Source organism: Adiantum capillus-veneris, chromosome 6, assembly GCF_014529385.1.
Source record: "Adiantum capillus-veneris isolate H3 chromosome 6, ASM1452938v2, whole genome shotgun sequence".
NCBI classification, from domain to species: domain Eukaryota; kingdom Viridiplantae; phylum Streptophyta; class Polypodiopsida; order Polypodiales; family Pteridaceae; genus Adiantum; species Adiantum capillus-veneris.
In genome coordinates, this window is record NC_140936.1 from 87346496 (window position 1) to 87418584 (window position 72089).

At 42.4% G+C, this 72089-nt stretch overlaps 2 protein-coding genes across 2 annotated transcripts; both read right to left on the reverse strand.

Moving 5' to 3' along the window:
• Nucleotides 1–15338: 15338 nt before the first annotated feature.
• On the reverse strand, nt 15339–18898 carry LOC147455840 (uncharacterized). Its single transcript, XM_086513762.1, has 4 exons — nt 18563–18898; nt 17272–18475; nt 15533–15605; nt 15339–15444 (listed from the first exon to the last, which is right to left on the reverse strand). The coding sequence occupies exons 1-4, from the start codon at nt 18896–18898 to the stop codon at nt 15339–15341; spliced, it is 1719 nt and encodes a 572-aa protein (XP_086369888.1).
• Nucleotides 18899–18925: 27 nt separating this feature from the next.
• Nucleotides 18926–20704, reverse strand: LOC147455841 (uncharacterized). The gene is made up of 4 exons (XM_086513763.1): nt 19987–20704; nt 19554–19604; nt 19226–19400; nt 18926–19172 (listed from the first exon to the last, which is right to left on the reverse strand). The coding sequence occupies exons 1-4, from the start codon at nt 20702–20704 to the stop codon at nt 18926–18928; spliced, it is 1191 nt and encodes a 396-aa protein (XP_086369889.1).
• Nucleotides 20705–72089: the final 51385 nt, after the last annotated feature.

Genomic DNA, 72089 nt, shown 5'->3' on the forward strand with positions numbered 1-72089 from the left:
CATGTAAGGCTGAGTACGATTTTCTCTTTCAACAAAGAACATGGTTTTGTAGTTGGAGGCAATATGGGTGGTGTAATTCATGAAGCGTGATCCACCAGATTCCTCCCACATCGTAATACATCGACATTGTAGAAACGCTTCATTCACTTGGGAGTCTATTGAGGCATCATGTAGCAAGTGTAATGCATCCCATCTCCCAAACCACTTCTTTATGTCTTGCATCCATCTCATGCTCAGGATATTGCTTTCATGCATCTTCTGGAACTTTCTCGCTTGCTTTCCATTCAATTGTAGTAAGTGGATGTTAGGGGTTAATACATGTACTCCACAACCCTTTCGATGCCCATAACTTGAATTAGAAGAGATATTGACACAAGAAGAGGAGCATATATGGTGTTTGTGTTTTAACTTGGAGAAAGTTTGTAAGAAAACGCTTTTGGACATTCTCAAACTATTTCCAAGTAGATTTTGAGACTCTCCTACCCCATACTTCAACTCCATAAAGAAGAACTGGTCTCACCAATGTGTCAAGAAGGTACTTCTTGAGAACCCAACACTCGACGTTTTCCGCATTACACATGTTCTCAAATACATAGTACGCTCTCTTTTTGGATTTCAAACGATGCATAACACATTATGCCACTTGTGATTAGCCAGAACCTCAAGGCCAAGGTCCTTAAATCTCTTAACAACTTCAAGAGTCTCATTGTTGTACACAATGCATGGCTTCTCCTTATAGTTGGTTCTCACAAGCATAACCTTTGTTTTGGATTCATTCACAATCAACCCACTATGCAAGCAAAAGTTCTCAAGGAAAACCATACGCTTTTGTGCATCCTCTAAAGTGTGTGGTAGAAGCACTACATCATCCGCATACAACAAAAGCATGATTATCGCATTGAAAATAGTGACCTCTTCAATGCCTTCTTCTTGCAAAAAGTAAAGTATCATTTGTTCCAATTGATCGATGCATAGACCGAAGAGAGTTGGTGACAACGGATATCCTTGTTTAACCCCTTGCAATTTTTTTTGAAATTCTTCTTCCATGCGCAAGTGACACATCACCTTCTCATAGATTCAAGAAACCATAAGCATAAAATCAATTGGCACTTTGAGTTCCTCCATGTTTCTCCACAAATTGTTACGTGGAATCATATCAAAGGCTTTCTTAAAGTCCAGAAAGCAACAATACAATCGCTTTCCTTTCAACTGACCTTCTCCATGAGAACATGAAGAGTGACAAGATGATCAATGGTACTATGGTGTCAACAAAAACCCACTTATCCTTTTGTACACTTGTCATTCTCTTCAGCACAATCACTCAATTTTATATGCATTATGAACCCAAACAACTTTTTGGGTCCTTTGTGTCTTGGTTTGGGGATACACTTTGATTTCAACTAAGGATACCTTGTAACAATTGATCTAGTGGCTTACTTTCTGCTTAAAAAGGTAGGTGTACCTTTCACTCATTTGATCCATCCTTGACACCCTTAGCTTTTCCACTCTTTGCCTTGTTGGCCCTCGTATCCTTGCATCCAATGGTCATTGACACTATAGTGTAGCAATAATAAATTCATGAAAACAAAGTGAGAACACCTTGTTCGCACTCCAACATGCACTTCAGGTATTCCAATCCCTTATCAAGTGCCATTCCTCCTCAAAGCTTCCCAAACCTAACTCTTGCAACCTTTGCCCTTCTTATTGTTAACGAACATCATCAACAATGGATATGTGATTGAAATACCATCAAAGAGACTCAAAAGTTTCATGGACAAGAGAAAATTATCTAGTCACCAATGATAAGTCATTTTTACAAAGCAAATTCTGAAATTTTCACTCATGCAGTGTATACAAAGATAAATTGAAGTTGTTCAAAATAACATCTCTCTCTCTCTCTCTCTCTCTCTCTCTCTCGCAATGGAAGCCACTCGCTGTTGATAATCTTTCTTCATTTTGAACATTGCGTACACAAGATCATCAATGGGAGCATTGTATATATGGCACATGGTCTTGTTCATGATGTTTTGCATAAGACATGATAGATGATACATGTGTCCAAATGATATTTGTTAGGTTTGTGATGTTGGTTGCTCGCTTCTCAATGCCCACTCGTAGCTCCAAGCCCCAATCAATGACACTGACCCGAGGCACACCCTCCTTTGTGAAATCTGTCACGATGTTCCATGGGTGTAAGTCACAGTGCACGATTCCCTTGCTATGTGCATGCACCATGATCTTCACTAGGGCATTCATAAAATAAGGCGCTCACTCAAGCATATCACATCTCCAACCAACTCTTCTTCTGTTGGAGGGCATCTAGGAGCTTTCTTTTGTGCCACCAATATGTTGGAAATGAGACATGAAGGAGGTGTGTAATAAATGCTCACGGTCTGTCCCAACTTGTGCATCAAACCTTAACACTATCGCATCTTGAGAGGTGACTACAGAATAAAAGATGGTTCTAGTCTTGTGAATGTGGACATCTTGCACATCAATATTGCGAGCTCTCTTAGATTTTGATCTCTTTTCACGCCATACATCAGTCCAATAATGCAGCTTTGTTGGATCTGTATCTACTGGTGCACCAACGCCCAAGTCTTTTAGAAATTGTGACATATTGCCTACAACACTGTCTATAATCCTATGAATAGCCATTGCATCGTAAGCTACAAAGTGTGATTGAACTACTACATCTATGTTTTCAAAAAAGCGCTCTGCGTGTCTCGAACTTGTTAGGGTAAGCCCACGCTTGTGGCACCACGTGGGAAAAGCCCCTAGCACTTGCATGGCTATTAAGCTGCCACACCTCTTCACAAAGAGCATTCCACCTAGCAGGCTATGTGGCACAGTCCCATGGCTTATTCTACTTCTATATCTATAGCCTTCTTGTACACAATTTCCAACCACTTTTGAATTAATGCTACTCTTATCACTTTTGTACAAGCTCTTGACTATTGTCTATATCCTAATTAAGTATCTATTAGCAGAATCATGTAATTATGAATGCTACCAATTATTATCTGCCATAGTTCCTAGCTTTACATGACTCTCCAATATGGAGGTGATCTCATCCATGGTGAGGGCACACATATACGTGACCATGAGAGTCCTGACCTTTGTTTTCTACTACTCCATTTACACAGGATTCATCTATGCTACAATAGAAACATTTTTCATACTTTTTGAGGGCAATATAACTTGAAATTTTAAAACAAGTCAAGGCATCACTCAATGAAGCTAATGACACTTCAAGTCTAGCCACAGGACTGATGCCAAGAGCAACCACTGAACTAGCCTAAAAAGCACGACATCATTCAATGAAGCTAACGACAACTCCATCCGAATCGTAGAGTCGACACCGAGAACACCATTGAAATAGCCTAAAAAGCAGAGCATCATTAAATGAAACCAAAAACATGCCAGTCCAATAGTAGAGCTGATGTGCTGAGAGCAACATTGAGGTAGTTTAAAACCAAATATACATACGTCACACATAAGACATAGAAAGCAGCCTATTAGCTTGTACAACGACACTCCCAATCTAGCAATAGGACTGCTGCCGATGACAAGACTAATAGAATTACCCATAAGTCAAACATAGACACCATGTACAACAACGACACTTTGGGTCCAAAGTAGAACCAATGCCATAGTGAAAATCAAGAGCTACTCTAGCGTTTCACGATGACACTTCCAGTCCAACAATAGGACACTTTAAAGATAAACATTAAAAAAATTTTGAAACTTAAAATTTATATCAAATAAATTGTATATGAGACTAAGGTAAGAATTATATCGTAACTCTTTACTTGGAAGGGTTTTGGGGGGGCTTGAGAGTTGTGAAAATGAGGGGACCCTAGGGCTCCATTACATAGTACCCAAAGGACCCGTTGGGCTGTTGATGTTGCCTGGAGGGACCCGAAGAGCTAGGTCTCTATACCGATAGTCGGCAAATGTGATCAAACCCTCTGGTGGCCTTATGGTCACATTCTCATTTTTTGTGAATGTGAAGAGTTACGAATTGAGAATTTTGTTATAACAACGTGATCACAAGAAAAAAACAAGAAAAAACAATGTGATTGCGTGAATATGAAATGCTTGGAGTTGATTAGAGCCTCAAGTATGACAAACAAAGTGCCTTCTTTCTCGTAGTTCCAAGGGATAAACTCTACTACTTTCAAGGCTTCCCATTCTAAGAGGAACACTAGCAAGGCATATTTATTGACTTGCCTTCCTTTTCTCCTATCAAATTGATGTTTTTCGGTATTGATGTTGGGCGGTTCCCTTCTTTCTACTGTTGCCTAAGCTGATTCTGCAGCAAGGGCCGGGGTTGGATTTTGTTGTTCACGAGCTGGGGGCAGAGGGAGGGGAGGCAGAGCGAGAGGGGGAACTTCTAGGGGAAAGTATATCAAAGAGCACATAGGGGGGCACAAGCGGAACATGGGAAGTGTTCAAGACTAGATACTTGTGATGGAGGGTGTTGGTAGACATTGGGAGGCGGGGATTCATAATTGTGAGGAGCAGAGGGGAGGCTAGGAAGGGACATTTCCCTTCCTTGGGAAGTTAATGCCCCATGCATGTTTTGCTGTGTAGGACTCTCTCCTTATCGGGGGTAAATAAGCCATGGCATCATGACACCATAGCTACCGTTTCATGAAGCCAAAAATGTACTAAATTGAAGTTTTGTTTTTTTAAAACCAAAAAAGCGCTTTGAAATAAATTAGAGAAGGAAAAATATTCCATCCAAATCTGTAGGGAGAGAGAAGGGACAATACATGACATAGGGGAGAGCTACATCGATTGAGGACATGGTCATACATCGATTGGATAAATATACATTGGGAGGACATTAGTCATACATCGACTAGATAAATATACATTGGGAGGTGATTAGTCATACACATATACATGTTATGAGCAAAAGCTTCTTCCCCACACACATACACACGTTCTAGGTAGAAAACATCATTGCAAGATACTTAGTGCGGAGCCATTTCCTCCATGAGAACTTGGGGTTTGTCCAAAAACATTTTTTTTCGGTAGAGCATCAAAGACCTCTCACCAGTGCTTGAAAAGACCTAGGTTTAGTGTAATCCCACTTACAAACTGTAAGAATTACCTCTAAATTTTATATTTGAACAAAGTAAAAACCTTCAAATTTAGTCAATCTACCTATATAGTTTCTCATATGTAGGTTTGCCAAACTTATTGGGAAAACATTCTTTTCGAGCAATGCCTCTCACAAACAAGTATGACCCTCACAATATATTACATGTGAGCTCCTCTACCGTATCAATACTAAGGATAATGGAGGAGGGAATTCCGGTTCTCCCTCCCTGTCACGCGTCAGAACGTCCTTCAAGCGACGGGTGCGGCCTGCAGCTCAGAGAGAGAGAGAGAGAGAGAGAGAGAGAGAGAGAGAGAGAGAGAGAGAGAGAGAGAGAGAGAGAGAGAGAATCTCGTCGGCTGTACTGGTTGAGATAGGCTACACTTTGAAGTGCACATGTTTTATGTTAAGCCACGTGTGAAGCAGAAGAGAAGATGTTGACTTCAAAGTTCGAACTCGACCACAACTTGCAAGTCTCATAGAAACCAAAATGCATGCGAAGCAGTGACCTTAGAGAGAACCCTAGAGCTAGCGATGGTGTGACAAGCGTACAGAGCCGCCGCTCTCCCCAACCGTCGCGTCGGCGGTGAAATGGCCTCCCAGGTCATCTCACCACCTCCAAGCCCTGACGCCAGGCCTCCCAACATCTGGGCCTCGGGCGGGCTTCCCCACTCTCGCTGGTGCACAATAACTGCGCCGAGCCCCACATCGGGGTATTAACAGCCTCACCCACGTATTCCTATCGCATCATAACCTAACTGCACTCCTGAACGGAGGCGATTTTTCCCTCCCCCCCCTCAGCGCGAGCAGGCTCAAAGCGGCGCGGCAAGCTCGTCATGATGCAGGTTGCTTCACCAAGGCGCCTCCTGCCCACACAACATCAGGGTTTCATCATCCACCTGTTGAGGGATTTGCCTCTCCAACCGCCCATGCAGCTCCCTTAGACCTTAACCAGGGAGGAAGCGGTAGCTCTACTCCAGGAAGTTTTGTTTAAGCTGCAATCGGTAAGCCCCTTGTTATTCTCCCTGCTACTCAAGTTCGTAAAACTCAATCAGATTAAGAAAACACAGCCCTGATAGGGATGTTAGCAGGGCCTTGTTCCCCTGTGGAAGTCTTAAGAGGCTGGATTAGGAATCATTGGGGTCCCCTAGGAGCGGAGGTTGAGACCATCTAGGCGCTCCCAAAAAACCAGTATTTGTTTCTCTTCAGAAACTCGGAAATGGCTTTCAAAGTGCTTAGTGCGGGCCAATGGTTGTTAATAACCTCTCCCCTGTGCCTATTCAAATGGCACAAGGAGTATAATGCGGAAAGAGATGCCTCACAAAATACCCAGTGTGGGTGGAATTCCCGAACCTACCTCTTCAATTCCATAATCACATCAGGGTTATAGGGGATCAACTAGGGAAAGTCCTAGGAGGAAGACCCAGGGGAGAGTATACCCCGGAATGGCACCCTCAGGCCCTGATAGAGATGGATACGCCTGTAGACCTCCCTCAGGAGATGATTGTGGTGCTTGATGATAGGGAGTTTTTTGTCCAGCCACCACTGGTTTACAAATATCTTTCGAACGCATGTTTTCACTGCGGGGTCACTTCGTCAGAGAATCCTTGCTAAGAACCCTCAAAACCCACCTAATCCCTCCACCCCCGTCGACAAAGTCAACAATAACAACAAAGAAGAACCGGCTAGGTCCCCCCCCAGACTCAAAGAACTGTTACTCCCCCAGCTGATAAGCCTATCAATAATAGGAACAAAGCTAGAGGCCCAAACAGATACGCTATTCTGGCTTCCCTCCCTGAGTGGGAGGAATCAGATGTGGTTGACTCTCTAGGCCAAGAATCGGGAGAGGATGATGACTCAATTTCCCACCTTGAGGCCCAAGTCAACAAAGTGGACAGAGAAACCTCTATAGACCTCAACAAAGCCTCTCTTATCCCTCCTAACAAGGGAAACCTGGCACCCAAACCAAAGGGAACCATGGAGACAGGCCCTGCGCCCATGGAGGTTCAAAAAGATAATAAGAGGGCCCTCAACTCGGTGTCACAGGCCTCTCCGCAAGCTCATAACAAAAGTCACAAGGATAGAAGAAAACCTAGATGAAAGTCCTCTCATGGAATATCAAAGGGTTATCTTACCCTACCAAAGCTAGCAAAATCAAAGCATGGATAGCTAGCTACCCTGTAGAGGTGATAGGGCTGCAGGAGATAAAGACTACAGAAGTCGAGCTAGAACAAAGACTCAGCTCCATTTCCAAGGAGCACAAGTGGACTCACTCCTCCCACTCGAAGGGCTCAGGAGGTACTGCCCTACGAATCCCCCAAAGCTGGAAAACTAATCACAACCTTTCCTCGATTGGCGAGTACTGGGTAGCCTTGTCTATAGAAGCCCCCCTCCAATACACCCTAGTCTTAGTCTATGCAGGAGGCTCTACCAGAGAAGGACGACACTATGGAAGAATCTGAACAGTGACGGAAGCAAAGCGAACCCCGAACCCCGACGGCCTCTAAAACACCGGGGACCAAATGGCGCGCCTCGAGCTTATCATGGTAAAGCAAACAGGGGGCACCACCTAGCTTCAGCGGCTAGGACGCAAACAACACACCACCATAACAAAGTTTTCATCCAAGAGAGATGGATGCTTGGGAGTAATGATGAAGAGGAAAGGGAATGAGATAGAGAGACAGAGAGAGAGAGAGAGAGAGAGAGAGAGAGAGAGAGAGAGAGAGAGAGAGAGGGAGGGGGTATAGCGGCTTAGTACTTAGGTACCACAAAAGGATGGCGAATCCACACACCCTTCACACATACACAAGCTCACTCCAAACACAAGACTAGGTGGCGATTCCGCACACCTCACATGGGCAAAACATTGCAAGAAAACATACTCACAAAACCTCAAGCTTTATTTAGAGAATAAGGCGATGAAATGGGGAGCATAGGGTAGGGGAATGAGAAGGGAGAGAGTGGTAGAGCACATGGCGGATAGGTGGGAGTTGATGGCGAAGACTCGCACGAGGGTTATGGCCATCATCCTTCATTTAGTTGCCCTTCATTTTCCATAGCCCAAGGGTGTAGAGGTCATGCTCAAGACGAGCATGGTGATTGCGGTGATGGTGATGGTGTGGGTGTGTGTGTGTGCACTAGGCACACACAGTGCATAGTGTATTCTTTGGTGATGTTGTGTGTGTGTGAAGTGTGATGGTGACCCCTCTTTATATAGGGGAGAAGGGGGGAGAAATTCCAGAATTTAGAAATGAAGAAATCATTATCTACATAGGCCATGTGACTGTGGGCCCCTTTTGTATGGCTGTGTGTATATGTGCCAGAACAGCAGTCTCATGAGAGAGAGACTAAGAGAGAGATGGGTTGATGAAAAAAAGTGAGAGGTGACATGGAGAATAAAGTAATTACAAGAGGGGAGAGAGGGGAGTGTGTTCAGAGGTGAATCTGTGTGCAGATGTGTGTGAACATAAGAAAAATCAGGTAACCACCGGGTGGGGATAGGTCTGTGGGCACCTTTTTTCAGTGAAACTGAGTGTGTGTGAGTGTGGGGGAGGTTATTTAGCTACAAGACAAGAGACATGGCGCCCTTTAGAGAGAGAGGGGGGTATTTGTGTCATGGGATATGATAGGAGAGAGAAAAGGGAGGTGGGGTAGAGAAAAGGGAGGTGGGGTATAATGTTTTGGAAGATAGGATAAGTGGCATGTGAGTTAGGGTGCATTATTGGTGAGTTAGAATGTATTATTGGTGAGGGGTCGGGTAGCTTGAGGGGAGAGAGAAAGGAAAAAGGACAAGGGGAAGAGAGAGGGGGTTGACCTTTTGAGTGGAGGAGAGAAAAAGGGACACACGGCGGGGCAACAATGAAGAAAAAGGAGGCAAGGTGGGGATGGGCTGCCCCGCAAGCATGAGGTGGCCTATTTTACCTTTCTCATATATTTACATAATCATACTTTATTTTTTCTTACTTTTTTCCAATGCCTTTTATCACTCCCTCCCTAAGAGGGGGTTTTCATGGGGTGGGGACGAGAGAAGAGGGGTATGGGAGCTTGGCTTGTGAAAAGCCCCCATCAACAGTATTCAAGGCTAGGTTTGAAGACTTCAACATGGTTGAAGATCTAGAGGACAGATATCAACGAAAAGGGCAAACCATGGTTGCTTCTCAGACAAGGGAGTGGGACCTCCTCAAATCTAATTTGGAGCTATGGGATGTGGGGACGCCTGGGGAATTCACCTGGCAGAACTACTCCAAAGGGGAGAACGCCAGGAAAGCTAGACTGGACAAATGTCTCATAAACGTCCCACTGGCAAGGAGTTTCAACCGCATCAAAGCTAAGCCTCGGCTCACCTCTTGTGCCTCGGACAACTACCCCATAGTCATCACTATTGATGACAAATGTAGCAAAATCCGTAATCACTGGTTTCACACTGGCCCCTCCCTCTTCCATCTTGAAGAAGTTTGAGACAACGTCAAGGCCATTTGGGTGCAGGAATTCTCTAAAGGCACTACCCCAGCAAAATCCTGGGTGGATTCCATTGCCAAAACCCAACGCACCCTTATCAACTACGGGAAATTGGTCACAGAGATCCGAAGGAAAAGAAAAGACGGCATTTACAACGGTTTAATTAACTTGGAAGCTTCAAACAATCAAGATGGAGAAACCCAGGACAAAATATCAACTCTAAGACAACAACTAAGAGTAGAAGAAGAGCTCACCATTAAGCACACGACCGACTTTTTCAGAGTATGGTGGGCAGGGAAGATCGACAAGCCTACTAAGGAGATGTTCAAGCTCCTCAGAAAAAAGAACCAAAGGGAAACCATCCCATTGTTACAGAGCCCTAATGGCAAAGCTTCACCGGAGGCTGAAAACTTGGAACTCCCCAAAGATTATTTCTCAGGCATGCTCAGCACTCGAGAGACAGTGTCAGAGGCTAAAACTGAAGCTAGGGTACAGATAAAGAACTAGAGCAAAAAGGTCATTTCTCCCCTTATTGCCTCCCATCTGGACTCAGACCTATCGATTTGGGAAATTAAGCGAGCCATGGACTCTCTCAAGCTCAAGAAAATGCCAGGACTGGATGGATTACCTGCTGAATTCTATCAAGTGTTTAAGGATGTTATGGCACCTATGTTGATCCTTGTCTGGGAAGAAGCATTGTCATATGGAGCCCTACCAGTCGAGATAAATATGGGAGTCATCAAACTTCTGCATAAAAAAGGGTCCAAAGAAAACATCTCAAACTGGAGGCCACTAACCATGCTCAATGCGGCTTACAAAATCTTTGCCAAAGCAATTGAATCAGGATAACGCTAGCACTTGCCGAATGTATTTCATCCGACAAAACGGATTCATTAAAGGCAGAAGAATCATGGAAGCCATCATCGCAATGTGGGAAGGTATTGAGCATGCAGAAGAGTCTGACCAAGACTACGTCTTTGTGAAAGTCGACTTCGACAAAGCATACGATTGGCTAGAATGGTCATTCCTCCTTGAATGCCTAAAAATGATGGGCTTTGGTCCAAAAGTGGTCAGGTTTGTCCTTACTCTACTTGGCAATGCTATGGCTAGAGTCTTCATTAATAACTCCCTCTCCAAACCCTTCCCCCTAAGTTGATCTGTAAGACAGGGTTTCCTGCTGGCCCCTCTCCTATTCGCTACTACAACAGACTCTCTTAACTGGTTAATTAAAAAGAAAATGGTTGAAGGTAGTATCAAGGGCATCTCCCTCCCCAGGGGCAGACAACAGTGTCTAGTGCAGTTTGCAGACGACACCAGTGGCTTTCTTCACAATGATGAGCAATCTCTTTGGGAATTTTGGAGATGCTTACACATATTTTGCACGGCTTCGGGCTCCAAAATCAACCATTCCAAAACGGGCATCAGAGCCTCGCTCTCCCCCCTCCCTAGATGGATCCTTGATCAAGGCTGCTCGATCCTAAGGGATGGAGTGATTTATCGACTACTAGGAATACCATTCGGGTTCAAAGTTACCATGAAGAAAAGGTGGGACTGGGTCCTAAAGAAATTCGTAGCTAAAATGAATCGTTGGTTAGGCTTCCAAGAAAACCTAGCAGGAAGAGCTCTGGTGATTAAGCACTACATCACTAGCTACGTACTATACTTCATCTGCTGTTGGAGATCCCCCAATGATTAGTTAAAAGGCATCAACAAATCCATAGAAACTTATTCTGGACAGGTGACCCTCTCAAGAAAGGAATCGCCAAAGTCAAATGGGAAGTATGATGCCTCCCCAAGGAACAAGGAGGGCTTGGGCTAACCCACATCATCGATTGGGCTGACAAAATAGCCGCAAAACTAGTGCTTAGAGCTCTCAACCAACCAGAAGAGGAATGGGCCTCCCTGCTATTTCAACACTTAGACAGGTTCCAACTTAAAGGAGTTAAAGGTGTCACCAACCTCCCATGGTGCACCCTTTTTTTTGGCCCTATTGATGTCATAGCTAAAGGGTCTGACCTACTCAAATCGATCTGGAAGGCATGGAACAGATACAGACTGAGCCTGAAAGTCAACTGGGAGTCAAAACACAGCCTCGGCATCAGGTCCCAGGAATCAGTATGGTGGTCGCTTCCCCCAATCCCCCCCCTCACCCAAGACCAAACTAGGTTAGCAAGACGAATCCACAACAAAGGCATATCCTCCTGGAAGGACCTTTGGTTTACAGAGGAAGCAAGATGGCTAACCCACTCAGAACTCTTAAGATCCCACCAACTGCAACTGTGGGAGCTAACTCTTCTAGACTCAAGAAAAGATCTCTTCCCGAAAGATATGGAGTGGTCTCTCTCATCTGCTTTTGACCCCTCCCCAAAGGCCTTCTATTGGGTTAATGGTAGTGCTCTCCACCACCCCCCTAATCTTCCTCCCTGTCTACAGGCCCCTGTACACATCACCCTCAACAAAAAATGGAAGGTAAGTTTATCTCAGAAACAATGGAAAAATTTCAAGTTTCAGAGCATCTGGAGCAAAGAAATCCCGGCTAAGCACTATGTTCTACTCTAGCTAATTCTACACAAGGCAGTATGGACTGGAAGCAGACTCAGGGCTGCTGGGATGGGCCTAGGGACCTGTAAAAGATGTTCGCAAACTGAGGAAGATATCCCCCACCTCTTTCTAAACTGTCCAGCTAACACTAATATTCTGTATCCCTTATGTAGGGCTCTGGGATCCACCCCCAATTGGAAGCAATTACTACTTGGGGATTCGGTCTCACTTTTTTCAGTCATCTGGAATAGGACAAGAGGAGCTTTTTTCTGGTTAATTTGGCTTGAAAGGAATGACAACATATTTAACAATGCTTACCAGACTAAAAGTCTGAGGGTACGGTTTTCTCATTTCTCCTTGCACGTTAATCAGCTCAAACTGGACCAGTGCAGAATCTACGAAGCTAACTGAAAGGTTCTAAATGACTGCATAGGATTCTACAACAGCGCGAACATCAATAAACAGTAGGAGGTATTGCTAGAAGGCTCATACACTCACCTGCAGAGGATGATTGATGACTGCAAGGCCGAAGAAGAAACGTTAAGGAGGCAACATTTCAATGGCTTACGGCTCATAGCTCACCTCTAGGAAGTGCTTAGTTCATTACCCGATGGAAATAACTGGTGATTGTAACAAGCTGTGTAATTTTGATCAAGTGTCTCGATCTATCACTATCTCCCCTCGTATACCTCACTGGTTTTGTAATCTCCCACAACATTTTGTAACAATGTCTCTTAGCTTTTCATGGAATGAGCAAAAGCTTCTTCCCCACACACATACACATGTTCTGGGTAGAAAACATCATTGCAAGATACTTAAAGCAGAGCCACTTTCTCCATGAGAACTTGGAGTTTGTCCAAAAACATTTTTTAGGTAGAGCTAGCCCTCATCAAAGACCTCTCACCAGTGCTTGAAAAGAACTAGGTTTAGTGTAATCCCACTTACAAACTTTAAGAATTACCTCTAAATTTTATATTTGAACAAAGTAAAAACCTTCAAATTTATTCAATTTACCTATATAGTTTCTCATATGTAGCTTTGCCAAAGTTTTTGAAAAAACATTCTTTTCGAGCAATGCCTCTCACAAACAAATATGACCCTCGTCAGCGTTAAAAAAAAAAGGGGTATAGTGTATTTTAACCGACTGAAATTATAAAATCCCGGTTAGATTTTGAGCTTGCCTTAAGAAAACCGACAAATTTACACAAGTTTTAGTGTAATCACTGACAAAAGATTCAAATTTTGACCTAGAAACCGGGAGAATTTCAAGTTTCCCCTTATTTTGATCGGTTAGAAAAAATGTATTTTTCTAGCCGTGACCCTCGCAATATATTACACTAGCTCGCGCGCCCCGCCTACCGGCGGGCCTCGCTCGCTCTTACCACCTCACTCTATATGTGTTTGTGTGTGTGCATCTTTATACATTTCTCAATGACACACACGATCGACAGTCACACGATCGACACTTTTTGTCTTTGGCCCCTTTAAACTACTCCTGGTACATTTAACCCATTTTGCATATATATATATATATATATATATATATATATATATATATATATATATATATATATATATATATATATATATATATATATATATATATATATATATATAGAGAGAGAGAGAGAGAGAGAGAGAGAGAGAGAGAGAGAGATCACATAAAAGCACATGATTGAAGAGACATATTTAAAAAAAAAAACAGTTTACATTATTGCCAAAAAGGCTCAGGAACATATCTGCATAGCACTCTAAGTCGTGCTATTTCAACAGGATCAAGATATTGCGCTGGAGCTCTACAAACTTCTCTTGAATCTATTTTTTGAACCCAGCTCAAGTAAATCTTGTAATGACGAATCAACCCAAGCTCTTGCTTTAAGAGCATGAGCCTAATGTTGGGAAAGAAATAGGGATCAAGCAACTTGAGGTAAATCGTGTCCAACTCTTCATCTACATATGATCCCCAAACAGTGTAGTTTTTCTCAATCACTTCCCATGCCCATTGCCATCCCCGTTCAGCAGGTAAAAAATTTTCTTCAAAGGCATCAACAATAATTTTTTTTACACTTGGAAAAATATTCACAATTTCGTAGGCCATTTAATTGGCTGCAAGAAAAGAAGACAACATTAGTACTCAAAGCTTAAAATGAGAGAGAGAGAGAGAGAGAGAGAGAGAGAGAGAGAGAGAGAGAGAGAGATGATCAACATGGCCACTTAAACACTTTAAAAAAGTATAAGCGCAATACGAACACTTCAATTACTAATTGTCATGCCAAAAAGTGTCAAGAGGTTCATTAGTTCAAAGTCTTTACAACAACCTCAAATTTTTTGTTTACAACGACTCATATTCTACTCTATAACTGGACGGATGAGGATCACTCCAATATACCACATTGATAAACTTCACAATTAGTTTCAAAATTTGAAACTCTTCATCCGAATTGTAAGATTTGTGATTGTGATATATCTTTCGCAATTGAATATCACAACCACAAACATTGATGTAATAAATATCAACCATATGTAGTTCTTGTAGGAGTCTCATCAATTTTATTTCGCTCAATATTTGTGACACTTTGCATAGTGTAATGCTTAACCGTCCACAATTTTATTTCGCTCAATATTTGTGACACTTTGCATAGTGTAATGCTTAACCGTCCACAATTTCCATACCACCCATCAGCATACGAATACACCCAATGATGCCACCAACACCATGTACCATATCCTTGACAAATGTACTCTTCCTTAACTTTCAAATATATAAGCATCCTTATATGTATTGGGAGAATAGCCAATACATCATGACCCATGTTAACCTACATTAGCAATTAGCAAATCTCTCTCTCTCTCTCTCTCTCTCTCACACACACACACACACACACACACACACACACACACACACACACACACACACACACACACACACATTAACCTATGTAGTAGATAAAAACCCACTTGATTAAGCCAACAGTAACTAAACAAATATGGTACTTAGAATGCATAAACATTGGATCAAAGTGTTCGATCATCTAGAGAAGTTGAGCCTACGACACACTCTACTTGGAACTCTCAAGATCCAAGGTCCGACACGTCAAACACTGCGACCGAGGCGTCGAGGTGATTCATCCAAAGAATAGATTCTAAACATCCATTCATTCACTCCATAGGGACCGTGTGAAAAGTTGCAATTGAGAGGGCGTTGCATACCTAACTCTCGTACAATTATTCACATATCATCTATATCAAACTCTATGTGATAATAACTTACAACACTTTTAAAATATCGTGCTTCATATAATGCCAAGACAGAATGTCTGCAATAATATTGAAGCCTGCAATGAAAATAACAACCAACCATTCAGACATAAAAAGTAACAACACATTTACCATCATATGGATTCAAGTTCAAGCTATACGCACCGAAGGATCTCAAAATCCTTGACAATATGAACAATATCCTCAGCATGTGCAGGACCCCTCCACAATGGAGGATCTAGAAAAAATGTTATACATGTAAACATACAAATAAAGGCCAATAAGTTATCATTCATGGTAAAATTAAGTAACAAAGATAAGATTTTACATTTACATACCTCTAATATAAGTAGGTACATCATTGAGGGTGTACGAAACCATGATGTATCGTGCCATTCTTTATCTGCTCTGACAGCACAGATTTGGAAGTTTAAGAGGAACAAATATGAAATAGATTAAAAAGTATAGTTGACAATCATGCCGTAGAGAATCATGTCCTTCTTTCTTTTGTTTTAGTGAAGGATTTAAGATAGAGATAGAGAGAGAGAGAGAGAGAGAGAGAGAGAGAGAGATGAAAGCAATTCAAAAGACTTTGAAATTTCACAACTTCACAAAGAGACAATACAAAATAGTTATTCAAAGTGTAGCCTTCGAGAGACCACGTTAGGGATTCTATAAGTCCAAGGACCTATGTTGTATACATTTTGCAAGATACGGGGTGGTGTTTCAACTTGAGTAAATATCCTCAATCGATATGGTGTAGTGCGGTCTCCAACAACCCCCACCTGTTGTGCATTGACTGGCCTCTCATCGCTCACAAACCAAATATTAACTTGAATTTGACGATGCTCGTGGTTCGAAGAAAAGGCAACATGTTAATATCCAAGAACTTCCATGGACATATCTCTACCTAAGTATAGCATTTCATAAACACCTACGATGATAAAACCTCGATGGGAGTGATCTCTGCAAAGGAATCCATGAATTATGTAGAGCAATAAAAGCTTAAAACTACAAATATATCATATATAAAAACTCTTACAATATAATATGAGTTTGATCAAATAAGATCACCAAAAACATAGCAGGAACTCTTCCCCTCCATCGAGATCTTCAACATAGTAAGCCAATGTATAAGACAATCTTCTCAAGAAAATAATAGGTCAAGTTAATAATAAACTAATTTAAAAAAGAAGATAAATACCTCGAATGAATTCAGTGATGTGACCCACTACATAGGAGGCACTGTGTCGAGGATCCATCTGTGGGAAATACTTTGATCTAAGAGATATGAATAAAATTTAACATCAAGTGTATCTGATTTTAAGTGAGAGCCACAATGTCAATTTGAACTTATTGTTATGAGCTCGCTAGTTGTAATACTTCCTTAAATACAATGTTTGAAGTGTAGTAACACTCCGCTTGAGTGTTTTCAGTATTGACAACAATCCTCATAGAAGCTGCACTTCGTACACGTGACATTGCAACATACAACTGTCCATGAGAGAAGATCTATGACTCAAGATATAGACCAAGAATTCCAAGTGTTTGCCCTTGTGCTTTGTTGATAGTCATCCTAAAAGCAAGCCTGACTGGAAATTGACGACGCTTCATTTGAAATGGAAGCCCCTGATGGCTTCCAATAATAAAGTCAATCCTTGGAAGAAAAACTCTCTCTCCAATATTTGATCCTGTAACTATCTCTGCCTCAATTACCTTATGATGAAATTTCTTGCATATCAATCTAGTTCCGTTGCATAATCCACGTCTTGGATCCAAATTGCGCAGCAACATGATAGGAGCATTTTCTTTCAAGACTAAAGCATGAGGTGGAAAACCACCGCCAAGAGTAAGGCTATTCAGATATTCAATTGTGTACAAATGTGTGTTTTCCTCTGACATACAAATTGAATCTGCACTCAAATACTCTTTGCAATCTCCATGCATTCTTTGCAATGCATAATCATTAATTAAATCCACCTTTTTATTCCATGGAGCAAGTATTGCTCGATCTCTGAAAAAATTTGCATGATCTTGCAAATAACACAAATCTCCATATAGAAAGCTTAGGAGATCTGCCAAACTATTTCCTGGAAGCATCATGTGTGAAGGTATTTTGACTCTGTCTAAGTCTCCTCCATCATCCATAACCCCATTGCCAATATCAAGCACCCAACGGGAAAAACTTTGTTGAAGGGAATTTGAACTGCAATCAACTATACGCATATTTTTGGAAAGCCTCAGTATCTTCGTGTATTTCCATATGTGAGAATGACACAACGAAGCATTTACAATGTCTGTACGACTACCTTTTGGTACAACAGATAGTATTTGTCGAAAGTCACCTCCAAGCAAAAAGACTTTTCCACCAAACAAAGTATCTCGCTGCATAATATCTCTTAAAGTTCTGTCCACTGCTTCAAACGCATAGCGATGTGTCATGAGAGCTTCATCCCATATAAGTAAAGCTGCATTCCTTAGAAGTTCTGCAAGTTGACTATTTACCTTTATATTGCAAGTTGCTTCAGAGTGAAGCTCCAAAGGTATCTTAAACCTAGAATGAGCAGTTCTTCCATTACTCAAAAGCAAAGCTACAATACCCGAGGATGCACATGCAAGAGCAACTCTACAACTTCCTCGCACTCGTGAAAGAAGTGCATTATATAAGTAAGTTTTTCCTGAGCCACCAGGACCATCTAGGAAAAATACCTTCCCTGAATGTGTGTCAACAACTTGTAGCACTTGGTGATAAGCAAATTGCTGATCCTCATTTAAGGAAGTTTCCATACAATCTGCTATACTACACTGTTCATCAACATTGAACATTGTTTCTTCAGCCATAGCACCATTTTCACTTAAGGATACCAATGTTGAGTCTATTGCAGGCAACATATAATCCCAAAGCCTCTTGCCATGTTGTTGCAAAAAGCATTCTATATGAAGCAATGCTTGATTTTTTGCCACATCAAATCGCACACTTGCATCTGAAATACGCATCCTTAGGGTATAAACATAGTCCTCACAAAATTCAGTACAAAACCTGTCCCAAAGAGCAGCCGGATGAAGTGGCTCACAAAAGACTAATATGATTGCAAACAATTGTCTCAACTGCATTCCATTTTGAAAAAAAGAAGCCTCTTGGAGGCAAATTGACCATTCTTCATCATCTTGCAATAATCCTCTAGCTATACATGCCTCCTTGTATGTATCATAGATGTAACCATCATACATACGCAAGTCTTCAAAACACTTGCATCCCTTGCAGATATTGAGAAGCATTCGTAGGTAATAAACCTCACCAGCAATAGGGACAATATTATACATTCTTCCAATAGAAACACCCTGTTGTCGTGGAGACCATGCCTTTCGACTTTTATTCCATACCCGACCATTTGGAAAGTCAGTATATGTGAAGCTATTTGCTTCAGGATAATTTTGATTTGCAACAAACCATTCTGTCAAGGTAGTTTTTCTATTTTGCTCATTATCTAGCAAATGTGATACATCATCACCATCTTGAAATGTGACCATATTCTGCAATGGAAGGTGTACTTGCAATCATTGAATAGCTGGCCTTTCATTATGCATGTCGAAGCCAAATATTCTCCACATAGCCTCAGATGCAGAAACATAATTTGCATTGAGATAACTCTTGATCTCATCAGCAGCTCCTTCACCATCTTGAAGGACAACAGTGGCTCGATCATGTCCCTTGTAGACATACTTATAAAGATATTTCACGGCAGTGACAATTGAGCAAATCTCCACATTAATATGGGCTTGGTATCTTAGTGATAAGAGAGGGCTGTAAGGAACAACCCAACGATTATCTAAATTGTAATTTTAGACGTAACAAACCTTCCATCATCTCTCCTCATATACACAGGATATCCACTTTCGTTTACATTTGTAGAAGTAGAAAATGTTCGTGGAAACTTGAATCTACACTTACCATCAACCATACATGGAGAACGTGGGTTCAAAGGACCACATGGCCCATGAACATTACAACGACTCACTACATCAAATAATTCTGGAAACACATTCTTGTCAGGGAGCTCTCCACAAACCAACTTGTCATAGTGTAATATATCTATGGGTTTATTTTCGGATGCAAGTATCAACAATATATGTGATGAGGAAGAGCTCTCTTCTGAAACTCAATCACTGAAACATGTCAAATCACCTCCCCAAATACGGCTTGCTTGATAAGTAAATGCATAATATCTTGGAACTTCTGATAAAACACTCGTATAGTTAGATCAGGACGATCAACAGCACTTTGTCCAGGTAGTAATGCATCATCTATTTCCTTCCATCGTGGATTACATGTGAATGTGATGAAGAGATCCGGTTTTCCCCTACTACGAACAATTGTCATTGCATCTTGAAATAGTTGGCACATATATCTAGGACCTCCAACAAAGACGAAGGCAAAATAATTCTACGGCCAACATTTTGACCTTCAGCCCTCTCTAAGCCATCTCTAGCCTCAACCATGTCAACCAATCCTTGGTACACTTCACCACGGAGTGTTTTTTGGTTATTTCGCATCCACAAAAGCCGTGACTCCTCTAGAGTACTATAAGCATCCATGAAATACTATTGTAATATCCTACCTCCTCGAAGAAGACACTCCACAGTATCATCTCTTATTTGTAAGCAAAAGACATAATATTGCTTTTGACTCAATTTTTTTCCATCGGTAGTCTTTAAATAAAGATGCCACCCATCCTCTCCACTTGGAAATAATAAAACATACAATAAGGACATGTAAGCTCGATGCATGCTAGAGATTCTTTTCAAACCCCCGTGTCGAAAATTCAGTACAATGTCGTGATAGCCAATATTTCTATCATCCCCTTGTCCTGGCATAATTGCAGCAACTTTAGAACCCCTTGGAGCAAGATATTGCCAACCATCACAACGATTCTCCGCAATAACCATCCTCATATTGGGTACAATAGCATCTCCAGACAAAGAAGAAACAGATCGTAGAGCATTTGCATAAGGATTTACTCTATGCATCATCACCTGTAAACACTCTAGAATACTACGATCTAAATTTGAAACATGATGCAATTTGTTGCTCAACTCATGTTCAGTATCAAAAAAATATAATTTTGCAAAGCGTGGGACTTCATTTTGTCCTTCGGCTGGCGCTAAAGAACCAATACTATGATAGACAGAGCCGTGAACCTTAAAAGTGTACACACCTCTCCCACCATAATTAATAGTCTCATCGATATGGGCACCAAGAGACACAAATGCCAATGCATTATTATATTCTCGAATGTTTTGTAAGAACTGTCTACTTCTTGTTGTGGTTGAGCTCATCAAATCTTTTAATTCATTTGGTGTCTTATTCAAAGGAAGTAATTGGACTTTTCCATTAGAGCAACAATATTTACCCACAAATGTTTAGATAGTCTTTCCTTCATCCTTCCAGGCCTTTGCTCCACATTTGGAGCAAACATAATCTAAGCTTCCTAAGTTGTGCAACACATACTTTTTGGATAGAACTGGTGCCATAGACTTGTGATGTAAAAGGAGAGACGCTGGATATTCAAAGCGCATGGACAAATAGTGCTTTTCTACTTTAGAATAGTTTCCCGCTACTAAGTTCATTGTTGTCCTAACATTCATGGCTTCAGAGTTTCCTTCATGTACATCATGCATGCTTTGCCTTTCATTGCACTCCAATAAAGTTCCAATAGTACTTTGTAGTGAATGCCTTGTTCTCTCTCGTGCTATTTGGCGCCTCGCCTTTCGCGAATCATCACACAGGCGACTACGTCGTGCATGACCAGGTGATAATATACGTGGTCCAGATACCATCTATGAAACCAGGTGCAAATAGATCTCATATAATTTGGATTTGTCACTAAAAGAACATCCTTATGCATAATAAAAATCAATATAAACTGGAACATCAAACTATATCCTCTAACCTAAATACAGTTGACACATTGATAGTGACTCAATTAAAAAGTACAGTTTGATGAAGATACAACATAGCATTACATATTTCTATCATAAGTAGGACTAAATTTATTTGACACAACGGATTGACTCAATTAAATTTGACACAACGGCTTGACTCAATTAAAAAGAACAGTTTGATGAAGATACAACAAAACATTACATATTTCTACCATTAGTAGGATTAGTAGGATTAGGTCGTTGAGAAACTTGACGCTGCTTTGGTCGAACTAATCTAGCCAAAGCATTTAATTTATTTGAGGTAGCTCGGATATCTGAAAGTCTTGAACCTTGAACCTTTGTCAAAGCACCAAGCTTATTGACAATACTTCTCAATCCTGGCACGATTTGTCGTAGATTATTGTCTTGCATTCGTCCTTTTGATTCACGTTGACTCCGCGAAGCCTCTTTTCGAAGATTTCCAATAGATGTCAATATCATCTTTTGAGAATCCTCAACTTTGGAAAGTTTCTCTCTCATGTATGACTCACTCTCTAATCTCTGCAAGTTTGATGCTTTTGTCTCTTCTCGCAATTTCCATAGTATCCCACTTTCAATCTCCAATGCAGAGCTTAAAGTTTCAACCACATCCAAGACATTGGTTTGCATTGTCTCCATTCTATTGCAGGAGGCTTTGATCTCTAGCAAGGTTTCAATAATTTGATTCTTTGAATTCCACTCGACATTTTGAGCTGCTCTCTTTGCCGCACACACATTTCGAATACGAAGAGATGAAAGTATCTCCCGTTCATTAACAGGTGCACTATTCCTCCCGACATTTCGAGCTGCTCTCTTTGCTGCACGCACATTGCGAATAGTAGGAAGAGATGACAATATCTCCTCTTCACCTGCTGATGCACTTACAGCTATCCCAGAAGATATCAAGCCGTTGGTTGCAATAGCCAATGGGATGGCACAACTAATCTCCATTTTACTGTACACAAAAAACTACAGTGGTTACAAAGAGAAATGTGACAACCAAAGAGAAGGTTTGAATGCTTGTAAATTAAAAAGTAACCCTCATAGAATATTCACTTTTTAAGTGCTTGCTATTTTAGAATAAAAAAATACATCATCTCTATCTAGATGTGAAAAACAACAAAGGATTGCATGAGAAGTGGAAAACAAACCAAAATGCTCATGAATCACTTTTGTTCAGCAGATAAAAGTTTTGCTCAATACATGATCAACCCCATCTACATTTGAAAATGGGAAAAGAGCGTTTAGCACTGGGACGCTTGAAAATAGGCTCCTTATGATTCTCTATCTTATCAGATCCTACAATGCTCTTTAGCGCATTAATTTTGCTATAAACTTCAGATATAGAACAACAACCTAACTCAGAATCAAGGTAGAGGGCATCTGAGTATCCCATCTTTACTCGAATCTGCAAAAGGCGTAGGTTGCGAAACCATTGACTGGGATCATTCTGGATTCTGACAAACACCTGGTGAAAGGGTGTCCCATCTCGAGTCATGGAAGTGCGGTCGTAGGTTCTCCAAGCTTCTTCTATAGTAACACCCGGAAAGAAACCTCCAACAATGCTTTGAAAGAAATCAGCTTTGTTTTCTGGAGAGTAGTGAATCATTATATGATCCATTACTATCTCCATCGCTTCCAATCCATGACCAAAACATTCAGCAGATACCCTAGGTGCCATAAAGTTCCTAAGAAAAAAAGAGACACATTGTAAGTGTAGTTGCTCTAGGACTTCATCCACAAAACTTGACTTTACAATATGTCTCTTTAAATAAGTATGTTTTTAGGTATGTTTCCCATCCCTCTTTCCCCCTCTCCATCTCCCTCTCTCTCTCTCTCTCTCTCTCTCTCTCTCACTTTCACTCTATATCTAAAATTTGTAGGGTTCCAAAAGCAGTACTGGATCTTTCAATCACACGTGTTATTCTCTCTATCTAACCCTTTCTGAAATCTATAATGGTTTCATGTGATCTTCTATCCATGTGGTCACCTTTTGGTGATCAAACTATGGATTATTTTCACCTTGCCTCTTTGGGACATCATCTCCTCCCACAATTATCAAACTCGGCATGATGTATAGAACAATCAGGTGTTTTATCTTATTGTTAAGAAGACGATGTTGATTGTCCAAATTCCCTCTTGAATTTCTTACAACAGGGCACTTATAATATCCTTGGGATCTTTTGAAACTATTCGTATGAGAGTGATAAACTTGGAATAGCATAGACAGATTTGGAGGGCCTATCATTAGATAGATCCTTTAATACTTCCATAGATAGGACCCTAAAAAAGTCTTCCTTATTAGGGTGAAGACAAAGATACCATCTTGGTTTAGTATGGAGGCTCTCTTGGGATTGCCTTTTGAGTATCATGCCTTGATTTTCAAGACTACGCAAGAATCTATTGGAATTGCTCTAGGCATTTAAATCTTGCCCGAGATCTTTGAAAACCCTCTCTATGACATTAAAATCTACATCTTTGGATGGAATTGTTACTCACATTTACCTCTCCCTATGTCTCTCCCTCCCTCCCTCTCGCTTTGGTCTTTCTCTCTCTCTCTCTCTCTCTCTCTCTCTCTCTCTCTCTCTCTCTCTCTCTCTCTCTCTCTCTCTCTCTCTATTTGTGTATGGTTGTGTAGCATGCACGCATGTATGTGTGTAAGTACCCTTCAAAATCAGTTCATTCTCACCTCTTTATCTCTCTATGTGTGTCTGTGTATGTTTTCTCCCCACCCCCTCCCTCTCCCTCCCCCCCCCCCCCCCCCCCCCCTCTCTCTCTCTCTCTCTCTCTCTCTCTCTCTCTCTCTCTCTCTCTCTCTCTCTCTCTCGCGCGCGCGCGCGCACGTGCGCTCTTGTCTTAGTTCACGCCTACCAGTTTAGGATCCCATAGTACTTTTATCTTATCATTTTATCATTTTGTCATTTCGTTTTGTTACTCTGACTTTGTATCAGATTCAACAAATTGTAACCCTCTGGTCCCATAGGTCATTTTGGCCCAGACATTAATATACCATTTCCTTTCATTTTATTTCTCTCTCGATCAAGCACAGGAGCTATGGAGATCCAGACGGCTATGTAGCTATGGGGCTACATAGCAGAGAGTACAACAAAGGATTTGAGCCATACTCTCTCGATATCTACAGTGCAAATGAGGATGGATTCTAGTAGTAGTAGTAGTAGTATTTTTGTTCTAGTCTTTTAGCACCCACACATGGTATCAGATTCACAGTTTTGTAATAGTTTGGACTTATAGTTGATTTTGGCCTTTTGAAGACATTAATATAACCTAATTTACCTAGATCATAGATCATTTTGGCCTTTTGGAAATGTTAGTAGAACATTTCATGCCATACTCTCTCAATATCTAGAGTGGAAATGAGGATGGATTCTAGTAGTAGTAGTAGTATTTTCTAGTCTTTTAGCACCCAGACATGGTGACATGGTATCAGGTTTACGGTTTTGCAATAGTTTGGACTCATAGTTGATTTTAGCCTTTTGAAGACGTCAATATAACATCTCATTTCATTCGACTTCGTTCTCTCTCTCTCTCTCTCTCTCTCTCTCTCTCTCTCTCTCTCTCTCTAATATCTTCACATTTTTTGTAATAGTTTGGTGTCATAGGTTATTTGGGCCTTTTACCTAATTTACCTAAGTTCATGTCAAAACATTCACAATTTTGTAACAAATTGGTCTCACCCATCATTTTGGCCTAGCATTAATTTAACAAATCATTTCATTTCATTTTTGTAAGAGTTTGGTCGGCATAGGTCCATTTCATTTATTTCTCTCTCTTGTGAATTTACCTAGCATTAATCTAAGAAAGCATTTCATTTCATTAACCTCAACCTAATTTACCCCAAAACATTAACCTAACTTACCCACACATGGTATGAGATTCACAGTTTTGTAATAGTCTGGACGTTAATTTTGATTTTGGCCTTTTGAAGACGTTAATATAACCTAATGTACCTAGATTTAGGTCAAAACATTCACAATTTTGTAACAAATTGGTCTCATAGATCATTTTGGCCTTTTGGAAACAATAGTAGAACATTTCATGCCATACTCTCTTGATATCTAGAGTGCAAATGAGGATGGATTCTAGTAGTAGTAGTAGTATTTTCTAGTCTTTTAGCACCCATACATGGTATCAGATTCACAGTTTTGTAACAGTTTGGACTCATAGTTGATTTTAGCCTTTTGAAGACGTCAATATAACATCTCTTTTCATTCGACTTCGTTCTCTCTCTCTCTCTCTCTCTCTCTCTCTCTCTCTCTCTCTCTCTCTCTCTCTCTCTCTCTCTATCTTCACATTTTTTATAACAATTTGGTCTCATAGGTTATTTTGCCCTTTTGACCTAATTGTAATGATTAGTAAAACATTTCATTTTATTTCATTTCTTTCTTCCTATCTCGATCATTTTGGCCTAGCATTAATTTTAACAAATCATTTCATTTCATTTTGGTCTTTTAAATTCATACCATTTCATAACCTAGTTATATTTGATTTCATTTCATTTCATTAACCAAAAAATCTCTCTCTCTCTCTCTCTCTCTCTCTCTCTCTTTTTGAGTGAAAAAACAAATGGTAATAAATAAAAAATAAACCAAAAAAATTTAAAACTAGACCAAAATATTTACCTAATGAGCGACCTGGTTGAGCTTCACACCTCGCCTCAGCTTGCACACGCTGTTGTCTCTACAATAAAAACGACAGCGTTAACCTTGCCTATCTCTACAATAAAAAAAGCGTGAGAGAGTGGGGGTAATGATAGTCTAGAATTTTAGGTGAGTGGTATGGGCATTGAACACCCAACGGATCTCGAAAACCCTAACGAGCTGTTGTATTTATTTGTTCTTCTTTTGTGTATGGTTTAACTTGCAGACTTGAGCGTTCTATGCTTCGTACATGTGCGTCCTCTTGGACGTATTGTTTTTCTTAGAGTGTTTTAACTTTTAACAGAAAGTTACATTCCTAAATTTTTGGAGATCAGAGATTGCATGGAGCTCATCACATATTTACTGTGCAATTTAGTGTTTTGATCATGTGCTAATGCAAGCAACAGAGGGCATGCTAGAGCACTCTGTAAACCCTAAATGCGAAACCCTACACTCTAAACCCCATTGCAGCTGGCCGAACTGTGCTACATAGTGTGAGACTCCTTTTTGTCTTGGATGCGCCCTATTGTATGTTTTCCAGGCAAAATTAAGGACGATTGAGAGAGAGAGAGGACTTGTCTTCAATCTTCAATTTGAACTAAGGTAAAAGACTCACCACCAAGTTTGTTCTTTGACCTGTGGAGAGAGAGAGAGAGAAAGAAAGAGAGAGGGATGAGGGTGCCGACGTTGTCCATGCTGCAATCGGCTGCCCTTTTCTCTCTCCATCGCCACGCTGGTCAGTCCATTTCTCTCTCTTGCACTTAGCACATGAGGCTCGCGACCAACCTCCAGGCGGCAAATAGGGAGAGCCAGTCATTCGTGACCTTGGAGAGAGGCATGGCGGGAGACTTGAGCACATGAAGGCGGCAGTCGTGTCGGGAGAGGCAGTCATTCGAGACCTTGGAGAGAGGCATGGAGGGAGAGGCAGTCCTTCGTGACCTTGGAGGTGGAAGAGTTGGCCGGCAAAGGCAGTACAGAGGCAGTTCTACCGGTCGACCGGCAATACAATGGCTCTCTCACACCCCTGTATATGAGGCACTGGCCGGCTGGAAGGCCTTCATGTGCTCAAGCTAATGGCTCGCAAGCAAGGCGTGGGGTTGACGCAGCATGAGCAAGGCCGGGGGCCGACGCAGCAAGCAAGGCGTGGGGCTGACAGCATGAGCAAGGCGGGGGGCCGACGCAGGCAAAAAGGACTACTCAGAGAGAGAGAGAGAGGGCTTTGGCCTAGCAACGGGCGCCACCCCCTCCTTGTCCTTGGCTGCATGCACGGCCAGAGAGAGAGTTTTCATGGCGGACCTCGCAGAGCCGGAGCCAGAGCCTTCATTCGCAGCCTTCAGAGAGAGAGGGCTTTGGCCTAGCAACGGGCGCCACCCCCTCCTCGTCCTTGGCTGCATGCACGGCCAGAGAGAGTTTTCATGGCGGACCTTGCAGAGCCGGAGGAACTTGGATTCCTGAGCATATGGGGATTTGTCCTCGCGAATGAAGGCTGCAGTCGGGCTTGTCATCTCAGTCCATGCATATGCGTCCTCGTCGAATCTGTTACGGCCCCTCCGCTGCCGATTGCTTGTTAGTACGCTCAGTCCTGCGTCCTCGAATCTGTTGGCTGCCGACTACTTAGTACCCTCAGTCCATGCATAGCCGCCGGGGGGGGGGAGAGAGAGAGAGAGAGAGATAGAGAGAGTACCCTCAGTCCATGCATAGCCGCCCAGGGGGGGGGGGGGAGAGAGAGAGAGAGAGAGAGAGAGAGAGAGAGAGAGAGAGAGAGAGCTGAACATGAAAAGCATGACAGAGAGAAACGTACCAAGAGCCTCTTGCGTCTTCTTCTTCTTCTTCTTCTTCTCTCTCTCTCTCTCTCTCTCTCTCTCTTTCGTACTTCACGCAGAGGAGGGAAAGACTACATTCATGAGGTGCTAATGAGGTAGTGGCTACTGAGGTTCCCTTTCGTCAGCGCTTGTACTTCAATGCGTACTTCAAAGCTACCCAGAGCCGCCACCAGCGCTATATTCGCAGCCTTCATTCGCAACCTTCATTTTTTTTTGTCGCACGCCTTCACGTTGTAGAACTCGACACGTGGCATAGGAAGGCTTGTGCCATAGTATGTTAGTAGATGTGATCTCCTCTACCGTATTGAGATAGGCTACACTTTGAAGTGCACACGTTTTATGTTAAGCCACGTGTGAAGCAGAAGAGAACGTGTTGACTTTAAAGTTGGAACTCGACCGAGTCTCATAGAAAGTGGAAAAGGTATCCGCATGCCAGCAGAGAGACATTGACCAATGAGCAATGACGGTACCTTGGAAGTTGGATAGCCTTCTCGAGTCAAAAAGCTTGTTTAAAGCTGGAATCGCAGCAAATAAAGCGCACCTGCGATGTCGTCTCGAGAGCGTGCTCTGCTGTAGATGAGCGGCTAGAGCCTTGACGAAAGGAGTCTCGAGTCCGCGTATCTTGTACGTCCATTTTAGCCGCTACGCAGGTAGAGCTTGCTTCTTAATGGGCCGAGAGAGAGAGAGAGAGAGAGAGAGAGAGAGAGAGAGAGAGATTGTGCTGTTTCTTAAATGGCAGAGAGAGAGAGAGAGAGAGAGAGAGAGAGAGAGAGAGATTGTGCCGTTCCTTAAATGGCCGAGAAAGAGATTGATTGTGTCTAAAACGCACCCACAAATATTGGTGTATGCTAAGACTTTAGAGAAAGGGCTTCTAAGTTCTCACAAGTCAAGCCCAAGCTTCACCCACTCTCTCCTTGGAGGTCACCCCCACCCACATCCATAGTTAACATGGTGTCATTGAGGGAAAATCCACCTAAACTAGGGGTGAACTACGAATGAAACGTTTACCTCTAGTTTAACCTCAGTTCTCGGCTCTAGTTTACCAAGAAGATCCAACGACATAGAGTGATTGTAGATCGTGATGCCTAATCTCAACCATGGATCCCTCCTCAAGGAGCCCCCTATGCAAGGTAGCTATGATAGTCCCCAACATGTGTTGAATGATTAAGGGACAAAGGCCACAGAGCGGGAAGCACGAGCAAGCTACCATCGTTATATTACATACATGGAGCCTATAGGGGAGGCTCTTTCATAAAACTGTAATATTTCTTACAAAAGCGAATATTTTGTGTCCACATCAATAGAGCTTGGTTCTTCATACTCTTTCCTCCCCTAGAAGAAGATCGCTCTTGTGGAACCCAATGTCCACATTTGCTAATTTTGCCAACCAGCCCTCTTATAGCCAGGTAGTCCTTGAACAAGTGAAGAATGTCTTCACTGGTCGCTTTGCATCCCGAGCATCTATTTGCCCTCCAGCAAGAATCTTAGTGCTAGTCAAAATAGCCCCTCGGAGCCAGGCCTGAAAATTGCAGGGCACCCTTACCCATCCTAGGGAAGGGAAATTTTCAAGAGTGCCCGTCCCATGGGAAGGGTTGTTTGGCATTTCGATCTTCAAAATGAAGGGCAAAATTTTCCCTTCCCTTCGATCAAATATTTACCAAAATCTAATTTTTTTCGCATGTGTTTTTGAACGATTGTAACTTGTAAGAAAATTCTAAAGTACAATGAGCAAGGGTGCACTTTTGAAACATTGCGTAGCAGTACTAAAAATCATTTTCTACAAGATACACAATGAGCAAGAGAAGTAGTAAGTTGTAAATGGAACATGCAAATACTTGGAACTTGAAATGACCTGCAATGCAGCTGCAATGACGACATCATATATCTTGATTTTTGTTGGGATTGCCGTTTGCTAGAATTGTAACCATGAAGAGTCTCCTCCCGAGTTACAAACCTCCCATTTTGAGATCATGAAGTCATCGCTATCACTATTCTATCTATGAAGCTAGGGTAGACATCTCTTCAAACTTCAGCTTCCAAGTTCCCTCTTAAGTCGTTCTTGTCCCCTAAGAATCACCAACGACAAAAAATAAGATCCTCATAATATTATATAACAACATAAACTATAGCATCCTAATCATTACACATGGTGCCATCTTAAAAATGATGAAGTGATAAGTAGGGGTTCCTATAAATAGGCTTTGGGAGCATGCCTAGCAAACCAGGAGGCTAGCACTATGTGAATCATGATTTGTGAAGGAGCCTTGAGGCTTGAGGGACCTTTGCAATCGTAGACTCTGGAGTCATTTGGACTCACAACCTAGAGGTTTCTGTTGGAATTAGGGTTGCAGAGAAACACACACAGCTTGGAGAAGACGAAGGAAGCTCAAGGCACACAATAGAGAGTGTGTTACTTAGTGTGCAATGGAAAGATAGATAGCCCTAGAGTGATGGGCGTATATACAATGCACGGGGGAAAAAACCTCCTAAAGAGGGAAAAAATGCCTCGGCGGTCCTAGTGTGTTCACACACATCACTACCACATGTATATGGTAACAAATCCCCCCTGGAGTGATGCGGTGAACGAGAGCTGGCACATGAGTAAAGGGAAGTGCCATGCCCTGAGGACAGGAACAATCCACAAAGGGGAGTAAGCCCAAAGCTTTGCGGAAAGCTTCAAGCTTCTCACGAGACAATGCCTTTGTGAAAAGATCTGCAAGGTTGTCCTGTGTTGGCACCCAAGCCAAGCTGATCTCTTCTGCTGAGAGCCTCTCCCTGACATAGTGGTAATGCACCTCAATGTGCTTTGTGCGAGCATGAAAAACTGGGTTCCTCGCAACTGCCAATGCGCTCTGACTGTTAGTGTAGATAGTGTTGGCAGTGTCCTGTCCAACACCCAAATCAGCCATAAGGCGTCTGAGCCATACACACTCAACCGTAGCTGTGAAGACTGCCCTGTACTCAGCCTCACCACTCGAAGTGGCCACAGAAGGTTGCTTCTTGCTCAACCATGATATACATGAACTGCCAAGCATGAAACAAAAACCACTTGTGGACACTCGCGTGTCAAAACAACCAGCCCAATCTGAGTCCGAAAAAGCATGTAAGTTTGGCGGCAATGATCCCCCCTTGGGATAAAACAAGCCAAGATGTAAAGTGCCACTAAGGTAGCGGAAAATTCTCTTGACAGCCTGCCAATGCTTAGACCCTGGGCTATGCATAAATCTGCTGACCTGTGAGACTGCAAACTGAATATCTTGCCTCGTGTTGCATACATAAATGAGGCAGCCAACAACAGTTTGGTAAAGAGTGACAACAGCAGGATCACCAACATCATGTAGACTCAACTTCAAACCTGTTTCCATGGGAGTGGCAATAGGTTTGCAATCCTCAAGTCCAAACTTACATAGCAATGTCTCTATGTAACTTTTCTGACACAAGGCAATACCACCATCACATTGCTTAAACTGTATACCCAACTAATGATGCAACAGCCCCAAATATTTCATCTTGAAAGTAGCATTCAAATCAGCTTTGAATTCAGCAATATGTCTCTCATTTGGTCCAGTGATCAGCAAATCATCAACATAAAGAACCACAATGAGAAATACAACACCCTCACGCTTTACATACAATGTGCTTTCTGTTGGACTGTTACGAAAGCCTTGTTTGACCAAATGAGTGTCAGCTTTCTCATACCAAGCACGAGGAGATTGCTTCAACCCATACAAAGCCTTGTTACATTTGCACACTTTATCCTCTTGTCCTTTTATGACAAAACGGCGAGGCTGCGTTACATAAACTTTTTCAAATATGTCACCATTCAAGAAAGCAGTAACAATGTCTGATTGATGTACATCCCAGCCAAAATGAGCTGCCAATGCACATAGAAAACGCACAGTAGTCATACGACAAGTGGGAGCAAAAGTTTCTTCATAATCTATGCCTTTTTGCTGTGCATAACCCTTTGCAACAAGTCGTGCCTTATGGCGATCGATCTCACCATCCGGTTTGCGTTTCAACTTGTAAACCCACTTCGTACCAATGGCCTTTTTGCCAGGAGGCAAATCACATAAAGTCCATGTGTCATTTTCTATAAGTGCATCATATTCTGATTCCATGGCAGCCATCCAATTTTTTGAATTTTGTGCTTCATCAAAAGTCAGAGGCTCCTCAACATCATGTAAGCTAGACACAGCCAAAGCATAACAATCTGATGCATAAGATGCATGGCGAGAGCCTGAACGAGTACGACTAGACAAAAGTGCATCCAATTTACTATCACGCAAAGTGTGCACCAGCCATTTTGGCATACCTCTAGCCTGCTCATTTTCAGCCCTTTCCTCATCAAGTACATCACGTACATCTGCATCTGTAATAGGCTGCTCTAAAACATTTTCAGAAACCCCCATAGGCTATACATTTGCCTCATTGTATTTCCACCATTGAAAAGAGGCAACAAAGTGTCATAAATGTCCTGTGAGCTTACATTACTGTCTCTAGTACATGATAGCAAGGGATGAACAGAATCTTCCACAAACACTACATCCCGAGAAACCAGAATACGTTTTGTTTGCGGATGATACAACCTGTATGTAACCTTTGCTTTCAGCACTATAACCAACAAAAATACATTTGACAGCCTTATCATCCAATTTTCTTCGCTGCACTTGTGGCACCAAAGCATATGCCAAATAGCCAAAAACACGCATGTGCTCAATAGAAGGCTTTCTATCATGCCATGCTTCATATGGAGTAATAGACTGCAAAGCTTTCGTAGGACACCTGTTAAGTACATAAGTGGCACACATGATGGCCTCAAGCCAAAAAGAATGCGGCAAAGCTTGACTTTTGACCATACATTGTGCCATTTCCGTCAGTGACCTGTTTTTCCTCTCAGGAACACCATTTTGCTGAGGTGTATAAGGCACTGTACATTGGTGTTTTATCCCACGACTAGCCAGAAATGCATTAAATTCATGAGACATATACTCCCCCCCTCGATCGGAACGGAGGGTGCCCATAGTACATTTCGAGACATTCTCAGCCATAGCCAGAAATTGTTTGAAGCACATAAAAACTTCGGACTTCGCTTTAAGCGGAAATACCCATGCATGCCTGGAGTAATCATCAATGAAAGTCACGAAGTACAGGTAATTGCCCAAGGACGGAGTTTGCATGGGCCCACAAACATCACTATGCACAAGCTGCAACCTACATGTGACCCGAACTGAACCATCCTTTGGAAATTTAGAACGCTGCATCTTACCCAAAATACAGCCTTCACAAACATGTTTGACAGGTGCTTCAAGAGGCGGTAAAGAAGCAACCATATCAGATTTCTGCAAACGCAGCAAACTTGCAAAATTCAGATGACCAAAACGTGCATGCCAAAGTTTTGCATCTGAAATAGCCCTTGAATCTGCAACAGCATTTGCAAAATTTTGTCCACACTTGTCATACAAAGTGAGCTTATACAGCCCACGGCACAAAAGGCCAGATGCAACAATTTCATCACCAAAACTGAGATCATGAACTGTACATCTGTCATCCACAAATTTGACTACAAGTCCAAGTCTAGCAAGTGCGGATACAGACAAGAGATTCTTCTTGATCCCATGTACATAAAGTGCATCAACAAGTTGGAAGGAACAGCCATTAGCAGCAGTAAGCACAATCTTTCCACCTCCCTGAACTGGATAAGAGGCATTGTTGGCACAAGTGACTGAATTCCCATGAGGGACAGACTCAAGAGAGGTAAAAAATTCACGATGTGAGGTAATGTGCTTTGTAGCACCACTGTCGAAATACCACACATGTGAATCTGCAGCAACAACTGACAAGCATGCATCATGGACAGCAGGATTGTAAGTGCACTCTACGCTAAAAGCCCATTCTGCATCAACATCAGCAACACAGTCTCCTTTCACAGAAGACTCAACAATGGCTGCATTTGTAGTGGAACCAACATTTGCAGTGGAACCACCCTCTTTCTTCTTAGCCTCTTTGGCCTTCAACTTAGGACACGACTTGATCAAGTGATCATTGGATTTACAATAATGGCAACGCATCTTCTTTTTGCCCTTATCACCAGAATTGCCATACGAAGTACTGCTAGCAGAAGCATTAGGAACATAATTTTTTCCACTCGCAGCAGAACCATAAGAAGTGGCTGCATTGCTGTTACCACCCTTTCTTTGAGAAGCAATAAAAGCCTGTTCAACTGCACGCTGCCTAGTCCTGTTTTTTCTGGAAAGTGATTCTTGCAACAGCAATGTGCATAATGCATCAAACTTGACAACTTCAGGATTTCCTTGGGTCATCAGTCTTCAAGTACTAGCAAAAGTCTGGTAGGAATCTGGTAAGGCATCAAGAAAAGTCTGCACAAGGGAACTGTCTGAAATGACTTCACCTGCAGAAATAAGCTGCTCATTGATATCCTTGACATTAGCAAGGAAAGTGTCCATATCATCTTCCTCATGCATAATCTTCGACTCCAGCTCTTTACGCAACAAAGCAATTTTAGCCTCATTGCGGCTTGCATAAAGACCTGCTAAAATATCCCAAGCCTGTTTTGCAGATTTTGCTGAACGGATGTGAGGAACAATGGTGCGCTTCACAGACAACGCAATCAATGCATGAGCCTGCACATCCTTAACATCCCAACGAGCTTGTTCTGCCATAGGCAAAACAACTCTAACAGCTGCAATCCTTGCAGCAAGACCTGCAACATCCTCAACATCGCCTACATCCTCAGAACCAGGACGTACATCAATGCCCTGCACAATGTTCCAGACACCCTTTGACACAAGAACATGTTGCATCATATAAGCCCACATAGGGCAGTTGTCTCCATCCAACTTGTCCTCAACAACAAACATCTTGAACACATCTGTGTTGTTGTTGTCGGCCATGGTAAATGCTGTACCTGAGGTGAAAACTGCTCGAAGATAGGAGAAATGGAGCGGGAACAACCTATGCTATATAGCACAAACCGTAGAAGACTATAAGGCACCTATTATGCAAAAAACGACACTGATAGAAATTTTGCACAAAATGACGAAATAGTATGTGCAGTACTGCCTGTAGTGGAAACGGATGCCGAAATGAGCCCAAATCAAAATTCTGAGCCAAAGCTCACTGAAATCGGAGAAGGTGAGCAGGCGTGTGCTGGAGCAGCTGGCGACTAAGCCCGGGAGGACGTGACCTGCTCTGATACCAATTGTTGGAATTAGGGTTGCAGAGAAACACACACAGCTTGGAGAAGACGAAGGAAGCTCAAGGCACACAATAGAGAGTGTGTTACTTAGTGTGCAATGGAAAGATAGATAGCCCTAGAGTGATGGGCGTATATACAATGCACGGGGGAAAAAACCTCCTAAAGAGGGAAAAAATGCCCTGGCGGTCCTAGTGTGTTCACACACATCACTACCACATGTATATGGTAACAGTTTCCCAAGGGACTCTCGAGGGGAGCTTGCAATTCATGGATAATGGGAGAGTGCTAGGAAATTCTGGAATCTAGAGCTTTAGTTGATCGTGAGTCTGAGCCTGTGTAATAATCAATCAATATTTGAGAGCAACTTTAAAGATTTTGCATAGCAAATCAAATTGGGGAGCATCAAGAGTGCTTAATCTTTACTCTCTTCGTAATTTCCTTCAATAAGGCATTATTCAGCCATGCTTTGAGTTAATCTCTAGTGTACCTACCTTCTCTCTTTTTCCAACCCACTAGCCTTGATTACATGGTATCCCTCAACCCTCCTCATCTCTCTTTTTCCAACCCAATTACCTTCTCTCTTTACATGGTATCCCTCAAACCTCCTCATCTCACTTGGAACTTGGATATAGAAGCTCTGTGTTAGCAATTGGTGGACGAGAGAGTCGAATGACGAGACCCGTCATTCAAGCCTGATGCCTTCATTAGAAAACTTGCGAGCGATTGAACATTCAGCTCTCAAGTTCAAACTTCATATTTTGTTGCCTTTACAGTCTGCCCAACACGTTAAAATTCCCTATATTAAAAAGCATACTTGAAATTCCCTATATTAAAAAGTACACCTTGAACTTTTTTTAAGGTGTATGGCAATGCATGCTTGCACAACCTACAAAATCAGATTCTATACTCATTAGTGACTCTCAAAGTCCATAGAACATCCTCTAGGTACAAGTCCAAAAGTCACAATGTCAAGCATTGACATGATTAATCTCTACAGGGCATTTTGAAAGGTTGCCCTTCCCTAGGAAGGCCTTACAAAAATATGCCCTTCCTTGAGGCAGGGCCAGTCGAGCAACTTGTCCTTCCTTGGGAAGGGCTATTATAAATTTGCACGTAATGTGCAGGGCTAGCAGCAAAGGAAGGGCGGGAAGTGTTGCAATTTTCGGCCCTGCTCGGAGCACCTTCCTCCATTAGGAAAAGCTTCATCGCTTGAGGCCACCGAGGGTCCCAAATGTTGCTTGCAACCATCTCTCACCTATATTCTGGCCATTGCTTACCCCATGGTTTATTGAGAGGTTTGTTTCAAGCATCACGTTGTAGTGGATTTCCTTGGTTTGCAGACTACTCTGTTCTTGGGCATTGGTGACATTTGTTTGATAAATTGAGCTACATGCTTTTATGTAATAGTTCCATAGTAATACTTTTCATGCACAATTTAGACTTGTAAGTAGCTTTCTAGAAGAAGCTTAAGAGGGGTAGAGAGTTAGGAGGACACTTGAAATTTTATTATTGGCCTGCTGAAGAAAGGCCTTAGTATTGGACTGGCTTAGGCGTACTTTGGCAAATGGCTTGCACATGGACGGCTAGAATTGAGGCGAAGGTTTCAACTCACAACAGGTGTGGTACTGTGGAGAAGCCGAGCTGTCACATACACGAGAGACACACACACACAATGACACGCACAGCAAGGAAGAGCGTCTCTCTCTCTCTCTCTCTCTCTCTCTCTCTCTCTCTCTCTCTCTCTCTCTCTCTCTCTCTCTCTCTCTCTCTGCATTCTTGCTATGTGCATGCGAATTTGTCATGCAACACTGCAATTATTTTTGCGTGTTGTCCAAGGAGTCCCAAGGGGCGGAATTACATAGAAAAGAGGATGCACTTTGCGTGTTCTTGCAGGTATCCATCGATTTGGCGGGCACGTGCCCTGTGGACTCCATCGCTCGCAATCTTGTGGAATCTGCGCTACTGCCTGATGTTGTGCATCTCACGATTTCCATCTATGTACAAACAGGGCCCAGTCTAGCTCAGGCATTAATAGCGTTCGAGAAAAATCAATTTTCCAAACGTTCAAAGTTCCTTTCTTTGGATTTGCCAAGAGGAAATTTTGGAAAATTAAGTTTATTTTTTTCCGGGTTTTTACATTATTTTGTGGAGCGGAATTTCTCCCTTTCCCCTTGCCCTCAATTGGCATTTTTGAAATTGAAAACGGTACGATGTTAAGCCGAGACACATTTTCCCCGAATAGTGCTTGGCAATGTTGAGGCCCCTGCTGAGTGCCATCCTGCGAGTTCTCTACTTCATGAGAATGTTGTGTATCTTAACTTCCTCCTACAGACGATGGCAGACCCTCGAATTGTTGATTGCGTCAGAGAGAGAGAGAGAGAGAGAGAGAGAGAGAGAGAGAGAGAGAGAGAGAGAGAGAGAGAGAGAGAGAGAGAGAGAGAGAGAGAGAGAGAGAGAGAGGCTATGGTACCAAGATGTGGAAAATTCATTTAGGAACATAAAAAATTCCTTTCCTTGTTTATTTCAAGAGGAAATTTCAAAAAATTAGGCTATTTTTTTAAATTTTTACACTATTTTTGTCTTTTTTGGGCCGGCATTTCTCCTTTTCTCGTGCCTTCAACCAACACTTTTAAATTGAAAACGACACGATATTAAGACGTGTCACGTGACACATCCCAACCCTATGTGTCCGTGGACAAGCTACACCATATCAGGGTTTCCGTCAAGTCCAGTCAAGTTAGATTAGAAGCGATTTGGCACTTTTGTGAGTCTATTCGTAGACCGTGCATGCCCAATCACTGCATATCCTCTGGTTGCATAAGCATAAGCATAAGCATTTCCATCAGATTCCATCAGAGACAGTTTGGGGATTTTTCAAGTGACTTTAGCCTATTTTTCCCTATATTTAACATTTTTCACTTATTTATTAAGTGACTTTTGTTCCGTACTCAATAGGGCAAATTGGGTAAGTTAATATATAAGCAAACCCAAGTTAACACAAATTGGCAGATGAGCCAAGGAGCACAGCAGGCTACCAAGCAACATGTGTTCCCTCCCTCTCTCAGCAAGACCCTCTCCAAGCAACTTGGTGAGGCCCATTTCCCCGCATCATCACCATCTTGGGATGGCCCCCTCTTCTGGCCTGCCCTAGAGTTTTTCCTCCCATGCAGACATCGCCAGCAAGGCTTGAAAGCTAGCGTTTTTTCCCTGGTCACTTCAATGTTTTTTGGCCACTACTAACGCCAGGCAAACCTCAACAAGTTCAACGATTTCATCAGCAAATTGCAGCAGAGTTACCACTGCAGGGCAAGGATTTACTAACGCTTGGAAAGCCGCCATTTTCAGCAAGAAGATATTTGCTGCCACAACATTTTTCAGCCAAGAGTCTATCTCCAAAAATGCAGCATAAAGAGCAAGAAGTCCAACATTTTTCATCATCATCTCGACCCCGGCAAGGACAGTCAATTTCAGCCATAAAACCAGCGAGAAACAGTCATTTTCAGCCACCCAGAAGATCACAGATTTCAGCCTAAATCGCTGTCGTCATCACCGTCGTCGTCATCGGCACAGTCCCATTGCATCAGTCCATTGCATACGCATTGTACACCTTGTGCAATCAAAGTAGACCACTATCGCCGAAGAGAGTGGGGCCTTCGAAGGAGGGTTTTACAACCTCTCGGTTTCGTATCTCTTCTCTCTCCTTCTCTCAGTCTCATTCACTTGCACGCACAATATCCACTCACTTCGTTTGTAATCATAGCACTCTCCATAAGACGGAAAGCTCTCTCTTTCCCTAAGGACTAAAAGGAACCTTGAGCAATAAAGATCACTAATCTTGAGAAAATACAACATTCATTCCGTTGCACCTAACATTGGTATCAGAGCTTTGGAAGTGTTGTGCATTACTCAAGGAAAGAACCACAAGAACCACAAGAATTTTTTGCTTGTTGCGATCGCACGAACCCAAGTTTACTTGGGTGTGGCGATTCCTAATCGTGTTTTGTTGAAGAGTGACAGGAATCCCAAGAAAGATGGGCTTGTCCAGCCTCCCCTTGTGTCTCTTTTCACTCATTGAGAGCGTACCGTGCACTTAGCGGCCGGCCAATCGACGTGAGGTGGGAAAAAGAACCTTGGTGTGAGCGCAAGGCCGCCAAGGGGTGCGCCCACAGAAAAGGGTAGAACTCGGGTGAAGAGAAGATCCTTCTCGAACGCGATTTGCAAGCGAAGCAAACCTCAAGATCCTCAAGAACCCAAGAACCCAAGAACCAAGACCCTCAAGAACCAAGTTCCTCGCGAGCTTAAGACCCCAAGATCACAGTGCATGGTCGTCACCCGAAGCGGCATGGATACTTCGCATTCAGGTGATGAGCATGAGAGAGGCGACGAAGGATTCTCCCCACCAAGAGATTTTTTCAACCCTCCCCCTTTGCCATCTACGCCAGACCCTATGGAGGCAATGGTCAAGCAGATGATGGCCATGATGGATAGACAGGAAGACAAGCGTCTTGATTTAGAATGCGAGCGCATTGCTCTTGCCGCAAAACAAGAAGAAAATCGCCTTGCTCAGGACCGTGAGCGCGATGACAGAATTGCAAGAATGGCCGTAGATCAAGCAGCCAAGGACCGTGAGCGCGACGACAGAATTGCAAGAATGGCAGTAGATCAAGCAGCCAAGGACCGCGAGCGCGACGAAAGAAACACAAGATTTGCCACCCAACAAGAAGAAAATCGACTTGCTCTCGAACGCGAGCGCGCTGAACGAAATGAACGAAAAGCAGAAAAGGAGGCCGAGCGTGAATCTCAAAGGGAGCTTCGCAATCAAGAATTTATTGGCCAAATCCTAGCCTCGAAGACCGAACCACCCAAATATCGTGGGAGTTCGTCAAGTGGGGCAAGCCACGATGTGGATTCACACAATCCAGTCACACAGAGAAGTTGACTTTCAGTAAGTATGACGGTAAGATGGATGCTACTGTTATTCATTCTTGGTTGCATCAATTTAATGCTTATTTTGCGACAACTAAGAAAACAGGCAATAGCAAAGTTTTGACGACAACTATGTACCTTGCCGGTGATGCCATAAATTGGTACTAGGCATGGCACGAGGCACAACTAGCCGCGCACCTAGAGGCAGCCGACGATTTCACGCCCCTCTCTTTTAGTTGGGCTGATTTCCAAGACAAGCTCAAGGCGCGGTTTATGCCACCTCAGTACCTTGCACGATTGAAGGACGATTGCGAGCTCTCAAGCAAAACGGTATGCCAGTTATGTCTTTCTCTAACACTACAAGAGGTCGTGTGCTCTTATGACGCTGTTAGCGACGGAAATACACTGGGTTTTTATAACTCCCGGCGTCGCTAAAACCGTTGCTATATAGAGACGCTCATAGCGACGGTTATAGCGATGTTTACACAGAAGTCTATAGCGACGCTCATAGCGACGCTACAGAGCCATAAATAGCGACGGTTATAGCGACGCCCGAGAGAATTTTTTTTGGTGACAGGGCATTGAATGCCCTGCCACCCATCAAGCATATTGTACTTGATTCACTTTTTAAAAAAAGTGCAAGGGTAGATAATAGACCCAAAATAGTCACCCACAAGACGCATTGTTTGCAAAATTGACAAGCGTAAAATTGACAATTGTACACATCATAGGCAAAATGAATTGATTGGCAAATGTAATAATGACAATTGTACAACATCATAGGCATAAAGAATTGATTGGAAAAATGAACTGCGGTGACAAATGTAATAATATACATGGTTCAAAAAGACGTATAAAATCCGTCTCATGATACATAAGCTATGAGAAACCCTAAACTAATGCTATCTAGCTACGGCTAAACTGACGTCGTCTAGTCAGACGTCTCATCGCGTCCAAGCGGCGTATCTGTCGGATTCTGCAAAAAAAGACAATAAGACAGCTTTCAGTAAGTATAAACATATAACGACATTTATAAAACAATACAAAAAATAGAAAAGAGTAAACCCTAATACTAACCATGCCGTCGCGAGAACTGAGAATTTCCATCAGGGCGTTTAAGCCCTTCCTGCCTGCGTACTCGCGCTCGTACGGTGTGGGATCACGTTCTGTCATCGACCACTGTCAAAACATACAAAGATTTCATTATGTTAGAATTAAAAAACTCATAAACCCTAAACTATCGAACATAAAGAGCAATGCGAAAACACTTACAAAATCGGCCTCAAATGATGCCCATCCACCGCTCCCCAAGTGGTGCGAGCTCCCTGCCTCTACTCGCGCTTTGGCTGCATCCTTTTGTTGCTTCCACTTGTCGGGATTCTTGCGCGCTGCTTTCTTCGCATTCTTCCAATCTTCTTTGGCCAGCCAATCTGGCCTGTTCCACCCATGCTTGATTGCTTTTTGCACTTTGGAACGCTTGTGTTTGCAGTATTTGCGCATTCGAATCTTCATCAGGTCTTCATTGAAGCGCTAATCCCGTGTTGGAACGGGAAACTCATCATGAAGTATGCTGATGACTCTGTTTTTTAAATCACTTGGTACTTCACTCCATTTGTTTAGTATGTAGTGTCTAAACAGCTGAGAGCAAAGACCACGCATGCGCGAGATCACCTTCTTGCCGTCATCATCCATGATGATGCCGCTGCTGAAGTCGACGGAGTAAGGTAAGCCCTCTGGCCGGTGACGCGTGAACTTGGGTGTCCCGGCAGGGGTCTCTAGCGGCGTGTCGATGGGGGTACGGACGTCAGGTGTCTCCACCGGCGTCTGGGCCCCGAAGCGAGGAGTGTCGAGTGGGGTGGCTCCTGGCGGAGTAGGTAGAGGTGTGTAGCTGCTAGGAATAGTCAGCCGCGCAAAACCTGGCGTAGATGGCGATGCTGTGGCTGGTGTGGGGGCGGGCAAAGAAGAGGAGGGTAAAGAGCCTCGTCGAACACGAGGCGGTGTGGAGGCATCGGCGGCGGAATCCCCACAACAACTGCCACCGCCACCACTAGAGCGCCGGTGTCTAGACGAGTGTGAAGCTCGTCTCGTCGACGTCGAAGCTTCGGAGCGCGCCGAATGCTCCGAAAGAGAGAGAGATGCGGATGGAGTAGGAACGCGCGATGATGCGCCAGAGCGATGACGCTCCACGTACCACTGTCTCTGTTGCGGTGACAAAGAAAAAAGAAACTCCTCATCATCCATACTTGCATTAAACACACGAATATTTAAACTTAATATTGAATGAATAGAGTAGACAATGACGCAAAGACCATTAAATACAATGACGTAATGACGCATATAAATACAATGACGCAATGAATTGAGTGATAGAAGAGGCAAGTCGAAAACTCAGAATTTTCAATCAAAAGATGTGAGCGCGAGTAGAAAAGAGCGTTATACACCATGGAAGGTACTTAGAGAGCCAGAGCTTTTACAACACGGAGCAAAATTGTTCAAATACAATATTTGTGGCTTTAAGATATCTCTCTCTCATCCTCGCATAACTCAACATAACTTCCTATATCTATATAGAGCTCTCCGTTTAAACACATATCCTCTGTTTCATTTTGTAGCTCCTCTGCATGCACCCCATATAGAGTAGTAGCATCTTGATGCTCGTCTGGCACCACCGCAGCGGCTTCTGATTGAGCATCTTCTCTGATCTCCTCCATTGATGCCGTTGTGATTGGCACATGGTAGCCTTCATACGTCCTTGCACTACGAGGGGCTACCTCTATGACGTACCACCAGTTTGATGTAGACTTTGTACGATGAAATATTACCTGCCAGAGCCACATAACTTACATGAGAGCTTTCAAGCACATAACTTGTAAAAGGGGGATGTTAACTATTTACATACTTACTTGTTCACAATGCTCGGGTAGTACGAAAGTGTCTCTTAGGTCAGTCCATTTCTTAGTAGAATCCACCTCAAGAAAACCAGACTCTCCTCTACGCACAGTAGCGTTGCGACCCTCCATGATTATCTTGAACCATTGCACGTCGAACAAGTCGACAAAAAATCCTCTGTAATCGATCCTCAAAATCTCTTGTAGCGTGTCGAAGTAAGTGAGTTCTGCCACCACAGGATCTGCATCAGAGGAACGTCATCGACTAGACTGTTCAAATTTTGCCATGATTCCACAATCTTGAGTAAAACGCTTTTTGTCGATCCGTTCCACCCTAAAATGTCGACCTTTACACCATGCTGCTGTGTATGACTTATACTACAACGAACAAAGATTATGAGTGGGCGTTCAAACGTTTAGAAATAAAGTCACTAGCTAGTCGTACATTGCAAACTTACCTTGGTCGCGCAACCCCGAGAGTACTCCCACTCTTCCTCAGTCACTTCGTCACCGCATTGTTGTGCGCTTTTCAATTGGTTGTGCAACCATCTTAAGCTCATGAATGTTGGTAGGCTCTCGAGAACCGTCGGATAGTGCATCGGTGGTCGTCTTCCCCGTCTCCACTCGATTCGTGCCCTTTGTCGCTCTTGCTTTGCATCCTCATATTGTGAAATCCACTTTTGCATCACTGGATTGTGAAGCATGCAAAATCGGTTGATTTTAGCCTCTAGATCTTCCATCATCTTCTTCTCAACACCGAGATTGCACATGACAATCCCAGATATGCGCTCATCATCTATGGTTCGCCATAGCGTGTCCCGGGCTTTATCAAATCCGTCTAGCCACTCTCCAATGTACACTAGGGACTCTGATACCAACCAACCTTCTGCCATGCTACCCTTCGGACGTGCCTTTTGACCCACATATCCCTTAAGCGTTTTCATGAAACGTTCTAAGAAGAACATCCATCTGGAATGAACTGTGCCAGCTATTTCCTCCTCATCAACTATGTGAACAAGAAGATGCACCTGAATGGTTAGCATGGTAGTAGGAAAATGTTTCTCAAACATGCACACAAGCTCCGCAGCATTTAGTTTGGCGAATGGTATGGAGTCTACGTTGATCTCCTTTTGTGAGATCCATTGCACCAGCTTTGCAAGTTTGTAGATTGTGTTACGGATGTCGAGAGACAAACATCCCTCAATGGCAACCGGTAAAATAAACTGTAAAGTATGTGCAGCAATGATATTAAAGTCCACATTTTATGCAATGATATTAAAGTCCACTATGAACGTACCTGACACATTTTATGCCAATCGTGTGACTTCAAACCGGTAAGCTTTCCTTCTTTAGTAAAACACGTTCGGAGCGAGTGCATTACGCCAGTGGAGGTCCGCAAAGATCGAATGGTCTCTTTTACTTTGCGTTCTTGGGCTCCTGTGAAAATCCATGGTGCTTTAGGGAGTTTTATCGATCCATCAGACGCTGTTTGCGGCCAATATTGCTCCATACGATCCACATTTCTAAGGTCAACTCTGGCTCCCAAAGTATCTTTCTTGCCGGTCAGATGGTCCCATAGTAGATTACCCACATTCTTGAATATGTGCATTGGATCGAGCAAGTGATTGATCATGAGTCGGGGCCAGTATGGTAACTCGTACCATAGAGATAGTCTCTTCATCCCTGGAGGCAATCCGTCATCGCACATCTCCTTCTGCTCTAACCATGCTTGTGCAGACATCCTTGGTGGCTCTCTTCCCAAAAAGCCGTCGCGTAACACATGATTCTCTGGAAGATACGCTTGATGACCTTCGTAGATTTGCTTCTTCAGTGAGGGCGCCCTACGTGCATTCAGTCTAGGTCCACATGTGACACATGCTCTGTATCCGCTTGTTTGAAGCCCTGCATGTATACACATGATAATAGATCAACTATGGGAAAAAACAAGATTTACAGTGTCTGAGTGAGGAGTGTCAATAGATCACCTGAGCATTCTGTTAGCCCGGGATAGTCATGCATGGTCCACATTAGAATGCCTCTGATCAAAGCATTCCGTCGTCCTGTGTGTCGGCTCATATCCACCACCTCTATGCCAATCCACAATTGTTGTAGCTCTTCCAATAGTGGACGAAGATACACATCCATATTCTCCACTTTATATCGCCCTGGCACAATCAAGCTTAGCCATAGGTGCCCCTTCTTCGTAGTCAACCACGGGGGAATGTTGTAGTTGACGATGACAACGGGCCATACACTGTAAGATGTTGATCTTTCACCAAATGGATTTACTCCATCCATAGCCAGGCCTAAGCGCAAATTTTGAGCTTCCCTGGCAAAATCCGACCATGTTCCATCTATATGTTTCCAGGCTACGCAATCTGCAGGAATTCGTAGCACACTATCCGAAGATTTATTCTCCTCATGCCATGATGCTAGGGCGGCCATGGACTTACATTCGAAGAAATGCTTGATGCGAGGAAGCAGAGGAAAATGTCGCAAAACCTTTTGTGGAATTTTTGTCCCGTGGAGATCTACTCGATATCTTTCGGAATCACATTTCGGACACTTCTCCATGTCTATGTATTCCCCTCTGAAAAGAATGCAGTCATTAGGACAAGCGTGGATAGAATTGTAATCCATCCCAAGTTTCGCAAAATCTTTCTTGCTTCATCTCGGGAATCTGGCATCACATTGTCAGCTGGTAGTATGTGCTCTTTAAGCAATCTACACAACATAAAAATACGATACAGTTGTGTAAAAATCTATCAGATCATTATACATTTAGAGTTTTATTAAAGTAAACTAATTGTAATAGATCACCTGAAAAGCGCTGTGACGCTAGTGTCACTCCATCCAAACTTTGCCTACATGTTGAGAAGAACCAGGAGTGCTTTCAATCTAGACATACGTCTCCATTATACAATGGCGTATCGGCTTCACTTTTCATATCATCATAGATAAGCCTTTCTGAATCCATGATCGTCTCGATCATTTCATCAATCTCGGGCTCAAACATTGCCTCGTTGGGAATGTGCTCTGCATGATCATCCCCCGAGCTGTCAGAGGCTACATCTTGTGGCCTCACATATGCTGCTTGACCAAAGAGCCTGCGAGCACGTCTATTGGGTTGCAAGATTGCTGCTTGTTGGCCAGCGTCAGAGTCCGACTAGTTATAATTGGCAACAACTCGATCTATAATAGATGGATCGAACTCGCCAAATTCGCGAACGTGCTGCAAAGAAACACGTCTTGTCCGTCGCACAGCATGCTTGCATTGATTACAAGGACATAAGACCCTCGTTGAGAGATAGGTGTTTCGGTTGGACGGTCCCACATCCTCGTCACTACTCATAATGAGGATAAAAATCTTATAACCTGGACAACAAATTTAATATTCTATTGGCATTCTTCGTCTTATCTCTCTCTCTCTCTCTCTCTCTCTCTCTCTCTCTCTCTACCTCACATTCTCTAGTCATGTCCAATCCCCGCACACCTCGGTCTAGAGGTGCACGGAGATCAGAACCACCGGGTTATAATCTGGTCTTTATTGGTCAATACCTATATTTGTGGGTACAAGAAATCTACAGACTCACGTCTACATGATACTGCATGTAGTGGACAAAACCCCTTTGCCTCTTCTCTAGCTGTAGCACTTCACAGCATCTTAACATCTTTTCACAGTAGATCTTTTCATTGTTCGTCTAACTCTAAACCCTAAACCGTAAGTAATTCTTGTGTGGACGCGATCTAACGTAAATAAGTGTAAATCTAAATAAACGTAAATCTAACTAAAAATAAACCTAAATTTAATTTAACGTAAGTCTACATCTAACCTAATCTTTAACGTCTTTTGGGATAGTTTCCTACGACGTTAAAACTCTCTTCTTCTTGTGTGTGTGTGTGTGGGTAAACCTAAATAAACCTAAGTCTAATCTAATATAACATAAATCTAAATCTAACGTAAATTATGTTATATTAAAAACAAAGAACTAAACTAACAGGGATTATAAGAACCTTAAAACTGATTTAACACATAATTTTTCACATAACTCGGCAAGAGTTGGCATTCTCATCACTAAAGATGTGAGAGTTAACTTCCGGCGGTGACGCTGCCTCATCTCCATCCACATCTGACGACAGCAATTGGCCCTTTGGACCGTTCTTGCTGTTGTTACTAACTTTGAAGTTGCTCTTGAATGACTAGAGGTTGTCTAGATGGTCATTGTCGGGGATGTAGTGACTCTTGCCGCCCTGAAGATCCACCTACTTCTCTATCTTCTGAAGACATTTCACCAGTACTTTTGGATCGACGAAGCCCACCATGAGTGAAGGCAGCAATACCCTATATTCCATTGAGGGCTTTCTTCACCCGCTTCATGCAGGCATCGCAGTCTATGGAGACCTAAATCTAATCTAATATAACGTAAATCTAAATCTAGCGTAAATAAACATAAATATAACTAAAAATAAATCTAAATCTAATCTAATTTAACTTAAATAAACTTAAATCTAATTTAACGTAAGTCTACATCTAACCTAATCTTTAACGTCTTTTAGGATAGTTTCCTACGACGTTATAACTCTCTTCTTCTTGTGTGTGTGCGCGTGTGTGGATGTGTGTGCCAATAAAAAGAGATAAATGGTATAACCTTTCTATCACCCATGCCAAGTATGATAGATTGGTTATGCCATTTCCCTCTTGAATAATAGGTCTTGAGTTCAACTCCTCGTCGGCTAGATCTTTAGGTCTTTTAATTTTAATTAGTTTCCTACGACGTTAAATTAGTTTCTCTCTCTTTCTCTCTCAATGTGTGTGCGTTTTTTGTTTATGCATGTTTTCTCTCTCTTTTCCTCTCTCAATGTGTGCGTTTTTTGTTTATGCATGTTCTCTCTCTCTTTTCCTCTCTCAATGTGTGCGTTTTTTGTTTATGCATGCTCTCTCTCTCTTTTCCTCTCTCAATGTGTGTGTGCATTCTTTGTTTATGTATGTGTGTGTGCGTTTTTGTTTATGTTTGTACTCTTTCTCTCTCTCTCTCTCTCTCTCTCTCTCTCTCTCTCTCAAAAACACTATGTGTGTGTGTGTGTGTGTGAGAGAGAGAGAGAGAGAGAGAGAGAGGGAGAGAGAAAGAGGGGAAGGGAACATGAGAGTGAGGAGAGGGAAGGAGCATACCTGGCTCTCCTTCCTCTCCTCGTGTGTGTGTGTGTGTGTGGAGAAGAGAGAGAGAGAGAGAGAGAGAGAGAGGGAGAGCGTTACCTGCTCCTTGCTTGAGGGCGCCGAAAAACTCAGATATGAGATGTGAGTTTTTGGGTGCTCTCTGTTATTTTTTTAGCTCAGCCGGCGTCGCTATGAGCGTCGCAAATTTACAAGTAAATTTGCGACGCTCATAGCGACGCCGGGATTTTTTTTTTGAGCGTCGCTGTGTGAGCGTCGCTAATATGAATAGCCTCTTGTAGTGTAATCGGGTTTTGTAGCTCGACTCTCAATTATGTAAATCGGATGCGAAGCGCAAGGAGGCATTTCTTTACGGATTGGACGAGTATATCAAGTATGATGTCGAGGTACTCGATCCAATCGATCTCAACAAAGCGGTAGCAATTGCTCTCGCCCATGAGATGAAGCACAACAAAGGAAAGCCTAAGGAAAACAAGACTTCTCAAGGAACCCCGCAGAATTCTCAGAACACACAGAATGGTAAGAACGGAAAGAATGGTAATTCTTCTAGCCCTTCTTCCTCTAATTCCTCGAAAAAGAACTCTAACAATGAATCTAAGGGTAAAGCTAAGACACCTGTAAAACCTAAGCTAACCCCTGATGAAAAAGCTTCACAAGGAATTATAGGAGGATACATCACGGCTGAAGAACAAGTGATTTATGCTAAAGAAGGTAGATGTTTTCAATGTCACGTTAAGGGTCACATTAAGAAGAACTGTCCTAAGACAGTCCCACCTAAAGAACCAAAGGCACCCACAACTACCACAAACTCTGTCACAACACAACCTGCATCTTCTCCTGACTCTGACACACACATTGATGAATCTCTCTTGAAGTGTTATGGTCATGTAAAAGGATAGCGTTTTATCATATTGTTTGATCCAGGCAGTATGCATGATGTGATTAGTCTCCCTCTTGTTGAGAGAGCCTGCATAGAGGTTAGTCAGAATTCTCCGCTCGAGGTTTCTGGCTTCACTCCTGGTATGGACTCTGTCATCACGAAGGAGTGCCTTGATGTGATGTTTACCGTTCAACAAGCTTCTTTTCGTAGGAAATTTCTTGTGTCTCCTCTCTCAGGATGTGATATGATTTTAGGCATTAAATGGTTTCATGAACTCAACGCTCTCATTGATTTTGAAGCTAACACTCTCATTTTACATGCCAAATCTAATTCCCCCCTCATCATTTGTGCTGAGGAGGGCTTGCATTCTTCTCCTCTCATCTCGCATGTACAGGTAAAGCGTGAATTACAATGAGGAGCACAAGCGGCATTCATTTATGCTGCCCCAGTTTCCCAGAGCATTCAGGCTCCCGGTAAGTATTCGGAGTTGTTTACGAAATTTAAACATCTCTTTTTGCAGGATGATCTTTCACCTCGTCTCCCACCGGAGCGGCCGGAGGACCATCGCATTGAGCTTATGCAGGGAGCGCAGCCTGTCAGTAAGGCTCCCTACCGTTTGAACAAGTCACAGGAGGAAGAGTTAGAGTGACAACTCACGGAGTTGGTGGTTAGAGGATTCATACGTCCTAGTGTAAGTCCTTTTTCTGCCCCTATTTTGTTCGTTCGCAAGAAGGATGGTTCGTCTCGTTTGTGTGTTGATTACAGGGCATTAAACAAGATGACCGTCAAGAACAAGTTTCTGATGCCTCGCATTGAGTATATCTTGGATAGGCTCAATGGGGCAAAGGTTTTTAGGAAGGTCGATCTCAAAAGTGGATACCATCAGGTACGGGTATTCAAAGGTGACATTTTCAAAACCGCCTTTCGCACCGAGCGAGGGCAATGGGAGTATATTGTTATGCCTTTTGGATTGATAGGAGCCGTGGGTACGTTCAATCGTCTCATGGTAGGTCGTTTCGGCGATATGGTAGGCGTATGTGTGTTCATCTTCTTAGATGATATTCTCATTTTTTCTGCATCGTGGGAGAAACATGAATTAGATGTTGAAAAGGTACTAACTCGTTTGGATGAGTGCCAGTTGTATATTGCAGCTAAGAAGCCGGAATTTTTTCTTACTGAAGTCACTTATTTGGGTTATATCATTTTTGCAGAAGGCGTCAAGCTAGATCCCGCAAAGGTGGAATAGGTTCGTAATTGGGATTTGCCCAAAACTGCATATGATGTGCGTTCTTTTCTTGGTCTATGTCAAGCATATAGTTCGCACATAGAGAATTTGCTTTCACAGTCAGATGGTCAAACGGAAATTTATAATCAGTTGGCTTTGATGTGTTGAAGTCTTATGTTCATGATCAACAGTTTCAATGGGAGCTCTATCTCCCATTGGTTCAGGCTATTCTCAATGATTCCTTCCCTTCTGCTATTGGTCGAACTCCGTATGAGGCAGCTTTTGGCCGCTGATTCCAGTCACTGTTGACTCGATCGGTCGGTCAAATGCCTGATGCCAATGCTGAAAGTCAGTCATTGGATGAGATTTCTGAGAGTGTGAAGCTTCGGCTAAGCAAGGCTCAGGAATCTTATTCTCGACAGGCTAACAAGCATCGTCAGGAGGTATCAATCAAGGAAGGAGATTGGGTGTATCTACAGATAACATCTTAAGCAAGTTGGAAAGAAATATCCTAAGTTATCCTTTCGTATGTATGGTCCATTTCCAATCATCAAAAAGATTAATGAGGTTTCAATGAAATTAAAGTTGCCTAACTCATGGTCAATGCACAACGTTTTCCATGTTTCTTGGTTGAAACTGTTTCGGGGAATACCTCCAAAGGACGTTTCGGAAGAAGAAGAACTGGAGATCATCGATAAAGCTGAAGTCATGGAGCCGGAGTAAGTCTTGTTGCATCGGTTTTGTCATGGTTCGAAGAAACAAGTACGACAGTATTTTTTGAAGTTCAAAGATCGAGGAACCCATGAAGCGGTGTGGGTAGATGAAGAATTCTTCAAGGATTATCCAGAGTTGTTGGCAGACTACAAGGAAGCCATGCAGCTCGGTACCAGTACCTCACTTTAAAAAGGAGGGGATGTCACGTGACACATCCCAACCCTATGTGTCCGTGGACAAGCTACACCATAACAGAGTTTCCGTCAAGTCCAGTCAAGTTAGATTAGAAGTGATCTGGCACTTTTGTGAGTCTATTCGTAGACCGTGCATGCCCAATCATCATTGCATATCCTCTGGTTGCATAAGCATAAGCATTTCCATCAGATTCCATCAGAGACAGTTTGGGGATTTTTCAAGTGACTTTAGCCTATTTTTTCCTATATTTAACATTTTTCACTTATTTATCAAGTGACTTTTGTTGGGTACTCAGTAGGGCAAATTGGGTAAGTTAATATATAAGCAAACCCAAGTTAACACAAATTGGCAGATGAGCCAAGGAGCACAACAGGCTACCAAGCAACAGGTGTTCCCTCCCTCTCTCAACAAGACCCTCTCCAAGCAACTTGGTGAGGCCCATTTCCCCGCATCATCACCATCTTGGGATGGCCCCCTCTTCTGGCCTGCCCTAGCGTTTTTCCTCCCATGCAGACATCGCCAGCAAGGCTTGAAAGCTAGAATTTTTGCCCTCGTCACTTCAACGTTTCTTGGCCACTACTAACGCCAGGCAAACCTCAGCAAGTTCAACGATATCAGAAAATTGCAGCAAAGTTACCACTACAGGGCAAGGATTTACTAACGCTTGGAAAGCTGCCATTTTCAGCAAGAAGATACCTGTTGCCACAACGTTTTTCAGCCAAGATTCTATCTCCAAAAACGCAGCATAAAGAGCAGGAAGTCCAACGTTTTTCATCATCATCTCGACCCCGACAAGGACAGTCAATTTCAGCCATAAAACCAACGATAAACAATCATTTTCAGCCACCAAGAAGATCACAGATTTCAGCCTAAGTCGCCGTCGTCATCACCGTCGTCGTCATCGGCACAGTCCCATTGCATCAGTCCATTGCATACGCATTGTACACCTTGTGCAATCAAAGTAGACCACTCTCGCCGATGAGAGTGGGGCCTTCGGAGGAGGGTTTTACAACCTCTCGGTGTCGTATCTCTTCTCTCTCCTTCTCTCAGTCTCATTCACTTGCACACACAGTATCCACTCACTTTGTTCGTGATCATAGCACTCTCCATAAGACGAAAAGTTCTCTCTTTCCCTAAGGACTAAAAGGAACCTTGAGTAATAAAGATCACTAATCTTGAGAAAATAAAACATTCATTCCGCTGCACCTAACAAGACGAGACACATTTTTCCCCGAACACTGGAGAGGTCAGCCAGAGACCTTGTCCATTGTCCAATCCAATGGATGCACTCGCTTCTATGCGCATGTGTGTGTGAGAGAGAGAAAGAGAGAGTCTGAGATGATTTAGACTTTCCTTGATTTTGTGAAGAGAAAATGCTAAATACAAAATTCCTTTCCTTGTTTATTTCAAGAGGAAATTTCAAAAAATTAGGCTGTTTTTTAGATTTTTACATTGTTTTTTTCTATTCTAAGGAGGCATTTCTCCTTTTTCTCGTGCCCTCAACCGGAATTTTTTACATTGAAAACGACACAATATTAGGCTGGGACACATTTTTTCCGAACACACGAGAGGTCGGACAGAGGCCTCATCCACCGTCCAATCCAATGGATGCACTCGCCTGTGTGCACGTGTGTGTGTGTGAGAGAGAAAGAGAGAGTCTGAGATAATTTACACTTTCCTTGATTTTGTCAAGAGGAAATAGCCTCGTGGAGCTCACGAGAACAGTCTCAGGCGGTGACGCAGAAAGGAGTAGAGGTTAGGCTAGGGAGAGATGACCGCTGTTCGCATATAGACGTGTATAGACTCATTTGGTTGTGGCACAGAGAGAGAGAGAGAGAGAGAGAGAGAGAGAGAGAGAGAGAGAGAGAGAGAGAGAGAGAGAGAGAGAGAGAGAGAGAGAGAGAGAGAGAGAGAGAGAGAGAGAGAGAGAATTGCGCACACGTAGTCACAGGTACTATTCAACATGTGCCATTGCGCTATTGCTTAAACAATTTGGATTCCAAGTATACAAAACTTGTTTCCCTTTCAAACTTTCTTTCCTTGATTTTGTCAAGTGGAATTAATTATTGAAATTTAGGCTTTCTTCGCGGCTTTTCAAACTACTTATGTTGATTTCTAGGCAGAATTTCTCCTTTTGCTCGTGTCCTAGTGTTCGAGAAGAATGTGCCTCAGCTTATTATCGTGCCGAGTGAGGCCAAGGGGAAAGGGAAAAATTCCACTCCAAAATAGAAAAAAATAGTGTAAAAGCCCGAGAAATTAACTTGATTTCTAGAATTTCCTCTTGGCAAATCCAAGGGAGGGAATTTTGTATGTTTGTAAAAATGTTTTTTCTCGAACACTGTTGTGCCCTCAACCGGCATTTTTTGAAATTGGAACAGACATGCTAGTAAGATGGGAAAAGTTCCGCTCCAAAATAGAGAAAGATAGTGTAAAAACCCAAAAAATTAACTTGATTTTTTGATATTTCCTCTTGACAACTCCAAGAAAAGGAATTTGGTATGTTTTGGAAAAAGCTTTTTTCCAAACTCTGTCAAGCCCTTAACCGGCATTTTTGAGATTGAAACCGGCACGTTATTAAGACGAGGCACAATTCCTCATGAACGCTAGGTTTTCAAAAATCCTTCTCCTCCAAGTGCTCGGCAAAATGTTCAACGCATGAGTATGGTGGGAACCCTAGACCACCACCACATACTCTTAGATCTAACTCAACTTGCCACCTCAAATTGCAGAGTCTATGGACAAGAAGAGTATGAATGGATAAAGTAGGGGTACCCTTTTTGATTGTTGTACCTTTGTCCACTAGTTCATTAATGCCTTTGAATTTGATGTTCTCTTGCATGTGTCTAAATATGTGTCAAATCCATTTATGTGTCAAATCCATATAATAGATCCGATAGTAGGGTAGCCTTAAGACTTAGTGAACTTTGAGAAAGAGAAGGGAGGATTGTAGTATATAAGTAGTGTTGCTGCTCAAAAAAGTTCAAGACTATCCCTCTCTCTTATTGATCCTAATATCCCTATGACTGTGTGAAGTATTGTTTCTACGAGTTTATTTATCCTTTCGCTAAGAATCTTCTTTTCTCTTTGCTTCTTTTGAACACTTCAAGTAATAGTTGCGTGGATATTATTTACCACCCTCTCTTAATATGACTACCTCTTCCTCCTCGTGAAATCCACTCGATGGACATTACATTGGCTACGATGACAATGCAGAACCTATGTGCGATGAATCTAGTGATGTTCACTCGATGAAGTTTGAAGATGGTGATTCAATAGCTTGATAACTTATACAAAATGCGTGATGTATGCTTGGCAATGATGCGATTTTGCTTTCTATTTTTTTAGAGTTGAACAAGATAGCGCCCCGTGATATGACTGCGTCATTCTTGGAGCCCGATAGTAGCCTCATTCTTGATCATGTGCCTCCACTCCGCACGAGAAGCGCTTCGAGTCTGCCTAAGCTTGATGTTTCTTCCTTTCTTGGCGTTGGGCCCAAATCCCTCAAGCGTGTGAATCAAAGTGGTGTGGTGGCACGTACACTTTTCAAGACTTGCGAGGCGACAACGGCACCAAGTAAGGCTTGCTTGCGCCCCATAGATATTCTACTGTTATGTCGAAACCTTAAGAGTTTTGTTTTTTGTTGTGGCAACCAAACCTTTTCTGGAGGGTCCAGCGCCCGCAGCTGCAAAAACTGTGAGCATTACAGAGGGTGACAACTTAGATGAAAATAATACTACGGAGTGTTACCATGAGGATGTGATTCCCGCTAGTTCATCTTCCCTTGTGCCTTATATTCCCACTAAAATCCCTCTATTGCGAATTGTTGACATCACTGAGACTTGCCCTCGTTTCGCATTCGAGGGGTGTGTACTGAACCGTTATGGGACTTACAAACAAAGCCCAGAAGTCGCTAAGTATATGTGTTACCTTAAGGCAGACCTAGTTGACCCACTCAACACCGACACCATCACTTGTGCTATTAGTTATCAATTTATTGCGCAATTCATTGACACTCTTGCTATAGGAGACTTTGTGCACATTGGGAATGTGACAATAAAAAAAAAAGCTAAGTCAGATGGTTGCACATCTCCTTATGTACTATTCTTCAACGCTTCCACGGTTGTAGAAAAGACAAAGCCTTTTGAAGTCAACCTTAATTTCTACCCAAAGAGCAAAGTGCGTCAATTTTTGGATGAGGCACATTCCTTGCATGCACAGGGCACTCGTACGCACTTTGGAACTGTAGCCTTTGTTGTTATACAGGGCCATGCAGCACTTCAAAAGCTGGTCTTTCCCAAGGTGATCTTGTTGTTGCGGATGGGCCAACAGCTGAGGACCGTGCCACTGTAAGACTTCCTTATCTTTGCCCTTCTATAGATTTGTTGCTTTCTAATATTTTCCCTCTCTTGAAATCATAGCTTAGCTTCGTGAATGCACGCAAAGACGATTACCACGCTATCTTTCGTGCTCTTGAGACTGATGTGCATCCTATGTTTGTTGCATGAAACATAGATTCCTTCACAGTCCGGAGCAATACACTCTCAGTCTTGGATATTACTATCCTAGCACGCGTCAAAAGTTCTCGTCTCAAGCATCGTTTGGAGAAAGCATATAAGGCCCATATTATTGATGTTGGTCACAATCAAGAAGTAAGTATTGATCTTGCTTTTCCTTTTTCACCGTAACAATTCAAGAAAGCTCTAACTTATCAGGTGGCTACACATAGATGACTGGCACATTGCACTTTGTGAATGTGAACTCAATTTTGGTGGAATGTTTTTGCGGTCAATGCAAATCTACTAAGATTCATCACCAACAAGAGGCAGAATCTTGCTCTATCTGCATAAAATCTACAACTGTTGTTTTGGTGCTAAACTCGAAGGAAAAAATTTGACCAACAAATCTTCCCCAATTGACGTTTCCTTAGTGGGTGACGTAATTGACAAAGTATTGCATCTTGACAAAAAATTTGTTGACTTATATGCTTCTAATGCACTAGTGCACGTGAGTTGCTAGCCTCCCTTGTCTGAACTGGCAAATTCATCGTCAACAAGTTAGGTCTTGTCACATCTTTTGTCGAAGAGACAAAGTAGCGCTCCTCCTCTGCAACATTGAAGCTCCATCACCTCCACGCAAAAAACACTCTTTATATTATATTGCTTTCATCCATTGCTCATCTTGTAAATTCCCATCTCTCTCTCAATCTCTCTCTCTCTCTCTCTCTCTCTCTCAGTGTGTGTGTGTTTCATTTACTTGTCTTCCTCCCTGCCCATAGCCCAAGGAGGGGAAAAACTGCATGGACATGGGTTTGTAAAGGAACCAAAATGCATCTTTTGAACAACTCATTCAGAATGATATCGATAGTGCTTTCCTAGCTAGACACCCATGGAATAATAATGTTTTCCACGTGCTCAATAAAATAATAAAGTCACGCTCGTCATTGCAAAAAATTAACAATATCATGCTAGACGCGGTGAAAGTATCATTGGAACGAACGCCAATGGTGACACCTTCTTTGGTGCATTTGGCTTCCAGTAGACATGACTCTTCCATTTTGACCCAAGTATTGAATAGACACATCATCTATTGGTATTGCACTTGATATTAACCATGTATTCTCCTTTAAATTCAATATTGCATGTGATGTCCATATTTAGGGTGTGCCAATAACTTCACCCAAAACGGAAACATTTAATAGTGGAAGCGAACGAACAAGATTGCACAAAATCATCATTGTTGATAGAAGTGGTTCCTTGCTTTTTTACTTGGGGGCAGCCGATGCTCGCATAAATGCAAGTATCGTACCTAGGACAAAGAACAGACAGAATCATTGAAAGCTTTGCTTCTCCAGCAACCGAATGAACTCCCTACCTCCATCGCGAGGCAATTTGCTTGATTGGGTGATAGGACCATGCTGGAAATAGGTGCAATAACATCAAAAATTAGAAAACTTCAAAAACAATTACATCCCGCAGCTCCCTTGAACATAAACATTGAACAAGCCTCCCCACCAAACAAAGCTATACAATAGTACATAGAAACAACGAACAATGTTCCTATATATCAATGTTGTAAATGTGGACGTTTAATTTTTTTTTCACAATTAGCTCAAAAAGGGCGTAGGTTGGTGCTTGGGAGGTCTAGAAATAGCGAGATACATGAAAACTATGTTTGTGCTTCATGCGGCTATAAAAGGCAAGATCATGGTGCACTACTCACCCAAATAAATTCCATAGGATTTAACCTCCCCTTGCCTACATTAGAGAAGTTAAATCATGTAGAAAGCCGCCTTTTCAGTGCTAGGCTACCTTTTGCCAAAGTTAGGGAGCTTACATACGATGGTCAGTTGGATTAAGAGATAGCATTGTTAATGTTTTGGCATCCTTGGGGAGAACACAACAAATACTATCGATGTTTATTCATGATGAAGCCTCAATACTAGTGGGTATTAAACGTTGTCTACAGTACAATCATTGCTACCTTTTCGGAGTTGTTCAGCCATTGCTTACAATGAAAGCCACTACTCATCTATTTCAAACATCTTTATACAAGAACAAAAAAATTACTCTAAACAACGAGTGGCTAAGCCATTTCCATAGTCTGCATTGCCCTTTGCCTGATGATTCTGCTGAGAACAATCAACCATCAGAAGAAGATGATGTAGCCACAGATGTCATGCTCCATAGAATTGAGTCGTCACAACAAGTAGTTGATCACAATGACAAAATCTTCTTCGTAGCTCTTGCTGAGGGAAATAGTCCTTTGAGTATTTTCAAAGATGAATACTGTGAAGAACTTAGTTTCCCTACTATTTTCTACGGTGAACCCCGTAACTACCATACACTTGCTAAGCATAAATATCAACATGTGGCTCAATGGGAATTTATGCACAGTGATAAAATATTCTCACTACATATAGAGAATCTTTTTTCCAAAATAGTTAAAGTGATGACTCAAAAAATCCTGGGATCCATTTGGATCCGTATGCGCAAAAGGAAGCTAAATCACAATACACTAGTGGTCGAACAAGTTGTTGGAGATACTAACATTGATAAGGTCTTGTCTTCCCAACTTGGATTGTGACTTTGAGGCATTGCGAACATCACCTGACTACAAGGAAAAATTGAAAAAAAAAACGCCTTCGCTATGATTAGATAGCTTGGACTACCAACATTCTTTGTCACATTTTCTGCAGAAGCTGAGAAATGTTGGAAACCTTTGATTAGAGCACTTACTAAGCTCAACCCCATCATGCGTGCAAGCACACAACCAGAAGCATCATACATACGAGATTGAGCTAACCCTGTAACAACAGCTCGCTTTTACTTGAACCGGTTTAATGTGATGAAGAAATTGCTAGCCAAGGATATAACCATATTAGGAAAACTCAAAGGTTACTTTTTCGTAACCGAGTTCCAGAGCCGAGGTAGCCAGCATGATCATGGGCTACTATGGATAGAGAACGCTCCTATTTATGGGAAATATCCCAACGAAGATGTTGTGGATTTCATTGATAAGTACATAACAACTAATTCCATGCTTCTTCCTGTAGATTTACAAGAAATTCAAACACACAAGCATAAGAAGTTTTGCTTCAGATTACGCAAGGGATGTCGCTTTGACTTTCCTCGCTACCCGATGCCTTTCACTATGATTCTAGAACCTTGTCATTCTCAACATAACAATATTCAATACAAAAGAAAGAAACACAAACAAATCAAAGATAGCCTATTACTACTAGATTATAAAGCAAATATTACATTCAAACAGTGGCTCCTATCTATGGAACTTTGATTTGAGGATTACATCCAAGCTATTTCATCCAAAATCTCATGCCCAACACTTTTGTTGAAAAGAAATATCAAAGATATCTAACAAATAATTTCAATCCAACCAAGCCCTCCCCATGAGAGAACAATGCTTCTCAAGTGAAAACACCTCCTGCAAAACATAAACCCGTCTAATACAGAAATCTTTTACGAAACAAGCATAAACAAATACTGTACATGTCCTACCTAGCTCAATGCCATATCATTGGCAGAATTTGCTGCCACATACACTACAACAAGTAGCACATACAAAAAACGTACCAAACCAAAAATTATACGATATGTCAAATATAATGCCGCAAAGAACCTAGATAATTATTATAGAGAACAATGTCTTCTGTTTCTACCATGGATAAATAATGAAACTCAACATCTAACAAAAGGACTCACATGGAAAGATGTATACAATCAAAATAAACCTATCATTGATACAAATGAGTCTAAATACAACAAAACCACAACACCTTAACACCAACTCATTAGGCACTAGTTCACCTTCGACATCTACAACACTATCTAATATTTCCTCCCATATTCATGTTGACATCACACAAGACCTAAATATCCAACACTGCCAACTGCATACACACACTATACCAGCCATAAAAATACTGCTCCAACCAAATGATATGTATTACAAGAGCATTCTACTGCTTAACGCCCAACAAAGGCTAATATTCGATGATATTATGCTGAAAAAACGTATATTCCCCACAGAAACAATCCACATTTTTCCTGATTGGAGGCGTAGGCACAGGAAAATCTTTCACCCTCCTTTTGATTGTCCAAGGGCTTCTACGTTTATATAACCACAGATCACATTCTAGCCCAACAACTACAAAAGCTTTTCTAATGGCATACATGGGCAAGGCTGCTTTTAACATTGGTGGAACCACTATCCACTCGGCCCTCCACTTGCCACTACTCACATCATCTAACACTTCCCTATCGCATGAGAGGCTGAATGAACTGCGGTTGCTTTATCGAGACCTGGAGTTAGCCGTTTTCAATGAAGTCTCCTTGATTGGAGCCAACGTCTTTGCTATGGAAGACTCTCGCCTATGCACAATAAAAAACAACTACGACCTTCCATTCGATGGTCTTGATGTTGTCTTGTGCGGATATCTTTGCGAAGCTAGTCCAATACACGACTCCTGGATTTTCTCCAAGAAACCTCAATTGCTCAAAGCTATCTCGCCCTCTTTCTGGCATGACCACGTAAAATGCTATGAGTTAACAAGCACCATGAGACAAACTAATAAGACATTCATCGACATACTCAATAGGATACATGTTTCAAAACACACCAATGAAGACATTTTATTCCTTAACATGCATTACATGCGCATAGTACCTCATCCAGCCATGGTGTGCCACCTTTATTATGCGAACAAAGATAAAAACCTACACAACCAACATATTTTCAACACTACCATAGGGACACCACTATTTATTGAAGCACAAGACACAAGAGAAAAACTTGCAGCAAAACTAATCAAATACGAATAGATCCAAAATTGACAGCAGGTCTTCACAAAAAAACTTCACTTAAAACCAGGCCTAATTGTAGAACTTTGTGCTGGAAACATTAACATTCTAGATGGCCTCGTCAATGGAGCCGACGGTATATTCAAAGCAGTAACATAGAACTCCATGACACAAACCATCTAGATTCACTTTCAAACCACTAAAGCAGGCCAAAAAACTAGATATGAAAACCAACAAGTATACATTACATCAATACATAAACAATGGACACCAATCCAAAAAAATAACACGTGAGTTTCAAAAAGGAAAAAACTTCCTAAACACTATTACTAGAACACAATTCCCAATTCAACGTGCAGCTGCTAGGACCATACACCGTGCCCAAGGCTTGACACTAGACACCTTGGCTTTCGATCCAGCCAGCATTCGAAGTCACGGTCTTGTGTACACTGCCCTCTCCCGCATAAGAGATCCCAACAACCTTTACCTCCTGACAAAATTAACTTCCACCCATATTAAAATAGACCAAACGGTTCTAGATGAGCTACACCACCTCAAAAAACATGCTACTTGGCAACCTTCACAACTTGACCTCCACTCTTTGCCCGACAATCACTTGATAATACAATCTCTTAACATTGTATCCCTTAACAAACACTACAACAACCTTATTCATGATAATAACTTAATGGCTTCCAACATTATTTGTCTCCAAGAAACAAAGCTAGAACATGCTATCACAGTGGCCATATCCAATTACACACATACTCAAACAACTGACCCCATGAAAGTATCCCTCTTCACATCAAAGAAAAACATACATCTACAAAACCACAATATCATTTCCACAAATGAAATAGAATGCATTGCAGCACTCCTCAGTACACCACACAGTCCACCAATAACCCTAATAACATCATACCGCAGACCCTCAAGTCCACTTCCCTTTCTCCTGCAAACACTGACCACACTACTCACGCCTCACCTCCAACACACCCCTACCATTTTACTCAGTGACTTCAAAATCAATGCTAAATACCAAACCCCTTAATACCTTGCTATTTTTAACCTTCTCTCCACACACAACATGACACAACATATAACCCACAACAAAACAATCTACAATTCAACTTTAGACCACATTTGGACTACAGATTCCTTCACTGACATAAAAACAGGTACTAACTTCTCGTTTTGGTCAAACCACTCCATTATTTACTTACTGCTTCCACTAAACTCCAAAAACATATTCCAATGCCCTCCTCTTCCTACTTCCTGTAAGACCTAGAAGACTAAGACGTAGGATCCTCCTCCCTACCACCCTTTATATAGGCCTAGCTCCTAGCTCTTGCCCTAGGCGGATCCCCAGTCCACACTGGTCTAGTCCAGGCCCTTGGCCTAGGTCCCTGACCCCCTAGGTTGGGCCTTGCCCCGTAGGACCCTTGTCCTGACATTACTCCCCCCTTAAGGAAGAGTTTTCATCCTCGAAAACTAGAGTGAAAAGAATAAGTTTTCACAAAAGTTGTAAAGCAATAGACTTGACTGTAGACTAGTCAAATCATGTTAAAACCGTACCATAAGAATCATATCAAGAGTCGTAATGTGCATATGCTATTTAGCATATCCTAAATGTATGCTCTTAGCACCTCTGAATAGTGTAGCCACCTTTTTTTATGCTCGTAGAAAGTTTATGATCTTAGCATGTCTATTGTCCTTTCTTGAGTTGCAGAATATAAACCTTTGTTTATAACATGATCATAACTTAAGTTACAGGAATAATTGATGATTTACTCCTTCCATTCGAAAGAGAGGTTTCATCCTTGAAGCAACTGGAGATTCTCATGCCGCCTTAGACAAAAGAGTGTTAAACACTAGGGCCCATAACACCTAGTGTGCATGCCCTAACAAACCTTTATCCTAGCCTGTAGAACACAAGAATGCATGAATCATCATAGATGGATAGCATTCATTTACTTAGGGCCTTACTGATGTAACTCATTGGCCAAGTTTAAGTCCTTGACTTGTTCTTAAATTTCATCAATAAACAACCATAACTAATGTTCAAAGTTGAGAACCTGATTTATACATGAAGAGACTAAACCTAGTCGCAAACATGCTTTAATGGATAGTAAGTAAACTCCAAATAGAGCAATAAATTCTTATTAATTGGATATGCTTGGTGCTAATGTACGCACTTTGCATATCCTTTAGCCCAAGATTACACTTTGTAATCTGCCTATCCCCTTGGATAGCTAATAGTACTGAGGTGTGTTTCCTTACGGTTTACAGATAGTCATCCCACATGACTGGTAAATAAGAATCACAATGTCGTGTAACATTGTTGAGGAGTCAACAATGTCTGGAATAACCATCGTGGTTAACTTGAAAAATCCACAAACACTCAAACCGAGCCATGACCTCTATTGGTGATTAGTAGACCCAAAAGTAATCTCCTAGAGATACTGCACATAGAGTGCAAAATGCTTTATAAGCAACAACTTGAGGAATAGGCATGCCATTACAAATCAGCCTTTGCTAAACACTAGGGCCCATAACACCTAGTGTGCATGCATTTAGCAAAAAACAGATCCGAACCTGTATATCGTGGTAATTTTTGCCAATACTTATGGCAAATGTGATGTGCCTAGCACACATTAAGAGGAATGTAAATAGTTCTGAAAAGAAACTAAATACTTTCAGATGCAATCTTTTGCAAGCTTTGCTGAAACGTCTGAACCATAATAGGAGGTGAAACAAAAGTCGCTTTTAAGTGCAAACAATGAAAATTTTTCATTAACAACTCATAGCCTTTCTATATGCTAAAACAACCATCTGTAATGTTGTTTAGAAATACTTGTACCTTAACAAGTCATTTTCAGTATCCGACAATTGTTGGCCACGAAATTGCTCCTGATACGTCGTGCTAAAAAATGGTCGAGAAAACAGATGTGCCCAGCACCTAGGGGCTTTGTCGTGACACATAATTGAAATAATGGCGCCAGTGTCAGCCCAGAGACTCATATATTCTCCACATGTGGAATACGTCTCATGTAAGGATGTGTAAAAAGGAACATCCTTCAAGTACAAGATATACTTGTGTGTGGAGGTAACTCTAAATACTTGTGGACAAGAGTGAAAGGGACCCTCATTATTTGCTCCACACTGGCTAAACCGAACTCCTTGAGTCCCTAGACCATGTTGTATCCCATGTGAAAACATGTGCCAAAGAGAATCCTACAAGTGGATTCGTAACAACATCATTTACTTTGGACTCTATGGCCCAAAATATTTTTTTTGACCTGCCCTTGGCATGGCCTTGAAATATTCAAGCCTATTTAAACGACTTGAAAAAACCAAGCAATGCATACTAAAAACTGGAATAACACCAAATCAATAGATGCGTACCTGGAGATTGAACTGAATGTTCAGTTATCCGTATTCAAATACAGAGGAACACGTCGTCCACATGTGAAAAAACAAGCAACATTGCACTAGAAACCCTGGTTGTTGCCTTCGCCAGCCAAACCCATTGGGTAGAAGCTACGTAGTTAAACGCCTTGGTAAGACCCTTTGTAGAACTGCGCAACTAGTAGGTAACGGTAACCAACCTAGTTAACCGTGTACAGAATGATGAGAGTCAACTTGAAAAGTTGAATTTTCCCGCTACCGCGTGGTAGATTTCGGAATTCTTTCCTTGAAAGTATAAAAGATGAAATTGTGATCCTTAATGCTTATGGGGTGATTTAGTAAGCACCCGCTGGGTCATACCCCAAAACTGTGATGCCATAGACACTCGTAGTGCTATAGAGAGAGCAAGAAATCCTCCGAAATGACGAGACTCTTGCTCGTCCATTAACGTCAAGATGTTCAATGTGTACTCCACTGGGCAAATATGTTCGATCCTAAGAACAATAACCCAAGGAATGGCAATAGTGGGATCTTACCCAAGATCTGCTAATGGCTCTTAGCCATCCTGTGTGTGGCTCCTAGCTCTTACGAGAGTTAGTGTTCAATCGATAAACTGATGAAAACTAATGTGAATGGCATCTTGGCCCATTTCTAGCTGAGAGTTAGAGCACCTTGGCTCATGCTGACTTCCAAACAGAATATGTATGAAAAGCTTCCTAGGAAGTTTTCATTATTCTTGAGAGAAATAAGAAAAAGAGAGAGAAGAATAGCATGCCGGACTGAGGAACTTTCTGTAAGTGACAAGCTTGTATATGTTATGCCCAATCTGTGTCCTCTGACGCATCTTATGCCGGACTTGCAGATTACCCTATAAGCATGCAACAATCAGCTTGTGAAATAAGTCGAAATATTATGTTCTTTGTAGTGTTGTTGTGTGTCGATAGCAACCAACAATCATAGGAATAATCCATCCGTAGTCTGTCCTTGATAGAGGTGCGAGTGTGATAGCGAAAGCGTAATACATGAAACGGTAGAATTAAATCCACCTCATTAGCATGCCTTGCATGCGGAATTGTAAGCCCTTGTGGAGAGTGATGGCCTCAAACATGAGAGCCATAACTATTTGTGCCTTGCACAATTGAAACTGGCAGGGATTCTATGAGGTGATATTCCCTATGTTGTCAGTTTTTTCAAACTTGTGTGCCACTGCTTGTGATTCCAAGTCATTGGGCAGTACCTTGGCACAAGGGAGAAGCCCTGCTTCATGAAAAATTGTCAAAGGACTTTGCTTTGGACAAAAGCATTAGTTTCCAATGTAAATGTATAAACATGGAAAAAATAAACAATACTGAACATGGTCTAACCTGGTCATCCAGCTGTAACCAGGTGCTTGGAGATGTCCGAAGAAAAGCCCGCTCCAATGTACATCATCCAGCTGTAACCAGGTGCATGGAGATGTCGGAAGAAAAGCCCGCTCCAATGTAGATCATAACCCTCGTTGGTCCGTGGGAGAAACTTGGCCGAAAATATACTGTCGGCATAGGGAGAACTTCCCCAAGGGCGTGTGCTCATAGCATACCCCAAACGGGAAACAGCTTAATGTAAGAGTCGTAAATTTAAGCCTTGCTTCCTTCAAAAACAGGTGCAGTAAAACGCCATGCATGTCTCCTTGAGATTGCAATTTTGCCATGCTTCATTCCAATCTTTAAACAAATCCATGTTTTGGTACTTACAGTAATTTTCACAGGCCATGCTTGTGATGTGCATGCCTAAAGGGTATGCATGTTATATGCACGTTGTGAGCGGGATGGAAAAACACAGAACGCCTCTATAATGACTCGACACACACTCTTGGGATGATACACACACAAACTATGGGGCACCACTCGGCTTACACAACCCACCTGGCCGAGACAGGGAACACACCGATGGAGTGACAGGAGAGAGACTACCCTTTTATGCACTCCACACAGAGAGACACACACACACACACACACACACCCAAAAAAACTCATCTCAAAAGAGGAGAATTTATGATGGTTAGATACAATTGATCTTGGGCCAACACCAATGGGGAAAATAGCTCACACAATATGGGTAAAATATGCCAGATACAATCACAAATTGAAGGAGAGGCTTCGCTCATAGGAAAAACTTACACAACCAAAACAACAGAAAAATAGTGAGGAGTTTGGCAAACTGGACAGTGCCATCGCGTCCGGAACGCCCAAAACCCTAGTCTACAATGTCAAAGTGCTCAAATCCGATCTCGGATGAGCAGTTTACGGCCAAAACAGGCTCCAAAAACAGCAAAAACACAGTTGCGGCTGTTCCTCCTCTTCTCTCCATGTTTTTTTTGTTCTTCTCTCTGGTTTTTCAGTTCCCACACTTAGCTTTATTACTTGGGCACCCTTGGCCTTTTAGTTGATCTCAAACGAACCCCGAACAGGCCAAAAACTGACCTCGCAGTGTATAGTTGTCACCCTGTTGCATTCATCCGCACACCTGGCACTCAACTTTTTTCAATAATACAGTGGCCCCAAAAGATGGTCCTCATGATGAAATTTCTGCATAATTATCACAAGAAAACACCCACGTTATGTCCGTACTTCTCCACGTGCAAGTATTGACCACATTCGACGTTCTGACGCCGCTAGATGCCATCTGACGCACCTGCTTATCTCATGCCGTTGGCCCGCGGAGAGCTTCCTCGAGAATTTTTACGCGTTACCAACTCCTCATTATTATAGAAAAAACACACTCTTGAAACACTTCTTCACACTTGTCATCCCACTGCAATGGATCATGCTTTGCCACTTGTTGTAATGGATAAAGGAGCTGTGAAGACAATGGAATAAACCGCGCCATGTACTTCACTTTGTGTATAAAGGTTGCCAATTGCTTTGTACTCGTAGGTGATGGAAGAAGAATAATAGACTTAATCTTGTCTGGATCAGCCTCAATGCCATTTTCCGACACCATGTGGCCCAATAACTTCACCCTTGGTTGTGCTGTATGGCATTTCTTTGGATTTAGTTGTCCTCCACATTCATCATATCGAGCCAATACCATCTGCAACTTCTCATGGTGTTCATCCCTACTGCTATAGACACCGAAGTCATCCATAAAAGCTTTAACACAACTGCCAATGAATGGTTTCAGTACCCAATTTGCTCTCTCTTGATAGAAAGATGGTCCATTTGACAACCAAAATGGCAATACCATGTAGCAATAGCAGCCCCATGACGTAATAAAAGTTGTCTTTGTTCAGTCTTTAAGAGCAATCTTCAATTGAAAATAGCCTAAAAAACCATCACCACACTATACCTCTCATAACCTGCCCCACTGAATCCAAAATATGATCGATGAATGGAAGAGGATATGGGTTCTTCTTAGTGGCTGCATTTAAGGGTTTAAAATCTACACAAATCTTCCACTTCCCATCCTTCTTTGGACTGCCTACTACTGGACTCACCCATTCTGTGGTTTCCACAGGGACTATGAACCTTGCCTTCAATAACTTGTCCACCTCTTCCCGCAAGGCTTCCATCTGCTCTTGACCCATCCTTCTTAACCTTTGTGGCACTGGCTTAGCACCTTCCTTCAGTTCTATATGCATCTCTTCGCCCTTGAACCCTCTAATCTCTTCATATGAAGTAATGAACAAATCAGGAAAACTAGCCAGCATGTGCAAATATATCTCCTTCTCCTTAGCTCAGAGGTCTCCACCACTGATCATTTGTGTCATCAATTCCTGCTTCTTTGACAGTTCAACCTTGGTTTGCATAGAGCCCTTCAATCACTTCATAAGGCCCTTCACTTTCATCTTCAACTTCATTCGCAAATGCAACTAAACCAGACTCCTGGATTTCTTTGTCCACCAGCAACATCAGCATCCTCATCACTACTGGTAGTTCTATCACTGTCCTTGTCAGATACTGTGGAATAGTCTTCATCACTAGACTCATCCTCATCTTCATAAAGCTCCTCCAATCATTTCCTTGTGTCCATATCATATAGCTTCTTGGCACCTGTCTTTCCATAGAGGCTAATCATACCCCGTCTCCAATCTTGAACAGCTCCCACTACACGTAGCCATGGTCTACCAAGTATAATAGGATATGCTCCTAAACCCGCTGGCATCACATGAAAATCAACCACTGGCTTTGCATCATACGCCTCCACTTCTAAGATCTTTACAACACCCAAACACTTTACTTTTTGATGGTTTGCCAATCTGATCCGAAAGCCTGACACCCCAGTCACTGTAAGACCCATCTTTTGAATGCATGAGTGTGTTATGACACATATTTGGGCTCCGCCATCAACATAACCTTGTCCCACATTTTTCCTTTTGTGCCACACATCTACTATTGGAAAAATGTCTGGTAGCTCATCCATCGCCAACACCTTTACTGAACCTCTCTCTGGCTCTTTCTCCATTGGGTTAACCATCCTCTTCCACTGTCTCTTTAGCTTAGGCACCATCTCTATAAGCTGGCCAAAAGTAACGTCTACCTTCCTGCTTGTCAGATCCTCCTTCAAGTCATAGCTTAATTGCCCATCCCCTAGTGAAAAATCTGAAACATGAAACTTGCGACGAGCCCTCCTTTTCCTCTTGGCCTTGACATCCTTGCCTTCATGACTCTTTCCCTTCTTCTTACTAGGACCTGTGACACTTCTTCCTTCCTTGTCCTCTGTGGTCCTCTTCCCAATAGGCATCACTAATGTATCCTCTAGCTTTGATGCCTTCTCCAAGGTAACCACACTTATCACTTTTGTGTATCCCTTTTCCTCGTGGATTAATCCACTGGTTCCTTCCTCTCCCTTAATTTCGATGCCATAATCATTTGACCTAGTTAGCACCTGTCTTGGCAATGGATACATGTCTCCCCCCATCCTTGGTGGCTTATCACATTGGGGGCTGATGTGCCCCAACTCTCCACAATTATAACACATGGGCGTTTGCCTCTAGAACCTACCATTGCTTTGTCCAAAACCATTCTTGGTCCTTTCTTCACCTTCTGGCTGATTTGCAAACCTCGCTCAACCTCGATTATTTCCCACTTGACCTAGCATGTTTAGGCTGAGATTCTTCATTAAATCTACCAATTGCCTCATGTCTTGCCTTAGCCCATCATCTTGCACTGCTGTAGTGACCACTGCTGGCATAATTTGAGGAGTAACAGAAACCACTGGTTCATGATGAACCCCTAGCATGCGACCTTGTAAAGAATCCATAGGCTGAAATTCAAACCTCATTGGCAAAGACTCCACCTCTAACTGGCTCATTTTCCTCAGCTTCCACTCTTTGTTCCGTGCTACCTCTAGTGTATCTTCATATGTCCTAGGCTTCTTTAGCTCCACTCTCCGATGTATTTTCTCCCAAAGACCAGCCAAGAACCTATCCTTCTTCATCATGTCAGGTGGGGGTATCTGTGGTGCTAAGGCATTGCACATCCGCTCCCATACCAATGAAAACTTACGTATGTACGCATCTACTCGCTCACCTTCCTTCTGCACCAAACCTTGTACTTCTTGCCAGACTTTGTCAGGATCTTCTATCTTCACAAACTCCACTTCCAATCCATGCCTTAGATTGTACCAACTCAATCTTACAGGTGGATCCGCTGCACGCAACTCCTCTTCAATTTCTTTGGACCAAACTCGTGCATCACTCTTCAAACAGATTTGGAGAAGACGTAACATCTGCGCCGGGTCATGAATCTGGTTGCTAATACAGGCAACCTCCATCTTTTCCAAAAAGTCTTCCACATCTTCATCACTTCTTCCATGAAACTCTGGATAAGAGAAAGCCATGGCTACCAAATTTCAATGCTTCGAAAACCCCTTCGAACACACATGCAAGAACCCAAAACTTTTTACTGAACCCAATCCCCAGAAACTTCAATGGAGCTCAACTTTAGATAAGGACAAACACATGCACATCAAATGAGTTTTCATAGTTAATCATCGGAATTACAACAGGCAAAGGGTATTCCAGTATCTCTCTTAATCTTCTTGGCCCGAACATAAAGACTATGCGCTGCTGGAAAACAATCTTCCTGGATACATGAACATTTATCTGGATTTTCTGAGTTAAATGAAAAGGAGTGAATTGAGGACCATTTTGATCATCCATTAAAGTCAACCATGCAGCTCCCGAGAAAGCACACCTATCTTATCCTCTGATTTTGCCAAAATTTTAGCAGCATAACAGCATAAATGGCTCAAAAGACCAAAAAACTAGCCATCATAACTTGGAAAAATTTTGGCAGAGTTTCCCCATAAGTAGAGCAGTGTGAACCCAAAATATAGACTGTAAGCTGCCAACAATAGAACCCGAGCATCAATTAGGAATCACTAGTACATAGCCTATGGAGAGGTCACGAAAAAGGTGCTCCAGCTACCTGTATCACCGAAAGGATCTCCACATTTGAGAATCCCCCAGCTCAATAAAACCTCACACTATCGACCCTCTCTATAAGGCTAATGCAAATCGCGTATAGTCAAGTCTCAGAAATGACTATCTTCCAGACCAAGTCTCAGAAATGGTTGGGATTGCCAAATAAAACCAAGTATGGCTCCACAAAGGCGTGCAATTGGCAGTTTCCACAAGTAACGTACAATACCAACAGACAATGCACTCAAACAGGCGCCAAATGATGCATACCCACGGAAACTACAACTGACTCCCACTGTAACATGTAACCTGTAGTTTGCAACCTGTAATCCCAAATCTCGAAGCTTGAAGCTCGAAGCAGAAGGTACTCGAAGAAGATCCTCCGTGCGGGCACCAAAAGAATGTGAGCGGGATGGAAACACACAGAAAGCCTCTATAATGACCCAAAACACACTCTTGGGATGATACACATACACACACTATGGGGCACCACTCGGCTTACACAACCCACCTGGCGGAGACAGGGAACACACCGATGGAGTGAGAGGAGAGAGACTACCCTTTTACCCACTCCACACACAGAGAGAGAGACACACACACACACCAAAAAAACTCATCTCAAAAGAGGAGAATTTATGATGTTTAGATACAATTGAGCTTGGGCCAACACCAATGGGGCAAATAGCTCACACAATATGGGTAAAATATGCTAGATACAATCACAAATTGAAGGAGAGGGTTCGCTCATAGGAGAAACTTACACATCAAAAAAAACAGAAAAACAATGAGGAATTTGGCAAAATGGACAGCGCCATCACATCCGGAACGGCCCAAAACCCCAGTCTACAATGTCAAAGTGCTCAAATCCGACCTCGGATGAGCAGTTTATGGCCAAATTAGGCTCCAAAAACAGCAAAAACACAGTTGCGGCTGTTCCTCCTCTTCTCTCCACGTTTTTTCGAGTCTCCTCTCTGGTTTTTCAATTCCCACACTTAGCTTTATTACTTGGGCACCCTTGGCCTTTTAGTTGACCTTAACGAACCCCGAACATGCCAAAAACTGACCTCGCAGTGCATAGTTGTCACCTTGCTGCATTCATCCGCACACCTGGCACTCAACTTTTTTCAATAATGCATCCCGCAACCACGTGAAGTGGCCCCAAAAGATGGTCCTCATGATGAACTTTTTGCATAATTATCACAAGAAAAAACCCACGTTGTGTCCGTACTTCTCCACGTGCAAGTATTGACCCCATTCGACGTCCTGACGCCACTAGATGCCATCTGACGCACCTGCTTACCTCATGCTGTCGGCCCGCGGATAGATTCCTCGAGAATTAATACGCGCTACCAACTCCTCATTATTATAGAAAAAACACACTGGTACTGGTAATAGTGAAAATCGATGCACTATGTACACCTTGTCCTACCTGTACACATGTGGGCCCCACGTAACCACCTGGCTTTGGACAATGGACAATCATTTATTTGATGCACCATGCATGTGTATGTACATATTTGCAATCCCTTGCTCCAAAAAACTCCTGACAATATCTATTGCATATCGTAGCTATCAAACAGATGCTGCAACATCAAAAAGTCAATTGCATACCTTATCCAGTACACTTACTGACGAAGCTTCCTGCCGGAAGAATCAAATGAGTCTCCACCAAGAAGAAAACCAAGAAGTGATTTGCCGAATAATAATGTTTGGTTCAGTAGACATGGTCAGTGTGGATTCAACTTCACCATTTCCAATTGCCTACTGCTTAGAATTGAAAGAATAATCGGCCTTGCCAATCATCGATGCCTTATAAGGCACAGGGCATGCCTGAGTTGGCTCTGTTACTAGACAATCGTGCCTCGTAAAACCCTGTGTAAAGGTTATCTCTATCGGAGCCATGTTCCTTAGTCCAAATCATGGTAATGACTA

What these genes read in the sequence shown, in the direction of transcription:
- LOC147455840 (XM_086513762.1), bottom strand. Translation starts at nt 18,898, where the DNA reads ATGGTCACATTTCAAGATGGTGATGATGTATCACATTTGCTAGATAAT. An exon ending in TTTGAGTGCAGATTCAATTT is followed by an intron (nt 15,606 to 17,271) that starts GTATGTCAGAGG and finishes CATTTTTTCTAG; the next exon opens with ATCCTCCATTGTGGAGGGGT. An exon ending in AAGGATTTTGAGATCCTTCG is followed by an intron (nt 15,445 to 15,532) that starts GTGCGTATAGCT and finishes TTTTCATTGCAG; the next exon opens with GCTTCAATATTATTGCAGAC.
- LOC147455841 (XM_086513763.1), bottom strand. Translation starts at nt 20,704, where the DNA reads ATGAGCTCAACCACAACAAGAAGTAGACAGTTCTTACAAAACATTCGA. An exon ending in AGCAAGCCGTATTTGGGGAG is followed by an intron (nt 19,401 to 19,553) that starts GTGATTTGACAT and finishes ATGTGTTTCCAG; the next exon opens with AATTATTTGATGTAGTGAGT. An exon ending in ATGAGGAGAGATGATGGAAG is followed by an intron (nt 19,173 to 19,225) that starts GTTTGTTACGTC and finishes TGTTCCTTACAG; the next exon opens with CCCTCTCTTATCACTAAGAT.